At 41.4% G+C, this 68,984-nt stretch overlaps 16 non-coding genes across 16 annotated transcripts; all 16 read left to right on the top strand.

Moving 5' to 3' along the window:
• Positions 1-13,440: 13,440 nt before the first annotated feature.
• TRNAV-UAC (transfer RNA valine (anticodon UAC)) lies at positions 13,441-13,513 on the top strand. The gene has a single exon. It is a non-coding gene; the product is annotated as a tRNA-Val (tRNA).
• Positions 13,514-13,687: 174 nt separating this feature from the next.
• Positions 13,688-13,760, top strand: TRNAV-CAC (transfer RNA valine (anticodon CAC)). The gene has a single exon. It is a non-coding gene; the product is annotated as a tRNA-Val (tRNA).
• Positions 13,761-15,166: 1,406 nt separating this feature from the next.
• TRNAL-CAA (transfer RNA leucine (anticodon CAA)) lies at positions 15,167-15,239 on the top strand. The gene has a single exon. It is a non-coding gene; the product is annotated as a tRNA-Leu (tRNA).
• A 7,715-nt stretch (positions 15,240-22,954) lies between these two features.
• Positions 22,955-23,027, top strand: TRNAV-CAC (transfer RNA valine (anticodon CAC)). The gene has a single exon. It is a non-coding gene; the product is annotated as a tRNA-Val (tRNA).
• A 1,165-nt stretch (positions 23,028-24,192) lies between these two features.
• On the top strand, positions 24,193-24,265 carry TRNAV-CAC (transfer RNA valine (anticodon CAC)). Its single transcript has one exon. It is a non-coding gene; the product is annotated as a tRNA-Val (tRNA).
• A 2,651-nt stretch (positions 24,266-26,916) lies between these two features.
• Positions 26,917-26,988, top strand: TRNAI-UAU (transfer RNA isoleucine (anticodon UAU)). Its single transcript has one exon. It is a non-coding gene; the product is annotated as a tRNA-Ile (tRNA).
• A 1,169-nt stretch (positions 26,989-28,157) lies between these two features.
• Positions 28,158-28,230, top strand: TRNAV-UAC (transfer RNA valine (anticodon UAC)). The gene has a single exon. It is a non-coding gene; the product is annotated as a tRNA-Val (tRNA).
• Positions 28,231-28,896: 666 nt separating this feature from the next.
• Positions 28,897-28,969, top strand: TRNAV-AAC (transfer RNA valine (anticodon AAC)). Its single transcript has one exon. It is a non-coding gene; the product is annotated as a tRNA-Val (tRNA).
• A 1,466-nt stretch (positions 28,970-30,435) lies between these two features.
• On the top strand, positions 30,436-30,508 carry TRNAV-UAC (transfer RNA valine (anticodon UAC)). Its single transcript has one exon. It is a non-coding gene; the product is annotated as a tRNA-Val (tRNA).
• A 666-nt stretch (positions 30,509-31,174) lies between these two features.
• Positions 31,175-31,247, top strand: TRNAV-AAC (transfer RNA valine (anticodon AAC)). The gene has a single exon. It is a non-coding gene; the product is annotated as a tRNA-Val (tRNA).
• A 1,464-nt stretch (positions 31,248-32,711) lies between these two features.
• Positions 32,712-32,784, top strand: TRNAV-UAC (transfer RNA valine (anticodon UAC)). Its single transcript has one exon. It is a non-coding gene; the product is annotated as a tRNA-Val (tRNA).
• Positions 32,785-37,929: 5,145 nt separating this feature from the next.
• Positions 37,930-38,002, top strand: TRNAV-AAC (transfer RNA valine (anticodon AAC)). The gene has a single exon. It is a non-coding gene; the product is annotated as a tRNA-Val (tRNA).
• Positions 38,003-39,466: 1,464 nt separating this feature from the next.
• Positions 39,467-39,539, top strand: TRNAV-UAC (transfer RNA valine (anticodon UAC)). Its single transcript has one exon. It is a non-coding gene; the product is annotated as a tRNA-Val (tRNA).
• Positions 39,540-52,218: 12,679 nt separating this feature from the next.
• TRNAV-CAC (transfer RNA valine (anticodon CAC)) lies at positions 52,219-52,291 on the top strand. The gene has a single exon. It is a non-coding gene; the product is annotated as a tRNA-Val (tRNA).
• Positions 52,292-53,696: 1,405 nt separating this feature from the next.
• TRNAD-AUC (transfer RNA aspartic acid (anticodon AUC)) lies at positions 53,697-53,769 on the top strand. Its single transcript has one exon. It is a non-coding gene; the product is annotated as a tRNA-Asp (tRNA).
• A 1,167-nt stretch (positions 53,770-54,936) lies between these two features.
• On the top strand, positions 54,937-55,009 carry TRNAV-CAC (transfer RNA valine (anticodon CAC)). The gene has a single exon. It is a non-coding gene; the product is annotated as a tRNA-Val (tRNA).
• The last annotated feature ends 13,975 nt before the right edge of the window (positions 55,010-68,984 follow it).

A 68,984-nucleotide genomic window follows, 5' to 3' on the forward strand; every position in this document is an offset into this window, starting at 1 on the left:
CTGAGTGAGTACCTCCGTGCCGTGCGGCACAGCGCTGCCCCTGCGACCCTGCACCTCATCAGGCCCCGCTACCCGCCTGTCATCCATCTCTACCCCATCACCGGGCCCCGGGACAACCAACCCCCCTACCCACGGAGGGGAGAAATAACAACAAAGCTGCTCCCTGTCACAGGCTCCCGGGATCCCCGTCCAGAGCAGCGGTGGTGTCCACACAATCACCACAACCGTGGGTGGCGTCACGGACAATATCCCCAAAACCCAAACCACCCCTTTTCACTCACGGGCGAGGAGCGCCGCTCGAGCCTCCGGGATCCGGCCATCGCTCGAGCCACCGAGCAGCAGCAGCCGTAGAGCAGCGGCAGCCGGACCCGAGCAGTGGGAGAGCGCAGCGTCCCCTCTTCCGCCCGCGACAATTCCAGCTTGGGACTGATGTGGAGGGTAAAGTGGATGAGGATGCGCAGGAGGAGGAGGAGGCTGAGGAGCATGACATTCCGGAGCTGTAGAGTGTGGGTGAAACCCTGACTGAGGTAGGGCCTGCAAAACTTGGTGTGTGAAGGACGTGTTCCGTCCCTCGCTCAGACTGGGTCCCAGCTTCCACAATATTAACCCAGTGTGACGTCAAGGAGATGTAGCGGCCTTGCCCACATGCACTTGTCCACGTGCCTGTGGTTAGGTGGACTTTGGCTGAAACAGCGTTGTTCAGGGCACGTGTGATGTTTTGTGACACGTGGTTATGCAATGCGGGGACGGCACACCGGGAGAAATAGTGGCGGCTGGAGACCGAGTAACGTGGGACAGCTGCCACCATCAGGTCGCGGAATGCTTCTGTCTCAACCAGCCTAAAAGGCAACATTTCAAGCGCAAGCAGTCGCGAAATGTTAGCATTTAGAAGTGTGGCATGTGGGGCGTTGGCAGTGTATTTGCGCCTGCGTTCAAAGGTTTGCTGAATGGATAACTGAACGCTGCGCTGGGACAAGGACGTGCTTGATGATGGTGTTATTTCTGCGTGGGCAACTGCAGGTGCAGGGCCGGAGGAGGCTTGTTCGCGGGCAGCATGGACAGGGGATTGGCTCGCATGCACAACAAGCGAAGATGTAGCAGTGACATCAGCAAGCACTGCTCCTCGACTCTGTTGTACATCCCACAAAGTCGGGTGCTTGGCTGACATGTGCCTGATCATTCTGGTGGTGATCAGGCTGCTAGTTTTGGTAACCCTGCTGATGCTGGCACGGCAGGTGTTGCAAATGGCCTTTTTAGAATCATCTGGAGCCAACTTAAAAAACTGCCAGACTCGGGAAGACCTAACATTTGTACAGGCACCTTGTGTCGTGTTGTTCCGGGGAACAGTTGCCTGACGTCTGCCTGGGGCCACCACCCTGCTTCTTACTGCCTGTTGGGATGCTACGCCTCCCTCCCCCTGTGCACTGCTGTCCTCGCTCTGCATATCCTCCTGCCAGGTTGGGTCAGTTACTGGATCATCCACCACGTCGTCTTCCTCTTCCGCACCCTGCTCCTCCTGACTTCCTGACAATTGTGTCTCATCATCGTCCACCCCTTGTTGAGACACGTTGCCAACTTCGTGAGAACGTGGCTGCTCAAATATTTGGGCATCTGTACATACAATCTCGTCATGGCCCACTTCAACAGGAGCTGGCGAGAGGCCAGAATGTGTGAATGGAAACGTGAACGAACAGCTCTTCCGAATGTCCAAGTGTGGGATCAGTAATGTCCGTGGACGTGTACTCGGCCTGGTGGTAGGAAGGAGGATCAGGTTCTAAAATGTGCGGTGCAGTATCACGGCTACTGACACTTGACCGTGTGGAAGACAGAGTGGTTGTGGTGGTGCCAATCTGACTGGAAGCATTATCCGCTATCCAACTAACAACCTGTTGACACTGGTCTTGGTTCAAGAGCGGTGTACTGCTGCGGTCCCCAAGAATTTGGGACAGGACGTGCGAGCGAGTAGATGTGGCCCTTTGTTGTGGCGAAATTAGAGCTTGCACACGACCTCGGTCTCTGCCTGCACCACCATCACGTCCACTTCCTTGTTCGTTGCCAACGCCCTTGCGCATTTTGCAATGCTGTGCTGATGTGTATTCACTAGACTTGTGCGTTATATCCAAGTTTTTGCAAAACGCACACAATTGCAGCGGAAAGCTGCCACCAACAGGCAAACACGTGCGGTTTTTAAATGCAAGCACGGAGGCACTAAGAACCTAACAGGTCTCTATCCAGGGACAACGTGGAGCCTCCCAATTTTTGGCTGCCCTGCCAAAGGGCTATACTACAATAGACCCACTTCCTTACAATGGGCACTTCATGTTTACAGGCCCTCACGCACGTCTCTATCCAGGGACAACGTGGAGCCTCCCAATTTTTGGCTGCCCTGCCAAAGGGCTATACTACAATAGACCCACTTCCTTACAATGGGCACTTCAGGTTTACAGGCCCTCATGCACGTCTCTATGCAGGGGCATTGGTGAACCTCACAATTTTGGACTGCCCTGGCAAACCAAAATACTACAAAGACTCACTTCCTCAAAATCGGCACATTAGACTCAAGAGGCCTTCATGTACGTCTCTTCTCAGGGACATCGGAGTGCCACACAATGTTTTACGTAAAATCTTTCATGTATTAATCTCAAAAAGTAACATACACCAGCTCTATCTCACTATTGGGTATGTGCCCTTAACATTTCTGCCATGAAAAATCATTTTGGGGTCATTTTGGAAGGTTTTCTGATGAGTCCGTAAAAATGGCGTAAAACGCGGACAAAATTGTTCACAGCTGTGACTTTTGAGTGATAAATGCTTCAAGGGGTCTTCCCCATGCTGTTGCCATGTCATTTGAGCACTCTTCTGAGACTTTTGTGACATTTTTAGGGTTTCTCCATGCTGCCGGGGGTCATTTCACAAAAATACTTGGGTCTCCCATAGGATAACATTGGGCTCGGTGCTCGGGCCGAGTAAAAGAGTATCTTGGGATGCTCGGCCCGAGCCTCGAGAACCCGAGCTTTTTAGTACTCGCTCATCACTAGTAAACTTCCATTTAAGCAAAATCCCTTAGTAGGAATAAAACTGGTAAAATATGTAATAACAATTGTAAATGTTTCATTAACCAAAAATACTTTCCTTCAGCAATAAAAAGGCCCCGTCAGTCACAATTCTGCTCTGCTAGCCAATACACAGTAACTTTCCATCAGGTTTCATAGAGTAGTGGTCATCACGTCTGCTTCACACGCAGAAGGTCCTGCATTCAATCCCCAGTAAAACCAATCTGTTCTTGGTGTTGAAATAATACCCAATTAAACTACAATATATGAAGTTCTTGGCTTTGTTGCCGAATGATGGGATGTTTTGGCTTCCATCACCAACAGAGCTACGAATTTCTTTTTTTTTTCCCTGGCGGTCAAAACTCGTCTCTAATTGCCATTACTTTGCAGGCTTTCAAAGGTTTCATAGTGTAGTGGAAATCACGTCTGCTTTACGCGCAGAAGGCCTAGGTTCAATCCCCAGTGAAACCCATGTGTTCTTGGTGTTGAAATAATATCCTATCAACCTGCAATCTATAAAGTTCTTGGCTTTGTTGCCGAATAACAGGATGTTTTAGCTTTAATCAACAACAGAGCTACGAATTTGTTTTGTTTCCCCTGGCGGTCAAAACTCGTCTCTAATTGCCATTACTTTGCAGGCTTTCAAAGGTTTCATAGTGTAGTGGAAATCACGTCTGCTTTACGCGCAGAAGGCCTAGGTTCAATCCCCAGTGAAACCCATGTGTTCTTGGTGTTGAAATAATATCCTATCAACCTGCAATCTATAAAGTTCTTGGCTTTGTTGCCGAATAACAGGATGTTTTAGCTTTAATCAACAACAGAGCTACGAATTTGTTTTGTTTCCCCTGGCGGTCAAAACTCGTCTCTAATTGCCATTACTTTGCAGGATTTCAAAGGTTTCATAGTGTAGTTTTCATCACGTCTGCTTCACATGGAGAAGGTCCTGGGTTTAATCCCCAGTAAAAACAAGCCGTTTTCGCTGTTGAATTAATATGCTATACACCTGTAATATATGAAATTCTTGGTTTTGTTGCCACTGATAATATATTTTGGCTTCCATCACCAAAAGAATTACGATTTTGGGTTTCTTTTTTATTGACCATTTTAGCAGAAAACATAATCCCATATTATAAAAATCCTGTTTGTTTCAAAATATATAGTTCTTTAAATACAAAAGCAAACGACTAAACTATGTAGAAAAAAGTAACACATTCAATGTAAACTTCCATTTAAGCAAAATCCCTTTGTAGGAATAAAACTGGTAAAATATGTAATAAAAATTGTAAATGTTTCATTAACCAAAAATACTTTCCTTCAGCAATAAAAAGGCCCCGTCAGTCACAATTCTGCTCTGCTAGCCAATACACAGTAACTTTACATCAGGTTTCATAGAGTAGAGGTCATCACGTCTGCTTGACATGCAGAAGGTCCTGCGTTCAATCCCCAGTAAAACCAGTCGGTTCTTGGTGTTGAAATAATACCCAATTAAACTTCAATATATAAAGTTCTTGGCTTTGTTGCCGAATAACGGGATGTTTTAGCTTCCATCACCAACAGAGGTACGAATTTGCTTTTTTTCCCCTGGCGGTCAAAACTCGTCTCTAATTGCCATTACTTTGCAGGATTTCAAAGGTTTCATAGTGTAGTGGTCATCACGTCTGCTTCACACGCAGGAAGTCCTGGGTTCAATCCCCAGTGAAACCAATCTGCTTTTGGTGTTGAAGTAATTTCCTATCGACTTGTAATATGTGAAATTCTTGGTTTCGCTGCCAAATGACAATACATTTTGGCTTCCATCACAAAGAGAACTACGATTTTGGGTTTCTTTTTTATTGACCATTTTAGCAGAAAACATAATCCCATATTATAAAAATCCTATTTGTTTTAAAATATATAGTTCCCATAAATACAAAAGCAAACGACTAAACTATGTAGAAAAAAGTAACACATTCAATGTAAACTTCAATTTAAGCAAAATCCCTTTGTAGGAATAAAACTGGTAAAATATATAATAAAAATTAGAAATGTTTCATTAACCAAAAATACTTTCCTTCAGCAATAAAAAGGCCCCGTCAGTCACAATTCTGCTCTGCTAGCCAATACACAGTAACTTTTCATCAGGTTTCATAGTGTAGTGCTATCAACCTGCCATATATGAAGTTCTTGGATTTGTTGCCGAATGACGGGATGTTTTGGCTTCCATCACCAACAGAGCTACGAATTTGTTTTTTTTCCCCTGGCGGTGAAAACCCGTCTCTAATTGACATTACTTTGCAGGATTTCAAAGGTTTCGTAGTGTAGAGGTCATCACGTCTGCTTCATACGCAGAAGGTCTTAGGTTCAACCCCAGTGAAACCAATCTATTTTTGGTGTTGAAGTATTTTCCTATCGACTTGTAATATATGAAATTCTTGGTTTCGTTGCCAAATGACAATACATTTTGGCTTCCATCACCAAGAGAACTACGATTTTGGGTTTCTTTTTTTATTGACCATTTTAGCAGAAAACATAATCCCATATTATAAAAATCCTATTAAACATACATTCCCCTTCTCAGTTTTGCTATACCGGATCTTGCAGGGGGATTTGGATGAAGGAATTATAACAAAGAAGGTTTTTGATGGCCTCTTCGTTGCATCTCCCAAAATCCCCACCTTTTATCTCCTGCCCAAGATCCACAAGAATCCCGAACACCCTCCGAGGCGCCCTATCGTATCCGGCATAGATGGCTTATGCGACCCTGTCTGTCGCTTTATCGACTATTATTTAAAACCTCTTGTGGAAACATTGCCATCTTATGTTAAGGATATGACGGACGTCCTGAATAGGGTCGACGGGATTTTTGTGGATTCTGATACCCTTCTTGTCACGTCGGACATAGAGTCACTTTATACCAATATTAACCATGATGATGGTCTGGAGGCAGTCCGCTTCTTTCTGAGCAATACCAACCGTGATGGCCATTTATGTGAGCTGATCCTGGAGCTGCTCCACTTTATCCTGACACACAATTTCTTCATTTTCAAAGACCGGTTGTAATTTACTGACCAGAGGCACTGCGATGGGCGCGGCCTGTGCGCCTTCGTACGCTAATATGTTCCTCGGCCATTGGGAGAGGGGCATTTCTGGCGACGAGGGCGTGCCGGCCGCTACCCATGCGCAGTGCTGGTTAAGATATATAGATGATGTTTTTGTTTTGTGGCAGGGTACCGTGGAGCAGCTCTCGGACTTTATGGGTGTTTTAAACCATAATTCATTGAACCTTAAGCTCACTTTTAGATATGATTTACAGTCTATTGATTTTTTGGATATTATGATTGGAGTTGACCGTGGTCGGCAACTACAGACGGATGTCTTTAGGAAGCCTACCTCGGTCAACTCCCTTTTACATGCCTCATCTTTTCATCCTGTTAGTACCATCCAAGCCATCCCGGTTGGGCAATTTCTCAGAATGAGGCGGATATGCTCTACATCTGATAATTTTCAGTCCCATGCCAATGATCTAACATCGAGATTGGTTAATAGGGGATATATCCGTCGTGTCATAAAGAAGGGGTACAATAGGGCAAAGAATACCAATCGACAGGAGCTTCTGCAGCCATCTAGTCAGGCGAATACGGGGGCAGGAGAGGCTCGATTCATATCTGCGTGCAACCATGAATGGCATAACATGCGTGCCATATTAAACAAACACTGGCCGATACTAAAATCTGATCCTACCCTAAGGGATTTGGTCTCTGATTATCCTCTAATGACGGCACGCCGTTACAAAAATCTACGAGATTTTCTCGTACATAGTCATTACGTTCCTGTGATTTCCCATCCCTTTGGTTCTACTAATCCTATTCGCGGGTGTTTTCCCTGCGGTCGCTGTCTTGCGTGCACCAATGTCTCTCGCAGTAAGACCTTTTCCACCGCAGATGGTAGTCGGACATTTGATATTAGGTGTTACATCTCATGCGCAACTTCCTATGTTATCTATTATGCTAAATGTAGTTGCCCTAAGATATACATAGGTTTAACTTCTAGGGAATTGCGGGTGAGAGTGCGTGAACATGTGAGAGACATTGGTGCTGCCAAGACGGTGACCGATATTTCTACTCTTAAGACCCTTCCTAGGCATTTTCGGAACCATCACGGATGTAATGCGAGATCATTGCGTGTCATAGGGATAGATGTCGTACATGGCGGCAATAGGGGCGGGAACCTTAAAAAGATCCTCGTCCAAAAAGAAACCAAATGGATCACCCTACTGGGCACTATGGCTCCGTCTGGTCTGAATGAGTCCCTTAGCTTTGCCCCCTTCCTTTAGACCCCTGTCCTCCTCCCCCCCCCACTTTTTTTGCTAGATGTGGTTTTTTACCACCTATGCAATTTTTTACCTCTGTTTTTATATTCTAATTTTATTGCTGCAAGTGTTTTATGCCATTTTGTGCCCTTTTCTTTGCAGCTTCCATCTTCTGCTCCCTATGGATCACTGCCTCTGTTAATATGACTACCTGAATACATCGTGCATCTGGACTATGATTACAAGGTGGCTTCCCCCATGACAGCCGGGATTATATACTGCTTGGTCGAGGGCTAACTACTGTTATTCTTGTGATTCCTGCCATTTCATTATTTCTTTGCCCTCTTTCCTTGGCGTTCCTATACTGCTGTTTGTGTGGGAGCCCATATATCTGTATCTTTGTATGTTCCAGTATGTGTGGTGTGCACATGCCTGGTCTTTCTTCTCTCCCTGGCATGCTTAGCGATGTCTCAAGGGCGGAGTTTTGCTCGTGGGGGGCGTTGCCTTCACCCTCTCCCCTGCACTCCTCGGCTTGACGTCACTCGCATCTGCTAGTGGGATTAGCAATGACCGCGCATGTGCCAGCTTAAACCTGCACTGACTGGCCGGTCCAATCCATGTGATGAACGTTATGGTCTATTAAAGCTTCTGGGAACAGATGAGTCACCACCCCTCCTTGGTCTGATGAAGGGTTATACTAACAAGACCTGAAAAGCGCGTTATCTTGCTTCTGAGGGGGATCTTTTGGTCTCTGGCTCCTGCACTTATCTGGCACTTTATATCATTGCTGGTGAGCGGTGTTTACATTCTTTTAGCCACTGGTATATATCATTGTTTGCATATACTGACAAACCCAGTGTGCTGTATAACTTTATCTTATCTTGCACACCAGCTATTGTTCTCTGGTATCACCTGGCATGCTGGTGAGCAGTGTTGCATATATTTAGCTACTGATATGTATCATTGCTTGCATATACTGACAAACCCAGTGTGCTGTATAACTTTATCTTATCTTGCACACCAGCTATTGTTCTCTGGTATCACCTGGCATGCTGGTGAGCAGTGTTTGCATATATTTAGCCACTGATATGTATCATTGCTTGCATATACTGACAAACCCAGTGTGCTGTATAATTTTATCTTATCTTGCACACCAGCTATTGTTCTCTGGTATCACCTGGCATGTAACTTTGTATTTTTTGCCATCTGTGCTGTATACTTGTTGTCTTATGTATTCTACTTGCCTTGTTAATTCTGATTAACTCTTTATGTGCCAAGGTGCCCTCTGTTGTTGCACCTATATGTATTTTTCTGTGCTACATCTAAAAACTGTTTTTTATGATGTAATAAAATTTGTCATTCTCTTTTGCATTTCAACCACATCTGCTCTCCTGTTTGTTTTGCATTATAAAAATCCTGTTTGTTTCAAAATATATAGTTCCCATAAATACAAAAGCAAAAGACCAAACTATGGAGAAAAAAGTAACACATTAAATATAAACTTCAATTTAAGCAAAATCCCTTTGTAGGAATAAAACTGGTAAAATATGTAATACAAATTGTAAATGTTTCATTAACCAAAAATACTTTCCTTCAGCAATAAAAAGGCTCCGTCAGTCACAATTCTGCTATGCTAGCCAATACACAGTAAATTTTCATCAGGTTTCACAGTGTAGTGGTCATCACGTCTGCTTAACACGCAGAAGGTCCTGGGTTCAATCCCCAGTGAAACCAATCTGTTCTTAGTGTTGAAATAATACGCTATCCAACTACAATATATGAAGTTCTCGGCTTTGTTGCCGAATGATGGGATGTTTTGGCTTCCATCACAAACATAACTACAAATTATTTTTTTTTTTTCCCCTGGCGGTCAAAACTCGTCTCTAAATGCCATTACTTTGCAGGATTTCACAGCTTTCATAGTGGAGTGGTCATCACGTCTACTTCACACACAGAAGGTCCTTGGTTCAATCCCCAGTAAAAACAAGCTGTTTTTGCTATTGAAGTAATTTGCTATCAACCTGTAATATATGAAATTCTTGGTTTTGTTGCCAACTGATAATATATTTTGGCTTCCCTCACCAAGAGAACTACGATTTTGGGTTTCTTTTTTATTGACCATTTTAGCAGAAAACATAATCCCATATTATAAAAATCCTGTTTGTTTCAAAATATATAGTTCCTTTAAATACAAAAGCAAACAACTAAACTATGTGGAAAAAAGTAACACATTCAATGTAAACTTCCTTTTAAGCAAAATCTATTTGTAGGAATAAAACTGGTAAAATATGTAATAAAAATTGTAAATGTTTCATTAACCAAAAATACTTTCCTTCAGCAATAAAAAGGCCCCGTCAGCCACAATTCTGCTCTGCTAGCCAATACAAAGTAACTTTCCATCAGGTTTCATAGAGTAGTGGTCATCACGTCTGCTCAACACGCAGAAGGTCCTGCGTTCAATCCCCAGTAAAACCCATCTGTTCTTGGTGTTGAAATAATACTCAATTAAACTACTATATATGAAGTTCTTGGCTTTGTTGCCGAATGATGGGATGTTTTGGCTTCCATCCCCAACAGAGCTACGAATTTTGTTTTTTTTTCCCCTGGCGGTCAAAACTCGTCTCTAATTGCCATTACTTTGCAGGATTTGAAAGGTTTCATAGTGTAGTGGTCATCACGTCTGCTTCACACGCAGAAGTTCCTGGGTTCAATCCCCAGTGAAACCCATGTGTTCTTGGTGTTGAAATAATACGCTATCTAACTACAATATTTGAAGTTCTCGGCTTTGTTGCCGAATGACGGGATGTTTTGGCTTCCATCACAAACAGAACTACAAATTATTTTTTTTTTTCCCCTGGCGGTCAAAACTCGTCTCTAAATGCCGTTACTTTGCAGGATTTCACAGGTTTCATAGTGGAGTCGTCATCACGTCTACTTCACACGCAGAAGGTCCTGGGTTCAATCCCCAGTAAAATCAAGCCGTTTTCACTGTTGAAGTAATTTGCTATCAACCTGTAACATATGAAATTCTTTGTTTTGTTGCCAACTGATAATATATTTTGGCATCCATCACCAAGAGAACTACGATTTTGGGTTTCTTTTTTATTGACCATTTTAGCAGAAAACATAATCCCATATTATAAAAATCCTGTTTGTTTCAAAATATATAGTTCCTTTAAATACAAAAGCAAACAACTAAACTATGTGGAAAAAAGTAACACATTCAATGTAAACTTCCTTTTAAGCAAAATCCCTTTGTAGGAATAAATCTGGTAAAATATGTAATAAAAATTGTAAATGTTTCATTAACCAAAAATACTTTCCTTCAGCAATAAAAAGTCCCCGTCAGTCACAATTCTGCTCTGCTAGCCAATACACAGTAACTTTCCATCAGGTTTCATAGAGTAGTGGTCATCAGGTCTGCTTAACACGCAGAAGGTCCTGCGTTCAATCCCCAGTGAAACCAATCTGTTCTTAGTGTTGAAATAATACGCTATCCAACTACAATATATGAAGTTCTCGGCTATGTTGCCGAATGACGGGATGTTTTGGCTTCCATCACAAACAGAACTACAAATTATTTTTTTTTTTCCCCTGGCGGTCAAAACTCATCTCTAAATGCCATTACTTTGCAGGATTTCACAGGTTTCATAGTGGAGTCGTCATCATGTCTACTTCACACGCAGAAGGTCCTGGGTTCAATCCCCAGTAAAATCAAGCCGTTTTCACTGTTGAAGTAGTTTGCTATCAACCTGTAACATATGAAATTCTTTGTTTTGTTGCCAACTGATAATATATTTTGGCTTCCATCACCAAGAGAACTACGATTTTGGGGGTTTTTTTATTGACCATTTTAGCAGAAAACATAATCCCATTTTATAAAAATCCTGTTTGTTTCAAAATATATAGTTCCTTTAAATACAAAAGCAAACAACTAAACTATGTGGAAAAAAGTAACACATTCAATGTAAACTTCCTTTTAAGCAAAATCCCTTTGTAGGAATAAAACTGGTAAAATATGTAATAAAAATTGTAAATGTTTCATTAACCAAAAATACTTTCCTTCAGCAATAAAAAGGCCCCGTCAGTCACAATTCTGCTCTGCTGGCCAATACACAGTAACTTTCCATTAGGTTTCATAGTGTAGTGGTCATCACGTCTGCTTAACATGCAGAAGGTCCTGCGTTCAATCCCCAGTAAAACCAATCTGTTCTTGGTTTTGAAATAATACTCAATTAAACTACAATATATGAAGTTCTTGGCTTTGTTGCCGAATGATGGGATGTTTTGGCTTTCATCCCCAAAAGAGCTACGAATTTGTTTTTTTTTTCCCTGGCGGTCAAAACTCGTCTCTAATTGCCATTATTTTTCAGGCTTTCAAAGGTTTCATAGTATAGTGGAAATCACGCCTGCTTTACACGCAGAAGGTCCTGGGTTCAATCCCCAGTGAAACTTATGTGTTCTTGGTGTTGAAATGATCCCCTATCAACCTGCAGTATATAAAGTTCTTGGCTTTGTTGCCGAATAACGGGATGTTTTAGCTTCCTTCACCAACAGAGCTACGAATTTGTTTTTTTTCCCCTGGCGGTCAAAACTCGACTCTAATTGCCATTACTGTGCAGGATTTCAAAGGTTTCATAGTGTAGTGGTCATCATGTCTGCGTCACACGCAGAAGGTCCTGGGTTCAATCCCCAGTAAAACCAATCTGTTTTTGGTGTTGAAGTAATTTCCTATCGACTTGTAATATGTGAAATTCTTGGTTTCGTTGCCAAATGACAATACATTTTGGCTTCCATCACAAAGAGAACTACGATTTTGGGTTTCTTTTTTATTGACCATTTTAGCAGAAAACATAATCCCATATTATAAAAATCCTGTTTGTTTCAAAATATATAGTTCCCATAAATACAAAAGCAAAAGACCAAACTATGGAGAAAAAAGTAACACATTCAATATAAACTTCAATTTAAGCAAAATCCCTTTGTAGGAATAAAACTGGTAAAATATGTAATAATAATTGTAAATGTTTCATTAACCAAAAATACTTTCCTTCAGCAATAAAAAGGCCCCGTCATTCACAATTCTGCTCTGCTAGCGAATACACAGTAACTTTTCGTCAGGTTTCATAGTGTAGTGGTCATCACGTCTGTTTAACACGCAGAAGGTCCTGTGTTCAATCTTCAGTGAAACCAATCTGTTCTTAGTGTTGAAATAATACGCTATCCAACTACAATATATGAAGTTGCCGAATGACGGTATGTTTTGGCTTCCATCGCAAACAGAACTACAAATTATTTTTTTTTTTTCCCCTGGCGGTCAAAACTCGTCTCTAAATGCCATTACTTTGCAGGATTTCACAGGTTTCATAGTGGAGTCGTCATCACGTCTACTTCACACGCAGAAGGACCTGGGTTCAATCCCCAATAAAAACAAGCCGTTTTCGCTGTTGAAGTAATTTGCTATCAACCTGTAACATATGAAATTCTTTGTTTTGTTGCCAACTGATAATATATTTTGGCATCCATCACCAAGAGAACTACGATTTTGGGTTTCTTTTTTATTGACCATTTTAGCAGAAAACATAATCCCATATTATAAAAATCCTGTTTGTTTCAAAATATATAGTTCCTTTAAATACAAAAGCAAACAACTAAACTATGTGGAAAAAAGTAACACATTCAATGTAAACTTCCTTTTAAGCAAAATCCCTTTGTAGGAATAAATCTGGTAAAATATGTAATAAAAATTGTAAATGTTTCATTAACCAAAAATACTTTCCTTCAGCAATAAAAAGTCCCCGTCAGTCACAATTCTGCTCTGCTAGCCAATACACAGTAACTTTCCATCAGGTTACATAGAGTAGTGGTCATCACGTCTGCTTAACACGCAGAAGGTCCTGCGTTCAATCCCCAGTAAAACCAATCTGTTCTTGATGTTGAAATAATACTCAATTAAACTACAATATATGAAGTTCTTGGCTTTGTTGCCGAATGATGGGATGTTTTGGCTTCCATCCCAAACAGAGCTACGAATTTGTTTTTTTTTTCCCTGGTGGTCAAAACTCGTCTCTAATTGCCATTACTTTGCAGGCTTTCAAAGGTTTCATAGTGTAGTGGAAATCACGTCTGCTTTACACGCAGAAGGTCCTGGGTTCAATCCCCAGTGAAACCCATGTGTTCCTGTGTTTAAATAATACCCTATCAACCTGCAGTATATAAAGTTCTTGGCTTTGTTGCCGAATAACTGGATGTTTTAGCTCCATCACCAACAGAGCTACGAATTTGTTTTTTTTCCCCTGGCGGTCAAAACTCGTCTCTAATTGCCATTACTTTGCAGGATTTCAAAGGTTTCATAGTGTAGTGGTCATCACGTCTGCTTCACAAGCAGAAGGTCCTGGGTTCAATCCCCAGTGAAACCAATCTGTTTTTGGTGTTGAAGTAATTTCCTATTGACTTGTAATATGTGAAAATCTTGGTTTCGTTGCCAAATGACTATACATTTTGGCTTCCATCACAAAGAGAACTACGATTTTGGGTTTCTTTTTTATTGACCATTTTAGCAGAAAACATAATCCCATATTATAAAAATCCTATTTGTTTCAAAATATATAGTTCCCATAAATACAAAAGCAAAAGACCAAACTACGGAGAAAAAAGTAACACATTCAATACAAACTTCAATTTAAGCAAAATCCCTTTGTAGGAATAAAACTGGTAAAATATGTAATAATAATTGTAAATGTTTCATTAACCAAAAATACTTTCCTTCAGCAATAAAAAGGCCCCGTCAGTCACAATTCTGCTCTGCTAGCCAATACACAGTAACTTTTCGTCAGGTTTCATAGGGTAGTGGTCATCACGTCTGCTTAACACGCAGAAGGTCCTGGGTTCAATCCCCAGTGAAACCAATCTGTTCTTAGTGTTGAAATAATAAGCTATCCAACTACAATATATGAAGTTCTCGGCATTGTTGCCGAATGACAGTATGTTTTGGCTTCCATCACAAACAGAACTACAAATTATTATTTTTTTTCCCCTGGCGGTCAAAACTCGTCTCTAAATACCATTACTTTGCAGGATTTCACAGGTTTCATAGTGGAGTGGTCATCACGTCTACTTCAAACGCAGAAGGTCCTGGGTTTAATCCCCAGTAAAAACAAGCCATTTTCGCTGTTGAAGTAATTTGCTATCAACCTGTAACATATGAAATCATTTTTTTTGTTGCCAACTGATAATATATTTTGGCTTCCATCACCAAGAGAACTACGATTTTGGGTTTCTTTTTTATTGACCATTTTAGCAGAAAACATAATCCCATATTATAAAAATCCTGTTTGTTTCAAAATATATAGTTCCTTTAAATACAAAAGCAAACGACTAAACTATGTAGAAATAAGTAACACATTCAATGTAAACTTCCATTTAAGCAAAATCCCTTTGTAGGAATAAAACTGGTAAAATATGTAATAACAATTGTAAATGTTTCATTAACCAAAAATACTTTCCTTCAGCAATAAAAAGGCCCCGTCAGTCACAATTCTGCTCTGCTAGCCAATACACAGTAACTTTCCATCAGGTTTCATAGAGTAGTGGTCATCACGTGTGCTTAACACGCCGAAGGTCCTGCGTTCAATCCCCAGTAAAACCAATCTGTTCTTGGTGTTGAAATAATACCCAATTAAACTACAATATATGAAGTTCTAGGCTGTGTTGCCGAATGATGGGATGTTTTGGCTTCCATCACCAACAGAGCTACGAATTTGGTTTTTTTTTCCCTGGCGGTCAAAACTCGTCTCTAATTGCCATTACTTTGCAGGATTTCAAAGGTTTCATAGTGTAGTGGTCATCACGTCTGCTTCAAATGCAGAAGGTCCTGGGTTCAATCTCCAGTGAAACCCATGTGTTCATGGTGTTGTAATAATTCCATATCAACCTGCAATATATAAAGTTCTTGGCTTTGTTGCAGATTAATGGGTTGTTTTAGCTTCCATCACCAACAGAGCTACGAATTTGTTTTTTTTCCACCTGGCGGTCAAAACTCGTCTCTAATTGCCATTACTTTGCAGGATTTCAAAGGTTTCATAGTGTAGTGGTCATCACGTCTACTTCACACGCAGAAGGTCTTGGGTTCATTTCCTAGTGAAACCAATCTGTTTTTGGTGTTGAAGTAATTTCCTATCGACTTGTAATATGTGAAACTCTTTGTTTCATTGCCAAATGACAATACATTTTGGCTTCCATCACAAAGAGAACTACGATTTTGGGTTTCTTTTTTATTGACCATTTTAGCAGAAAACATAATCCCATATTATAAAAATCCTATTTGTTTTAAAATATATAGTTCCCATAAATACAAAAGCAAATGACTAAACTATGTAGAAAAAAGTAACACATTCAATAAAAACTTCAATTTAAGCAAAATCCCTTTGTAGGAATAAAACTAGTAAAATATATAATAAAAATTGTAAATGTTTCATTAACCAAAAATACTTTCCTTCAGCAAGAAAAAGGCCCCGTCAGTCACAATTCTTCTCTGCTAGCCAATACACAGTAACTTTTCGTCAGGTTTCATAGTGTAGTGGTCATCACGTCTGCTTAACACGCAGAAGGTCCTGGCTTCAATCACCAGTGAAACCAATCTGTTCTTAGTGTTGAAATAATACGCTATCCAACTACAATATATGAAGTTCTCGGCTTTGTTGCCGAATGATGGTATGTTTTGGCTTCCATCACAAACAGAACTACAAATTATTTTTTTTCCCCTGGTGGTCAAAACTCGCCTCTAAATGCCATTACTTTGCAGGATTTCACAGCTTTCATAGTGGAGTGGTCATCACGTCTACTTCACACGCAGTAGGTCCTGGGTTCAATCACCAGTAAAAACAATTCGTTTTCGCTGTTGAAGTAATTTGCTATCAACCTGTAATATATGAAATTCTTGGTTTTGTTGCCAACTGATAATATATTTTGGCTTCCATCACCAAGAGAACTACGATTTTGGGTTTCTTTTTTATTGACCATTTTAGCAGAAAACATAATCCCATGTTATAAAAATCCTGTTTTTTTCAAAATATATAGTTCCCATAAATACAAAAGCAAAAGACCAAGCTATGGAGAAAAAAGTAACACATTCAATATAAACTTCAATTTAAGCAAATTCCCTTTGTAGGAATAAAACTGGCAAAATATGTAATAACAATTGTAAATGTTTCATTAACCAAAAATACTTTCCTTCAGCAATAAAAAGGCCCCGTCAGTCACAATTCTGCTCTGCTAGCCAATACACAGTAACTTTCCATCTGGTTTCATAGAGTAGTGGTCATCATGTCTGCTTAACCTGCAGAAGGTCCTGCGTTCAATCCCCAGTGAAACCAATCTGTTCTTGGTGTTGAAATAATACCCAATTAAAATACAATATATGAAGTTCTTGGCTTTGTTGCCGAATGATGGGATGTTTTGGCTTCCATCACCAACAGAGCTACTAATTTGGTTTTTTTTTTCCCTGGTGGTCAAAACTCGTCTCTAATTGCCATTACTTTGCAGGCTTTCAAAGGTTTCATAGTGTAGTGGAAATCACGTTTGCTTTACACGCAGAAGGCCCTGGGTTCAATCCCTAGTGAAACCCATGTGTTCTTGGTGTTGAAATAATATCCTATCAACCTGCAATCTATAAAGTTCTTGGCTTTGTTGCCGAATAATGGGATGTTTTAGCTTCCATCACCAACAGAGCTACAAATTTGTTTTTTTTCCCCTGGCGGTCAAAACTCGTCTGTAATTGCCATTACTTTGCAGGATTTCAAAGGTTTCATAGTGTAGTTTTCATCACGTCTGCTTCACACGCAGAAAGTCACTGGGTTCAATCCCCAGTAAAAACAAGCCGTTTTCGCTGTTGAATTAATATGCTATACACCTGTAATATATGAAATTCTTGGTTTTGTTGCCAACTGATAATATATTTTGGCTTCCATCACCAAGAGAACTACGATTTTGGGTTTCTTTTTTATTGACCATTTTAGCAGAAAACATAATCCCATATTATAAAAATCCTGTTTGTTTCAAAATATATAGTTTCTTTAAATACAAAAGCAAACGACTAAACTATGTAGAAAAAAGTAACACATTCTATGTAAACTTCAATTTAAGCAAAATCTCTTTGTAGGAATAAAACTGGTAAAATATATAATAAAAATTATAAATGTTTCATTAACCAAAAATACTTTCCTTCAGCAATAAAAAGGCCCCGTCAGTCACAATTCTGCTCTGCTAGCCAATACACAGTAACTTTCCATCAGGTTTCATAGTGTAGTGCTATCAACCTGCCATATATGAAGTTCTTGGCTTTGTTGCCGAATGACGGGATGTTTTAGCTTCCATCACCAACAGAGCTACGAATTTGTTTTTTTTCCCCTGGCGGTGAAAACTCGTCTCTAATTGACATTACTTTGCAGGATTTCAAAGGTTTCATAGTGTAGAGGTCATCACGTCTGCTTCATACGCAGAAGGTCCTGGGTTCAACCCCAGTGAAACCAATCTATTTTTGGTTTTGAAGTATTTTCCTATCGACTTGTAATATATGAAATTCTTGGTTTCATTGCCAAATGACAATACATTTTGGCTTCCATCACCAAGAGAACTACGATTTTGGGTTTCATTTTTATTGACCATTTTAGCAGAAAACATAATCCCATATTATAAAAATCCTATTAAACATACATTCCCCTTCTCAGATTTGCTATACTGGATCTTGCAGGGGGCTTTGGATGAAGGAATTATAACAAAGAAGGTTTTTGATGGCCTCTTCGTTGCATCTCCCAAAATCCCCACCTTTTATCTCCTGCCCATGATCCACAAGAATCCCAAACACCCTCCGGGGCGCCCTATCGTATCCGGCATAGATGGCTTATGCGACCCTGTCTGTCGCTTTATCGACTATTATTTAAAACCTCTTGTGGAAACATTGCCATCTTATGTTAAGGATATGACGGACGTCCTGAATAGGGTCGACGGGATTTTTGTGGATTCTGATACCCTTCTTGTCACGTCGGACATAGAGTCACTTTATACCAATATTAACCATGATGATGGTCTGGAGGCAGTCCGCTTCTTTCTGAGCAATACCAACCGTGATGGCCATTTGTGTGAGCTGATCCTGGAGCTGCTCCACTTTATCCTGACACACAATTTCTTCATTTTCAAAGACCGGTTTTAATTTACAGACCAGAGGCACTGCGATGGGCGCGGCCTGTGCGCCTTCGTACGCTAATATGTTCCTCGGCCATTGGGAGAGGGGCATTTTTGGCGACGAGGGCGTGCCGGCCGCTACCCATGCGCATTGCTGGTTAAGATATATTGATGATGTTTTTGCTTTGTGGCAGGGTACCGTGGAGCAGCTCTCGGACATTATGGGTGTTTTAAACCATAATTCATTGAACCTTAAGCTCACTTTTAGATATGATTTACAGTCTATTGATTTTTTGGATATTATGATTGGAGTTGACCGTGGTCGGCAACTACAGACGAATGTCTTTAGGAAGCCTACCTCGGTCAACTCCCTTTTACATGCCTCATCTTCTCATCCTGTTAGTACCATCCAAGCCATCCCGGTTGGGCAATTTCTCAGAATGAGGCGGATATGCTCTACATCTGATAATTTTCAGTCCCAGGCCAATGATCTAACATCGAGATTAGTTAATAGGGGATATAGCCGTCGTGTCATAAAGAAGGGGTACAATAGGGCAAAGAATACCAATCAACAGGAGCTTCTGCAGCCATCTAGTCAGGCGAATACGGGGGCAGGAGAGGCTCGATTCATATCTGCGTGCAACCATGAATGGCATAACATGCGTGCCATATTAAACAAACACTGGCCGATACTAAAATCTGATCCTACCCTAAGGGATTTGGTCCCTGATTATCCTCTAATGACGGCATGCCGTTCCAAAAATCTACGAGATTTTCTCGTACATAGTCATTACGTTCCTGTGATTTCCCATCCCTTTGGTTTCACTAATCCTATTCGCGGGTGTTTTCCCTGCGGTCGCTGTCTTGCGTGCACCAATGTCTCTCGCAGTAAGACCTTTTCCACCGCAGATGGTAGTCGGACATTTGATATTAGGTGTTACATCTCATGCGCAACTTCCTATGTTATCTATTATGCTAAATGTAGTTGCCCTAAGATATACATAGGTTTAACTTCTAGGGAATTGCGGGTGAGAGTGCGTGAACATGTGAGAGATATTGGTGCTGCCAAGACGGTGACCGATATTTCTACTCTTAAGACCCTTCCTAGGCATTTTCGGAACCATCACGGATGTAATGCGAGATCATTGCGTGTCATAGGGATAGATGTCGTACATGGTGGCAATAGGGGCGGGAACCTTAAAAAGATCCTCGCCCAAAAAGAAACCAAATGGATCACCCTACTGGGTACTATGGCTCCGTCTGGTCTGAATGAGTCCCGTAGCTTTGCCCCCTTCCTTTAGACCCCTGTCCTCCTTCCCGCCCCCCCTTTTTTTGCTAGATATGGTTTTTTACCACCTATGCAATTTTTTACCTCTGTTTTTATATTCTAATTTTATTGCTGCAAGTGTTTTATGCCATTTTGTGCCCTTTTCTTTGCAGCTTCCATCTTCTGCTCCCTATGGATCACTGCCTCTGTTAATATGACTACCTGAATACATCGTGCATCTGGACTATGATTACAAGGTGGCTTCCCCCATGACAGCCGGGATTGTATACTGCTTGGTCGAGGGCTAACTACTGTTATTCTTGTGATTCCTGCCATTTCATTATTTCTTTGCCCTCTTTCCTTGGCGTTCCTATACTGCTGTTTGTGTGGGAGCCCGTATATCTGTATCTTTGTATGTTCCAGTATGTGTGGTGTGCACATGCCTGGTCTTTCTTCTCTCCCTGGCATGCTTAGCGATGTCTCAAGGGCGGAGTTTTGCTCGTGGGGGGGCGTTGCCTTCGCCCTCTCCCCTGCACTCCTCGGCTTGACTTCGCTCGCATCTGCTAGTGGGATTAGCAATGACCGCGCATGTGCCAGCTTAAACCTGCACTGACTGGCCGGTCCGATCCATGTGATGAACCATATGGTCTATTAAAGCTTCTGGGAACAGATGAGTCACCACCCCTCCTTGGTCTGATGAAGGGTTATACTAACAAGACCTGAAACGCGCGTTATCTTGCTTCAGAGGGGGATCTTTTGGTCTCTGGCTCCTGCACTTATCTGGCACTTTATATCATTGCTGGTGAGCGGTGTTTACATTTTTTTAGCCACTGGTATATATCATTGTTTCCATATACTGACAAACCCAGTGTGCTGTATAACTTTATCTTATCTTGCACACCAGCTATTGTTCTCTGGTATCACCTGGCATGCTGGTGAGCAGTGTTGCATATATTTAGCTACTGATATGTATCATTGCTTGCATATACTGACAAACCCAGTGTGCTGTATAACTTTATCTTATCTTGCACACCAGCTATTGTTCTCTGGTATCACCTGGCATGCTGGTGAGCAGTGTTTGCATATATTTAGCCACTGATATGTATCATTGCTTGCATATACTGACAAACCCAGTGTGCTGTATAATTTTATCTTATCTTGCACACCAGCTATTGTTCTCTGGTATCACCTGGCATGTAACTTTGTATTTTTTGCCATCTGTGCTGTATACTTGTTGTCTTATGTATTCTACTTGCCTTGTTAATTCTGATTAACTGTTTATGTGCCAAGGTGCCCTCTGTTGTTGCACCTATATGTATTTTTCTGTGCTACATCTAAAAACTGTTTTTTATGATGTAATAAAATTTGTCATTCTCTTTTGCATTTCAACCACATCTGCTCTCCTGTTTCTTTTGCATTATAAAAATCCTGTTTGTTTCAAAATATATAGTTCCCATAAATACAAAAGCAAAAGACCAAACTATGGAGAAAAAAGTAACACATTCAATATAAACTTCAATTTAAGCAAAATCCCTTAGTAGGAATAAAACTGGTAAAATATGTAATACAAATTGTAAATGTTTCATTAACCAAAAATACTTTCCTTCAGCAATAAAAAGGCCCCGTCAGTCACAATTCTGCTCTGCTAGCCAATACACAGTAACTTTTCAACAAGTTTCACAGTGTAGTGGTCATCACGTCTGCATAACACGCAGAAGGTCCTGGGTTCAATCCCCAGTGAAACCAATCTGTTCTTAGTGTTGAAATAATACGCTATCCAACTACAATATATGAAGTTCTCGGCTTTGTTGCCGAATGATGGGATGTTTTGGCTTCCATCACAAACAGAACTACAAATTATTATTTTTTTTTTCCCCTGGCGGTCAAAACTCGTCTCTAAATGCCATTACTTTGCAGGATTTCACAGCTTTCATAGTGGAGTGGTCATCACGTCTACTTCACACGCAGAAGGTACTGGGTTCAATCCCCAGTAAAAACAAGCTGTTTTTGCTGTTGAAGTATTTTGCTATCAACCTGTAATATATGAAATTCTTGGTTTTGTTGCCAACTGATAATATATTTTGGCTTCCATCACCAAGAGAACTACGATTTTGGGTTTCTAATTTATTGACCATTTTAGCAGAAAACATAATCCCATATTATAAAAATCCTGTTTGTTTCAAAATATATAGTTCCTTTAAATACAAAAGCAAACGACTAAAAAATGTAGAAATAAGTAACACATTCAATGTAAACTTCCATTTAAGCAAAATCCCTTTGTAGGAATAAAACTGGTAAAATATGTAATAACAATTGTAAATGTTTCATTAACCAAAAATACTTTCCTTCAGCAATAAAAAGGCCCCGTCAGTCACAATTCTGCTCTGCTAGCCAATACACAGTAACTTTCCATCAGGCTTCATAGAGTAGTGGTCATCACGTCTGCTTAACACGCAGAAGGTCCTGCGTTCAATCCCCAGTAAATCCAATCTGTTCTTGGGGTTGAAATAATACCCAATTAAACTACAATATATGAAGTTCTTGGCTTTGTTGCCGAATGATGGGACGTTTTGGCTTCCATCACCAACAGAGCTACGAATTTGTTTTTTTTTTCCCTGGTGGTCAAAACTCGTCTCTAATTGCCATTACTTTGCAGAATTTCAAAGGTTTCATAGTGTAGTGGTCTTCATGTCTGTTTAACACGCAGAAGGTCCTGCGTTCAATCCCCAGTAAAACCAATCTGTTCTTGGTGTTGAAATAATACCCAAATAAACTACAATATATGAAGTTCTTGGCTTTGTTGCCGAATAACGGGATGTTTTAGCTTCCATCACCAACAGAGCTACGAATTTGTTTTTTTTTTTCCCTGGCGGTCAAAACTCGTCTCTAATTGCCATTACTTTGCAGGATTTCAAAAGTTTCATATTGTAGTGGTCATCACGTCTGCTTCACACGCAGAAGGTCCTTGGTTCTATCCCCAGTGAAACCCATGTGTTCATGGTGTTGTATTAATTCCATATCAACCTGCAATATATAAAGTTCTTGGCTTTGTTGCCGAATAATGGGATGTTTTAGCTTCCATCACCAACAGAGCTACGAATTTTTTTTTTTTCCCCTGGCGGTCAAAACTCGTCTGTAATTGCCATTACTTTGCAGGATTTCAAAGGTTTCATAGTGTAGTGGTCATCACGTCTGCTTCACACGCAGAAGGTCCTGGGTTCAATCCCCAGTGAAACCAATCTGTTTTTGGTGTTGATGTAATTTCCTATTGACTTGTAATATGTGAAATTCTTGGTTTCGTTGCCAAATGACAATACTTTTTGGCTTCCATCACAAAGAGAACTTCGATTTTAGGTTTCTTTTTTATTGACCATTTTAGCAGAAAACATAATCCCATATTATAAAAATCCTATTTGTTTTAAAATATATAGTTCCTTTAAATACAAAAGCAAACGACTAAAAAATGTAGAAATAAGTAACACATTCAATGTAAACTTCCATTTAAGCAAAATCCCTTTGTAGGAATAAAACTGGTAAAATATGTAATAACAATTGTAAATGTTTCATTAACCAAAAATACTTTCCTTCAGCAATAAAAAGGCCCCGTCAGTCACAATTCTGCTCTGCTAGCCAATACACAGTAACTTTCCATCAGGCTTCATAGAGTAGTGGTCATCACGTCTGCTTAACACGCAGAAGGTCCTGCGTTCAATCCCCAGTAAATCCAATCTGTTCTTGGTGTTGAAATAATACCCAATTAAACTACAATATATGAAGTTCTTGGCTTTGTTGCCGAATGATGGGACGTTTTGGCTTCCATCACCAACAGAGCTACGAATTTGTTTTTTTTTTCCCTGGTGGTCAAAACTCGTCTCTAATTGCCATTACTTTGCAGAATTTCAAAGGTTTCATAGTGTAGTGGTCTTCATGTCTGTTTAACACGCAGAAGGTCCTGCGTTCAATCCCCAGTAAAACCAATCTGTTCTTGGTGTTGAAATAATACCCAAATAAACTACAATATATGAAGTTCTTGGCTTTGTTGCCGAATAACGGGATGTTTTAGCTTCCATCACCAACAGAGCTACGAATTTGTTTTTTTTTTCCCTGACGGTCAAAACTCGTCTCTAATTGCCATTACTTTGCAGGATTTCAAAAGTTTCATATTGTAGTGGTCATCACGTCTGCTTCACACGCAGAAGGTCCTTGGTTCTATCCCCAGTGAAACCCATGTGTTCATGGTGTTGTATTAATTCCATATCAACCTGCAATATATAAAGTTCTTGGCTTTGTTGCCGAATAATGGGATGTTTTAGCTTCCATCACCAACAGAGCTACGAATTATTTTTTTTTCCCCTGGCGGTCAAAACTCGTCTGTAATTGCCATTACTTTGCAGGATTTCAAAGGTTTCATAGTGTAGTGGTCATCACGTCTGCTTCACACGCAGAAGGTCCTGGGTTCAATCCCCAGTGAAACCAATCTGTTTTTGGTGTTGATGTAATTTCCTATTGACTTGTAATATGTGAAATTCTTGGTTTCGTTGCCAAATGACAATACTTTTTGGCTTCCATCACAAAGAGAACTTCGATTTTAGGTTTCTTTTTTATTGACCATTTTAGCAGAAAACATAATCCCATATTATAAAAATCCTATTTGTTTTAAAATATATAGTTCCCATAAATACAAAAGCAAACGACTAAACTATGTAGAAAAAAGTAACACATTCAATGTAAACTTCAATTTAAGCAAAATCCCTTTGTAGGAATAAAACTGTAAAAATATATATTAAAAATTGTAAATGTTTCATTAACCAAAAATACTTTCCTTCAGCAATAAAAAGGCCCCATCAGTCACAATTCTGATCTGCTAGTCAATACACAGTAACTTTCCATCAGGATTCATAGTGTAGTGCTCATCACGTCTGCTTAACACGCAGAAGGTCCTAGGTTGAATCCCCAGGAAAACCAATCTGTTCATGGTGTTGAAATAAAACCCTATCAACCCGCAATATATGAAGTTCTCGGCTTTGTCGCCGAATGATGGGATGTTTTGGCTTCCATCACCAACAGAGCTACGAATTTGGTTGTTTTTCCCCTGGCGGTGAAAACTCATCTCTAATTGCTATTACTTTGCAGGATTTCAAAGGTTTTATAGTGTAGAGGTCATCACGTCTGCTTCATACGCAGAAGGTCCTGGGTTCAACCCCAGTGAAACCAATCCATTTTTGGTGTTGAAGTAATTTCCTATCGACTTGTAATATGTGAAATTCTTGGTTTCGTTGCCAAATGACAATACATTTTGGCTTCCATCACCAAGAGAACTACGCTTTTGGGTTTCTTTTTTATTGACCATTTTAGCAGAAAACATAATCCCATATTATAAAAATCCTGTTTGTTTCAAAATATATAGTTCCCATAAATACAAAAGCAGAAGACAAAACTATTTAGAAAAAAGTAACACCTTGAATATAAACTTCAATTTAAGCAAAATCCCTTTGTAGGAATAAAACTGGTAATATATGTAATAAAAATTGTAAATGTTTCTTTAACCAAAAATACTTTCCTTCAGCAATAAAAAGGCCCCGTCAGTCACAATTCTGCTCTGCTAGCCAATACACAGTAAATTTTCGTCAGGTTTCATAGTGTAGTGGTCATCACGTCTGCTTAACTCGCAGAAGGTCCTGGGTTCAATCCAAATTGAAACCAATATGTTCTTAGTGTTGAAATAATACGCTATCCAACTACAATATATGAAGTTCTCGGCTTTATTGCCGAATGACGGGATGTTTTGGCTTCCATCACAAACAGAACTACAAATTATTTTTTTTTTTTTCCCCTGGTGGTCAAAACTCGTCTCTAAATGCCATTACTTTGCAGGATTTCACAGCTTTCATAGTGGAGTGGTCATCACGTCTACTTCACATGCAGAAGGTCCTGGGTTCAATCCCCAGTAAAAACAAGCCGTTTTCGCTGTTGAAGTAATTTGCTATCAACCTGTAATATTTGAAATTCTTGGTTTTGTTGCCAACTGATAATATATTTTGGCTTCCATCACCAAGAGAACTACGATTTGGGGTTTCTTTTTTATTGACCATTTTAGCAGAAAACATAATCCCATATTATAAAAATCCTGTTTGTTTCAAAATATATAGTTCCTTTAAATACAAAAGCAAACGACTAAACTATGTAGAAAAAAGTAACACATTCAATGTAAACTTCCATTTAAGCAAAATCCCTTAGTAGGAATAAAACTGGTAAAATATGTAATAACAATTGTAAATGTTTCATTAACCAAAAATACTTTCCTTCAGCAATAAAAAGGCCCCGTCAGTCACAATTCTGCTCTGCTAGCCAATACACAGCAACTTTCCATCAGGTTTCATAGAGTAGTGGTCATCACGTCTGCTTAACACGCAGAAGGTCCTGCGTTCAATCCCCAGTAAAACCAATCTGTTCTTGGTGTTGAAATAATACCCAATTAAACTACAATATATGAAGTTCTTGGCTTTGTTGCCGAATGATGGGATGTTTTGGCTTCCATCACCAACAGAGCTACGAATTTGTTTTGTTTTTTTTTCCCTGGCGGTCAAAACTTGTCTCTAATTGCCATTACTTTGCAGGCTTTCAAAGGTTTCATAGTGTAGTGGAAATCACGTCTGCTTTATGCGCAGAAGGCCTAGGTTCAATCACCAGTGAAACCCATGTGTTCATGGTGTTGTAATAATTCCATATCAACCTGCAATATATAAAGTTCTTGGCTTTGTTGCCGAATAACGGGATGTTTTAGCTTCCATCACCAACAGAGCTACGAATTTGTTGTTTTTTCCCCTGGCGGTCAAAACTCGTCTCTAATTGCCATTACTTTGCAGGATTTCAAAGGTTTCATAGTGTAGTGGAAATCACGTCTGTTTTATGCGCAGAAGGCCTAGGTTCAATCCCCAGTGAAACCCATGTGTTCTTGGTGTTGAAATAATATCCTATCAACCTGCAATCTATAAAGTTCTTGGCTTTGTTGCCGAATAACGGGATGTTTTAGCTTCCATCACCAACAGAGCTACGAATTTGTTTTGTTTTTTTTCCCTGGCGGTCAAAACTCGTCTCTAATTGCCATTACTTTGCAGGCTTTCAAAGGTTTCATAGTGTAGTGGAAATCACGTCTGCTTTATGCGCAGAAGGCCTAGGTTCAATCCCCAGTGAAACCCATGTGTTCTTGGTGTTGAAATAATATCCTATCAACCTACAATCTATAAAGTTCTTGGCTTTGTTGCCGAATAACGGGATGTTTTAGCTTCCATCACCAACAGAGCTACGAATTTGTTGTTTTTTCCCCTGGCGGTCAAAACTCGTCTCTAATTGCCATTACTTTGCAGGATTTCAAAGGTTTCATAGTGTAGTTTTCATCACGTCTGCTTCAAACGCAGAAGGTCCTGGGTTCATTCCCCAGTAAAAACAAGCTGTTTTCGCTGTTGAATTAATATGCTATACACCTGTAATATATGAAATTCTTGGTTTTGTTGCCAACTGATAATATATTTTGGCTTCCATCACCAAAAGAACTACGATTTTGGGTTTCTTTTTTATTGACCATTTTAGCAGAATACATAATCCCATATTATAAAAATCCTGTTTGTTTCAAAATATATAGTTCCCATAAATAAAAAAGCAAAAGACAAAACTATTTAGAAAAAAAGTAACACATTGAATATAAACTTCAATTTAAGCAAAATCCCTTTGTAGGAATAAAACTGGTAATATATGTAATAAAAATTGTAAATGTTTCTTTAACCAAAAATACTTTCCTTCAGCAATAAAAAGGCCCAGTCAGTCACAATTCTGCTCTGCTAGCCAATACACAGTAAATTTTCGTCAGGTTTCATAGTGTAGTGGTCATCACGTCTGCTTAACACGCAGAAGGTCCTGGGTTCAATCCCCATTGAAACCAATATGGTCTTAGTGTTGAAATAATACGCTATCCAACTACAATATATGAAGTTCTCGGCTTTGTTGCCGAATGACGGGATGTTTTGGCTTCCATCACAAACAGAACTACAAATTATTTTTTTTTTTTCCCCTGGCGGTCAAAACTCGTCTCTAAATGCCATTACTTTGCAGGATTTCACAGCTTTCATAGTGGAGTGGTCATCACGTCTGCTTCACACGCAGAAGATCCTGGGTTCAATCCCCAGTAAAACCAATCTGTTCTTGGTGTTGAAATAATACTCAATTAAACTACAATATATGAAGTTCTTGGCTTTGTTGCCGAATGATGGGATGTTTTGGCTTCCATCCCCAACAGAGCTACGAATTTGGTTTTTTTTTCCCTGGCGGTCAAAACTCGTCTCTAATTGCCATTACTTTGAAGGCTTTCAAAGGTTTCATAGTGTAGTGGAAATCACGTCTGCTTTACACGCAGAAGATCCTGGGTTCAATCCCCAGTGAAACCCATGTGTTCTTGGTGTTGAAATAATCCCCTATCAACCTGCAGTATATAAAGTTCTTGGCTTTGTTGCCGAATAACGGGATGTTTTAGCTTCCATCACCAACAGAGCTACGAATTTGTTTTTTTTTCCCCTGGCGGTCAAAACTCGTCTCTAATTGCCATTACTTTGCAGGATTTCAAAGGTTTCATAGTGTAGTGGTCATCACGTCTGCTTCACACGCAGAAGGTCCTGGGTTCAATCCCAAGTGAAACCAATCTGTTTTTGGTGTTGAAGTAATTTCCTATCGACTTGTAATATGTGAAATTCTTGGTTTCGTTGCCAAATGACAATACATTTTGGCTTCCATCACAAAGAGAACTACGATTTTGGGTTTCTTTTTTATTGACCATTTTAGAAGAAAACATAATCCCATATTATAAAAATCCTATTTGTTTCAAAATATATAGTTCCCATAAATACAAAAGCAAAAGACCAAACTATGGAGAAAAAAGTAACACATTCAATATAAACTTCAATTTAAGCAAAATCCCTTTGTAGGAATAAAACTGGTAAAATATGTAATAATAATTGTAAATGTTTCATTAACCAAAAATACTTTCCTTCAGCAATAAAAAGGCCCCGTCAGTCACAATTCTGCTCCGCTAGCCAATACACAGTAACTTATCGTCAGGTTTCATAGTGTAGTGGTCATCACGTCTGCTTAACACGCAGAAGGTCCTGGGTTCAATCCCCAGTGAAACTAATCTGTTCTTAGTGTTGAAATAATACGCTATCCAACTACAATATATGATGTTCTCGGCTTTGTTGCCGTATGACGGGATGTTTTGGCTTCCATCACAAACAGAACTACAAATTATTTTTTTTTTTCCCCTGGCGGTCAAAACTCATCTCTAAATGCCATTACTTTGCAGGATTTCACAGGTTTCATAGTGTAGTCGTCATCACGTCTACTTCACATGCAGAAGGTCCTGGGTTCAATCCCCAGTAAAAACAAGCCGTTTTCGCTGTTGAAGTAATTTGCTATCAACCTGTAACATATGAAATTCTTTGTTTTGTTGCCAACTGATAATATATTTTGGCTTTTATCACCAAGAGAACTACGATTTTGGGTTTCTTTTTTATTGACCATTTTAGCAGAAAACATAATCCCATATTATAAAAATCCTGTTTGTTTCAAAATATATAGTTCCTTTAAATACAAAAGCAAACAACTAAACTATGTGGAAAAAAGTAACACATTCAATGTAAACTTCCTTTTAAGCAAAATCCCTTTGTAGGAATAAAACTGGTAAAATATGTAATAAAAATTGTAAATGTTTCATTAACAAAAAATACTTTCCTTCAGCAATAAAAAGGCCCCGTCAGTCACATTTCTGCTCTGCTAGCCAATACACAGTAACTTTCCATCAGGTTTCATAGAGTAGTGGTCATCACGTCTGCTTAACACGCAGAAGGTCCAGCGTTCAATCCCCAGTAAAACCAATCTGTTCTTGGTGTTGAAATAATACTCAATTAAACTACAATATATGAAGTTCTTGGCTTTGTTGCCGAATGATGGGAAGTAATTTGCTATCAACCTGTAACATATGAAATTCTTTCTTTTGTTGCCAACTGATAATATATTTTGGCTTCCATCACCAAGAGAACTTCGATTTTGGGTTTCTTTTTTATTGACCATTTTAGCAGAAAACATAATCCCATATTATAAAAATCCTGTTTGTTTCAAAACATATAGTTCCTTTAAATACAAAAGCAAACAACTAAACTATGTGGAAAAAAGTAACACATTCAATGTAAACTTCCTTTTAAGCAAAATCCCTTTGTAGGAATAAAACTGGTAAAATATGTAATAAAAATTGTAAATGTTTCATTAACCAAAAATAATTTCCTTCAGCAATAAAAAGGCCCCGTCAGTCACAATTCTGCTCTGTTAGCCAATACACAGTAACTTTCCATCAGGTTTCATAGAGTAGTGGTCATCACGTCTGCTTAACACGCAGAAGGTCCTGCGTTCAATCCCCAGTAAAACCAATCTGTTCTTGGTGTTGAAATAATACTCAATTAAACTACAATATATGAAGTTCTTGGCTTTGTTGCCGAATGATGGGATGTTTTGGCTTCCATCCCCAACAGAGCTACGAATTTGGTTTTTTTTTCCCTGGCGGTCAAAACTCGTCTCTAATTGCCATTACTTTGAAGGCTTTCAAAGGTTTCATAGTGTAGTGGAAATCACGTCTGCTTTACACGCAGAAGATCCTGGGTTCAATCCCCAGTGAAACCCATGTGTTCTTGGTGTTGAAATAATCCCCTATCAACCTGCAGTATATAAAGTTCTTGGCTTTGTTGCCGAATAACGGGATGTTTTAGCTTCCATCACCAACAGAGCTACGAATTTGTTTTTTTTTCCCCTGGCGGTCAAAACTCGTCTCTAATTGCCATTACTTTGCAGGATTTCAAAGGTTTCATAGTGTAGTGGTCATCACGTCTGCTTCACACGCAGAAGGTCCTGGGTTCAATCCCAAGTGAAACCAATCTGTTTTTGGTGTTGAAGTAATTTCCTATCGACTTGTAATATGTGAAATTCTTGGTTTCGTTGCCAAATGACAATACATTTTGGCTTCCATCACAAAGAGAACTACGATTTTGGGTTTCTTTTTTATTGACCATTTTAGAAGAAAACATAATCCCATATTATAAAAATCCTATTTGTTTCAAAATATATAGTTCCCATAAATACAAAAGCAAAAGACCAAACTATGGAGAAAAAAGTAACACATTCAATATAAACTTCAATTTAAGCAAAATCCCTTTGTAGGAATAAAACTGGTAAAATATGTAATAATAATTGTAAATGTTTCATTAACCAAAAATACTTTCCTTCAGCAATAAAAAGGCCCCGTCAGTCACAATTCTGCTCCGCTAGCCAATACACAGTAACTTATCGTCAGGTTTCATAGTGTAGTGGTCATCACGTCTGCTTAACACGCAGAAGGTCCTGGGTTCAATCCCCAGTGAAACCAATCTGTTCTTAGTGTTGAAATAATACGCTATCCAACTACAATATATGATGTTCTCGGCTTTGTTGCCGTATGACGGGATGTTTTGGCTTCCATCACAAACAGAACTACAAATTATTTTTTTTTTTCCCCTGGCGGTCAAAACTCATCTCTAAATGCCATTACTTTGCAGGATTTCACAGGTTTCATAGTGTAGTCGTCATCACGTCTACTTCACATGCAGAAGGTCCTGGGTTCAATCCCCAGTAAAAACAAGCCGTTTTCGCTGTTGAAGTAATTTGCTATCAACCTGTAACATATGAAATTCTTTGTTTTGTTGCCAACTGATAATATATTTTGGCTTTTATCACCAAGAGAACTACGATTTTGGGTTTCTTTTTTATTGACCATTTTAGCAGAAAACATAATCCCATATTATAAAAATCCTGTTTGTTTCAAAATATATAGTTCCTTTAAATACAAAAGCAAACAACTAAACTATGTGGAAAAAAGTAACACATTCAATGTAAACTTCCTTTTAAGCAAAATCCCTTTGTAGGAATAAAACTGGTAAAATATGTAATAAAAATTGTAAATGTTTCATTAACAAAAAATACTTTCCTTCAGCAATAAAAAGGCCCCGTCAGTCACATTTCTGCTCTGCTAGCCAATACACAGCAACTTTCCATCAGGTTTCATAGAGTAGTGGTCATCACGTCTGCTTAACACGCAGAAGGTCCAGCGTTCAATCCCCAGTAAAACCAATCTGTTCTTGGTGTTGAAATAATACTCAATTAAACTACAATATATGAAGTTCTTGGCTTTGTTGCCGAATGATGGGAAGTAATTTGCTATCAACCTGTAACATGAAATTCTTTCTTTTGTTGCCAACTGATAATATATTTTGGCTTCCATCACCAAGAGAACTTCGATTTTGGGTTTCTTTTTTATTGACCATTTTAGCAGAAAACATAATCCCATATTATAAAAATCCTGTTTGTTTCAAAACATATAGTTCCTTTAAATACAAAAGCAAACAAGTAAACTATGTGGAAAAAAGTAACACATTCAATGTAAACTTCCTTTTAAGCAAAATCCCTTTGTAGGAATAAAACTGGTAAAATATGTAATAAAAATTGTAAATGTTTCATTAACCAAAAATAATTTCCTTCAGCAATAAAAAGGCCCCGTCAGTCACAATTCTGCTCTGTTAGCCAATACACAGTAACTTTCCATCAGGTTTCATAGAGTAGTGGTCATCACGTCTGCTTAACACGCAGAAGGTCCTGCGTTCAATCCCCAGTAAAACCAATCTGTTCTTGGTGTTGAAATAATACTCAATTAAACTACAATATATGAAGTTCTTGGCTTTGTTGCCGAATGATGGGATGTTTTGGCTTCCATCCCCAACAGAGCTACGAATTTGGTTTTTTTTTCCCTGGCGGTCAAAACTCGTCTCTAATTGCCATTACTTTGAAGGCTTTCAAAGGTTTCATAGTGTAGTGGAAATCACGTCTGCTTTACACGCAGAAGGTCCTGGGTTCAATCCCCAGTGAAACCCATGTGTTCTTGGTGTTGAAATAATCCCCTATCAACCTGCAGTATATAAAGTTCTTGGCTTTGTTGCCGAATAACGGGATGTTTTAGCTTCCATCACTAACAGAGCTACGAATTTGTTTTTTTTTCCCCTGGCGGTCAAAACTCGTCTCTAATTGCCATTACTTTGCAGGATTTCAAAGGTTTCATAGTGTAGTGGTCATCACGTCTGCTTCACACGCAGAAGGTCCTGGGTTCAATCCCAAGTGAAACCAATCTGTTTTTGGTGTTGAAGTAATTTCCTATCGACTTGTAATATGTGAAATTCTTGGTTTCGTTGCCAAATGACAATACATTTTGGCTTCCATCACAAAGAGAACTACGATTTTGGGTTTCTTTTTTATTGACCATTTTAGAAGAAAACATAATCCCATATTATAAAAATCCTATTTGTTTCAAAATATATAGTTCCCATAAATACAAAAGCAAAAGACCAAACTATGGAGAAAAAAGTAACACATTCAATATAAACTTCAATTTAAGCAAAATCCCTTTGTAGGAATAAAACTGGTAAAATATGTAATAATAATTGTAAATGTTTCATTAACCAAAAATACTTTCCTTCAGCAATAAAAAGGCCCCGTCAGTCACAATTCTGCTCCGCTAGCCAATACACAGTAACTTATCGTCAGGTTTCATAGTGTAGTGGTCATCACGTCTGCTTAACACGCAGAAAGTCCTGGGTTCAATCCCCAGTAAAACCAATCTGTTCTTAGTGTTGAAATAATAGCTAGCCAACCACAATATATGAAGTTCTCGGTTTTGTTGCCGTATGATGGGATGTTTTGGCTTCCATCACAAACAGAACTACAAATTATTATTTTTTTTCCCCTGGCGGTCAAAACTCGTCTCTAAATGCCATTACTTTGCAGGATTTTACAGGTTTCATAGTGGAGTCGTCATCACGTCTACTTCACACGCAGAAGGTCCTGGGTTCAATCCCCAGTAAAAACAAGCCGTTTTCGCTGTTGAAGTAATTTGCTATCAACCTGTAACATATGAAATTCTTTGTTTTGTTGCCAACTGATAATATATTTTGGCTTTTATCACCAAGAGAACTGCGATTTTGGGTTTCTTTTTTATTGACCATTTTAGCAGAAAACATAATCCCATATTATAAAAATCCTGTTTGTTTCAAAATATATAGTTCCTTTAAATACAAAAGAAAACAACTAAACTATGTGGAAAAAAGTAACAAATTCAATGTAAACTTCCTTTTAAGCAAAATCCCTTTGTAGGAATAAAACTGGTAAAATATGTAATAAAAATTGTATATGTTTCATTAACCAAAAATACTTTCCTTCAGCAATAAAAAGGCCCCGTCAGTCACAATTCTGCTCTGCTAGCCAATACACCATAACTTTCCTTCAGGTTTCATAGAGTAGTGGTCATCACGTCTGCTTAACACGCAGACGGTCCTGCGTTCAATCCCCAGTAAAACCAATCTGTTCTTGGTGTTGAAATAATACTCAATTAAACTACAATATTTGAAGTTCTTGGCTTTGTTGCCGAATAACGGGATGTTTTAGCTTCCATCACCAACAGAGCTACAAATTTGTTTTTTTTCCCCTGGCGGTCAAAACTCGTCTCTAAATGCCATTACTTTGCAGGATTTCACAGGTTTCATAGTGGAGTCGTCATCACGTCTACTTCACACGCAGAAGGTCCTAGGTTCAATGCCCAGTAAAAACAAGCCATTTTCGCTGTTGAAGTAATTTGCTATTAACCTGTAACATATGAAATTCTTTGTTTTGTTGCCAACTGATAATATATTTTGGCTTCCATCACCAAGAGAACTACGATTTTGGGTTTCTTTTTTATTGACCATTTTAGCAGAAAACATAATCCCATATTATAAAAATCCTGTTTGTTTCAAAATATATAGTTCCTTTAAATACAAAAGCAAACAACTGAACTATGTGGAAAAAAGTAACACATTCAATATAAACTTCCTTTTAAGCAAAATCCCTTTGTAGGAATAAAACTGGTAAAATATGTAATAAAAATTGTAAATGTTTCATTAACCAAAAATACTTTCCTTCAGCAATAAAAAGGCCCCGTCAGTCACAATTCTGCTCTGTTAGCCAATACACAGTAACTTTCCATCAGGTTTCATAGAGTAGTGGTCATCACGTCTGCTTAACACGCAGAAGGTCCTGCGTTTAATCCCCAGTAAAACCAATATGTTCTTGGTGTTGAAATAATACTCAATTAAACTACAATATATGAAGTTCTTGGCTTTGTTGCCGAATGATGGGATGTTTTGGCTTCCATCCCCATCAGAGTTACGAATTTGTTTTTTTTTTTCCCTGGCGGTCAAAACTCGTCTCTAATTGCCATTACTTTGCAGGCTTTCAAAGGTTTCATAGTGTAGTGGAAATCACGTCTGCTTTACACGCAGAAGGTCCTGGGTTGAAACCCATGTGTTCTTGGTGTTGAAATAATCCCCTATCAACCTGCAGTATATAAAGTTCTTGGCTTTGTTGCCGAATAACGGGATGTTTTAGCTTCCATCACCAACAGAGCTACGAATTTGTTTTTTTTCCCCTGGCGGTCAAAACTCGTCTCTAATTGCCATTACTTTGCCGGATTTCAAAGGTTTCATAGTGTAGTTGTCATCACGTCTGCTTCACACGCATAAGGTCCTGGGTTCAATCCCCAGTGAAACCAATCTGTTTTTGGTGTTGAAGTAATTTCCTATCGACTTGTAATATGTGAAATTCTTGGTTTCGTTGCCAAATGACAATACATTTTGGCTTCCATCACAAAGAGAACTACGATTTTGGGTTTCTTTTTTATTGACCATTTTAGCAGAAAACATAATCCCATATTATAAAAATCCTATTTGTTTCAAAATATATAGTTCCCATAAATACAAAAGCAAAAGTCCAAACTATGGAAAAAAAAGTAACACATTCAATATAAACTTCAATTTAAGCAAAATCCCTTTGTAGGAATAAAACTGGTAAAATATGTAATAATAATTGTAAATGTTTCATTAACCAAAAATACTTTCCTTCAGCAATAAAAAGGCCCCGTCACAATTCTGCTCTACTAGCCAATACACAGTAACTTTTTGGTAGGTTTCATAGTGTAGTGGTCATCACGTCTGCTTAACACGCAGAAGGTCCTGGCTTCAATCCCCAGTGAAACCAATCTGTTCTTAGTGTTGAAATAATACGCTATCCAACTTCAATATATGAAGTTCTCGCCTTTGTTGCCGTATGATGGGATGTTTTGGCTTCCATCACAAACAGAACTACAAATTATTTTTTTTTTTCCCCTGGCGGTCAAAACTCGTCTCTAAATGCCATTACTTTGCAGGATTTCACAGGTTTCATAGTGGAGTGGTCATCACGTCTACTTCACACGCAGAAGTTCCTGGGTTCAATCCCCAGTAAAAACAAGCCGTTTTCGCTGTTGAAGTAATTTGCTATCAACCTGTAACATATGAAATTCTTTGTTTTGTTGCCAACTGATAATATATTTTGGCTTTTATCACCAAGAGAACTACGATTTTGGGTTTCTTTTTTATTGACCATTTTAGCAGAAAACATAATCCCATATTATAAAAATCCTGTTTGTTTCAAAATATATAGTTCCTTTAAATACAAAAGCAAACAACTAAACTATGTGGAAAAAAGTAACACATTCAATGTAAACTTCCTTTTAAGCAAAATCCCTTTGTAGGAATAAAACTGGTAAAATATGTAATAAAAATTGTAAATGTTTCATTAACAAAAAATACTTTCCTTCAGCAATAAAAAGACCCCGTCAGTCACATTTCTGCTCTGCTAGCCAATACACAGCAACTTTCCATCAGGTTTCATAGAGTAGTGGTCATCACGTCTGCTTAACACGCAGAAGGTCCAGCGTTCAATCCCCAGTAAAACCAATCTGTTCTTGGTGTTGAAATAATACTCAATTAAACTACAATATATGAAGTTCTTGGCTTTGTTGCCGAATGATGGGAAGTAATTTGCTATCAACCTGTAACATGAAATTCTTTCTTTTGTTGCCAACTGATAATATATTTTGGCTTCCATCACCAAGAGAACTTCGATTTTGGGTTTCTTTTTTATTGACCATTTTAGCAGAAAACATAATCCCATATTATAAAAATCCTGTTTGTTTCAAAACATATAGTTCCTTTAAATACAAAAGCAAACAAGTAAACTATGTGGAAAAAAGTAACACATTCAATGTAAACTTCCTTTTAAGCAAAATCCCTTTGTAGGAATAAAACTGGTAAAATATGTAATAAAAATTGTAAATGTTTCATTAACCAAAAATAATTTCCTTCAGCAATAAAAAGGCCCCGTCAGTCACAATTCTGCTCTGTTAGCCAATACACAGTAACTTTCCATCAGGTTTCATAGAGTAGTGGTCATCACGTCTGCTTAACACGCAGAAGGTCCTGCGTTCAATCCCCAGTAAAACCAATCTGTTCCTAGTGTTGAAATAATACGCTATCCAACTACAATATATGATGTTCTCGGCTTTGTTGCCGTATGACGGGATGTTTTGGCTTCCATCACAAACAGAACTACAAATTATTTTTTTTTTTTCCCCTGGCGGTCAAAACTCATCTCTAAATGCCATTACTTTGCAGGATTTCACAGGTTTCATAGTGTAGTCGTCATCACGTCTACTTCACATGCAGAAGGTCCTGGGTTCAATCCCCAGTAAAAACAAGCCGTTTTCGCTGTTGAAGTAATTTGCTATCAACCTGTAACATATGAAATTCTTTGTTTTGTTGCCAACTGATAATATATTTTGGCTTTTATCACCAAGAGAACTACGATTTTGGGTTTCTTTTTTATTGACCATTTTAGCAGAAAACATAATCCCATATTATAAAAATCCTGTTTGTTTCAAAACATATAGTTCCTTTAAATACAAAAGCAAACAAGTAAACTATGTGGAAAAAAGTAACACATTCAATGTAAACTTCCTTTTAAGCAAAATCCCTTTGTAGGAATAAAACTGGTAAAATATGTAATAAAAATTGTAAATGTTTCATTAACCAAAAATACTTTCCTTCAGCAATAAAAAGGCCCCGTCAGTCACAATTCTGCTCCGCTAGCCAATACACAGTAACTTATCGTCAGGTTTCATAGTGTAGTGGTCATCACGTCTGCTTAACACGCAGAAGGTCCTGGGTTCAATCCCCAGTGAAACCAATCTGTTCTTAGTGTTGAAATAATACGCTATTCAACTACAATATATGATGTTCTCGGCTTTGTTGCCGTATGACGGGATGTTTTGGCTTCCATCACAAACAGAACTACAAATTATTTTTTTTTTTCCCCTGGCGGTCAAAACTCATCTCTAAATGCCATTACTTTGCAGGATTTCACAGGTTTCATAGTGTAGTCGTCATCACGTCTACTTCACATGCAGAAGGTCCTGGGTTCAATCCCCAGTAAAAACAAGCCGTTTTCGCTGTTGAAGTAATTTGCTATCAACCTGTAACATATGAAATTCTTTGTTTTGTTGCCAACTGATAATATATTTTGGCTTTTATCACCAAGAGAACTACGATTTTGGGTTTCTTTTTTATTGACCATTTTAGCAGAAAACATAATCCCATATTATAAAAATCCTGTTTGTTTCAAAATATATAGTTCCTTTAAATACAAAAGCAAACAACTAAACTATGTGGAAAAAAGTAACACATTCAATGTAAACTTCCTTTTAAGCAAAATCCCTTTGTAGGAATAAAACTGGTAAAATATGTAATAAAAATTGTAAATGTTTCATTAACAAAAAATACTTTCCTTCAGCAATAAAAAGGCCCCGTCAGTCACATTTCTGCTCTGCTAGCCAATACACAGCAACTTTCCATCAGGTTTCATAGAGTAGTGGTCATCACGTCTGCTTAACACGCAGAAGGTCCAGCGTTCAATCCCCAGTAAAACCAATCTGTTCTTGGTGTTGAAATAATACTCAATTAAACTACAATATATGAAGTTCTTGGCTTTGTTGCCGAATGATGGGAAGTAATTTGCTATCAACCTGTAACATGAAATTCTTTCTTTTGTTGCCAACTGATAATATATTTTGGCTTCCATCACCAAGAGAACTTCGATTTTGGGTTTCTTTTTTATTGACCATTTTAGCAGAAAACATAATCCCATATTATAAAAATCCTGTTTGTTTCAAAACATATAGTTCCTTTAAATACAAAAGCAAACAAGTAAACTATGTGGAAAAAAGTAACACATTCAATGTAAACTTCCTTTTAAGCAAAATCCCTTTGTAGGAATAAAACTGGTAAAATATGTAATAAAAATTGTAAATGTTTCATTAACCAAAAATAATTTCCTTCAGCAATAAAAAGGCCCCGTCAGTCACAATTCTGCTCTGTTAGCCAATACACAGTAACTTTCCATCAGGTTTCATAGAGTAGTGGTCATCACGTCTGCTTAACACGCAGAAGGTCCTGCGTTCAATCCCCAGTAAAACCAATCTGTTCTTGGTGTTGAAATAATACTCAATTAAACTACAATATATGAAGTTCTTGGCTTTGTTGCCGAATGATGGGATGTTTTGGCTTCCATCCCCAACAGAGCTACGAATTTGGTTTTTTTTTCCCTGGCGGTCAAAACTCGTCTCTAATTGCCATTACTTTGAAGGCTTTCAAAGGTTTCATAGTGTAGTGGAAATCACGTCTGCTTTACACGCAGAAGGTCCTGGGTTCAATCCCCAGTGAAACCCATGTGTTCTTGGTGTTGAAATAATCCCCTATCAACCTGCAGTATATAAAGTTCTTGGCTTTGTTGCCGAATAACGGGATGTTTTAGCTTCCATCACTAACAGAGCTACGAATTTGTTTTTTTTTCCCCTGGCGGTCAAAACTCGTCTCTAATTGCCATTACTTTGCAGGATTTCAAAGGTTTCATAGTGTAGTGGTCATCACGTCTGCTTCACACGCAGAAGGTCCTGGGTTCAATCCCAAGTGAAACCAATCTGTTTTTGGTGTTGAAGTAATTTCCTATCGACTTGTAATATGTGAAATTCTTGGTTTCGTTGCCAAATGACAATACATTTTGGCTTCCATCACAAAGAGAACTACGATTTTGGGTTTCTTTTTTATTGACCATTTTAGAAGAAAACATAATCCCATATTATAAAAATCCTATTTGTTTCAAAATATATAGTTCCCATAAATACAAAAGCAAAAGACCAAACTATGGAGAAAAAAGTAACACATTCAATATAAACTTCAATTTAAGCAAAATCCCTTTGTAGGAATAAAACTGGTAAAATATGTAATAATAATTGTAAATGTTTCATTAACCAAAAATACTTTCCTTCAGCAATAAAAAGGCCCCGTCAGTCACAATTCTGCTCCGCTAGCCAATACACAGTAACTTATCGTCAGGTTTCATAGTGTAGTGGTCATCACGTCTGCTTAACACGCAGAAAGTCCTGGGTTCAATCCCCAGTAAAACCAATCTGTTCTTAGTGTTGAAATAATAGCTAGCCAACCACAATATATGAAGTTCTCGGTTTTGTTGCCGTATGATGGGATGTTTTGGCTTCCATCACAAACAGAACTACAAATTATTATTTTTTTCCCCTGGCGGTCAAAACTCGTCTCTAAATGCCATTACTTTGCAGGATTTTACAGGTTTCATAGTGGAGTCGTCATCACGTCTACTTCACACGCAGAAGGTCCTGGGTTCAATCCCCAGTAAAAACAAGCCGTTTTCGCTGTTGAAGTAATTTGCTATCAACCTGTAACATATGAAATTCTTTGTTTTGTTGCCAACTGATAATATATTTTGGCTTTTATCACCGAGAGAACTGCGATTTTGGGTTTCTTTTTTATTGACCATTTTAGCAGAAAACATAATCCCATATTATAAAAATCCTGTTTGTTTCAAAATATATAGTTCCTTTAAATACAAAAGAAAACAACTAAACTATGTGGAAAAAAGTAACAAATTCAATGTAAACTTCCTTTTAAGCAAAATCCCTTTGTAGGAATAAAACTGGTAAAATATGTAATAAAAATTGTATATGTTTCATTAACCAAAAATACTTTCCTTCAGCAATAAAAAGGCCCCGTCAGTCACAATTCTGCTCTGCTAGCCAATACACCATAACTTTCCTTCAGGTTTCATAGAGTAGTGGTCATCACGTCTGCTTAACACGCAGACGGTCCTGCGTTCAATCCCCAGTAAAACCAATCTGTTCTTGGTGTTGAAATAATACTCAATTAAACTACAATATTTAAAGTTCTTGGCTTTGTTGCCGAATAACGGGATGTTTTAGCTTCCATCACCAACAGAGCTACAAATTTGTTTTTTTTCCCCTGGCGGTCAAAACTCGTCTCTAAATGCCATTACTTTGCAGGATTTCACAGGTTTCATAGTGGAGTCGTCATCACGTCTACTTCACACGCAGAAGGTCCTAGGTTCAATGCCCAGTAAAAACAAGCCATTTTCGCTGTTGAAGTAATTTGCTATTAACCTGTAACATATGAAATTCTTTGTTTTGTTGCCAACTGATAATATATTTTGGCTTCCATCACCAAGAGAACTACGATTTTGGGTTTCTTTTTTATTGACCATTTTAGCAGAAAACATAATCCCATATTATAAAAATCCTGTTTGTTTCAAAATATATAGTTCCTTTAAATACAAAAGCAAACAACTAAACTATGTGGAAAAAAGTAACACATTCAATATAAACTTCCTTTTAAGCAAAATCCCTTTGTAGGAATAAAACTGGTAAAATATGTAATAAAAATTGTAAATGTTTCATTAACCAAAAATACTTTCCTTCAGCAATAAAAAGGCCCCGTCAGTCACAATTCTGCTCTGTTAGCCAATACACAGTAACTTTCCATCAGGTTTCATAGAGTAGTGGTCATCACGTCTGCTTAACACGCAGAAGGTCCTGCGTTTAATCCCCAGTAAAACCAATATGTTCTTGGTGTTGAAATAATACTCAATTAAACTACAATATATGAAGTTCTTGGCTTTGTTGCCGAATGATGGGATGTTTTGGCTTCCATCCCCATCAGAGTTACGAATTTGTTTTTTTTTTTCCCTGGCGGTCAAAACTCGTCTCTAATTGCCATTACTTTGCAGGCTTTCAAAGGTTTCATAGTATAGTGGAAATCACGTCTGCTTTACACGCAGAAGGTCCTGGGTTGAAACCCATGTGTTCTTGGTGTTGAAATAATCCCCTATCAACCTGCAGTATATAAAGTTCTTGGCTTTGTTGCCGAATAACGGGATGTTTTAGCTTCCATCACCAACAGAGCTACGAATTTGTTTTTTTTCCCCTGGCGGTCAAAACTCGTCTCTAATTGCCATTACTTTGCCGGATTTCAAAGGTTTCATAGTGTAGTTGTCATCACGTCTGCTTCACACGCACAAGGTCCTGGGTTCAATCCCCAGTGAAACCAATCTGTTTTTGGTGTTGAAGTAATTTCCTATCGACTTGTAATATGTGAAATTCTTGGTTTCGTTGCCAAATGACAATACATTTTGGCTTCCATCACAAAGAGAACTACGATTTTGGGTTTCTTTTTTATTGACCATTTTAGCAGAAAACATAATCCCATATTATAAAAATCCTATTTGTTTCAAAATATATAGTTCCCATAAATACAAAAGCAAAAGTCCAAACTATGGAAAAAAAAGTAACACATTCAATATAAACTTCAATTTAAGCAAAATCCCTTTGTAGGAATAAAACTGGTAAAATATGTAATAATAATTGTAAATGTTTCATTAACCAAAAATACTTTCCTTCAGCAATAAAAAGGCCCCGTCACAATTCTGCTCTACTAGCCAATACACAGTAACTTTTTGGTAGGTTTCATAGTGTAGTGGTCATCACGTCTGCTTAACACGCAGAAGGTCCTGGCTTCAATCCCCAGTGAAACCAATCTGTTCTTAGTGTTGAAATAATACGCTATCCAACTTCAATATATGAAGTTCTCGCCTTTGTTGCCGTATGATGGGATGTTTTGGCTTCCATCACAAACAGAACTACAAATTATTTTTTTTTTTCCCCTGGCGGTCAAAACTCGTCTCTAAATGCCATTACTTTGCAGGATTTCACAGGTTTCATAGTGGAGTGGTCATCACGTCTACTTCACACGCAGAAGTTCCTGGGTTCAATCCCCAGTAAAAACAAGCCGTTTTCGCTGTTGAAGTAATTTGCTATCAACCTGTAACATATGAAATTCTTTGTTTTGTTGCCAACTGATAATATATTTTGGCTTTTATCACCAAGAGAACTACGATTTTGGGTTTCTTTTTTATTGACCATTTTAGCAGAAAACATAATCCCATATTATAAAAATCCTGTTTGTTTCAAAATATATAGTTCCTTTAAATACAAAAGCAAACAACTAAACTATGTGGAAAAAAGTAACACATTCAATGTAAACTTCCTTTTAAGCAAAATCCCTTTGTAGGAATAAGGCTATGTGCGCACTAGAGATGTGAAGTTTCTCGAGAAAATCTTCTCGAGAAACTTCTGGGAGTGAAGATTTGCTGAACTCCGGAAAAAATCCGCGGCAAAACCGCATGCGGATTTGCCGCGGATTTGCCGCGGAATTGCAGCGAAATTGCCGCGATTTTCCCGCGGGTGGTTCCCTGCGGATTTTTGCAGGCTGTACTGCAGAAATCCACGGGATACCTGCGGATTTAATGGACATGTTCATTTTCTCAAGAAAGTTTCTCGAGAAATTTCCGCACCGAAACTTTCTTGAGAAAAATCCGCACCAGTGCGCACAGCTTTTTTTTTTTCTCATAGAATTTCATGGGAAATGTCTGCACAAAGATTGCAGACATTTCTCAAGAAATTTCCGCGGCAAATCCGCGGGTAAATCCGCGGGTATTTTGCTCTAGTGCGCACATAGCCTAAAACTGGTAAAATATGTAATAAAAATTGTAAATGTTTCATTAACCAAAAATACTTTCCTTCAGCAATAAAAAGGCCCTGTCAGTAACAATTCTGCTCTGCTGGCCAATACACAGTAGCTTTCCATCAGGTTTCATAGAGTAGTGGTCATCACTAGAGTTGAGCGCGGTTCGCGGTTCGAGGTTCTCCAGTTCGGGGCTCGAGTGATTTTGGGGGCTGTTCTAGATCGAACTAGAACTCGAGCTTTTTTGCAAAAGCTCGATAGTTCTAGAAACGTTCGAGAGCGGTTCTAGCAGTAAAAAGCAGGGCTTTTTACGGCTACAGTGTGCAGGAGCCATCGCTGGCAGCCTGCCACAAGCTGGTAACCAAGATAAACATCGGGTATCAAACCAAAGCGCTTTGGTTAGTAACCCGATGTTTATCCTAGTTACGTGCAGGAAGCCCACACTTCCCCGCTCAGCTCGCTCCGCCCCCCCTGCCCGCGGCATGTACACATACACTCACACACACACTCACACACACACACATACACACATGTTCCCGCTCGGCTTACCTGCGGTGATGAAGTCCCGCCATCCCGACCTCAGCGCTGTCACTGTCCTCCATGGCCGCCGCTTGTCACATCACCTCTCGCTTCCGACCCGAGACTGACTAGCGGTGACGTCACGGGCCTCTCGCGAGACTTGGTGTGAAGGCTCCGGTCATTGAACTCAGTGACAGGGGCTGTCGGCAGTGCTGGAGATCAGCGCAGGTAATGTACCTCGCTGACAGCAGCACTTGTCATGCCCTGCAGTGACCTGGGCTGACCCATTGATGTTAGCTCAGGTCACTGCACTGCTCTCCCAGCCAATGGGGAACATTCTGTTCTTCATTGACTGGGACAGTGTGGATCGTCATGGCAACCCCTTGGATTACACCAGATCTGGATTTGTTTTTCATTCTAATAAATTGGTTAAAGAGGGAATGTTTTGGGGAGTGTTTTTTCAAATAAAAATGTGTTTGTCGTCTATTTTTTTGTATTACTGACTGGGTTGGTGATGTCGGGTATCTGATAGACGCCTGACCTCACCAACCCCAGGGCTTAATGCCAGGTGACATTACACATCTGGTATTAACCCCATATATTACCCCGTTTGCCACCGCACCAGGGCGCGGGATGAGCTGGGGCGAAGCACCAGGATTGGCGCATCTAATGGATGCGCCACTTCTGGGGCGGCTGCAGCCTGCTATTTTTAGGCTGGGGAGAGTCCAATAACCATGGACCTCCCTAGTCTGAGAATATCAGGCCCCAGCTGTCTGCTTTACCTTGGCTGGTGATCCAGTTTTGGGGGACCCCTACGTGGTTTTTTTTTTATTATTTATTTAATTTAAAAAAACAGCGTGGGGTGCCCTCAGTTTTGGATTACCAGCCAAGGTGAGGTTGCCAGCTGTGGTCTGCAGGCTGCAGCCGTCTGCTTTACCCTAGCTGGCTACAAAACTAGGGGGAACCCTACGTCATTTTGTTTTTTCATTTTTTTGGCTAAATAAAAAGCTAAGCACCCCTTAGTGCCACATGAAAGGCACCAAAGGGTGCTCCACTTTTTCTCCATTTTTTCTCCACTTTTTCTCCACTTTTTCTACATTTTTTTCTACACTTTTTCTACACTTTTTCTACACTTTTTCTACACTTTTTTCTACACTTTTTTCTACACTTTTTTCTACACTTTTTTCTACACTTTTTTCTACACTTTTTTCTACACTTTTTCTACACTTTTTCTACACTTTTTTCTCCACTTTTTCTCCACTTTTTCTCCACTTTTTCTCCACTTTTTCTCTATTTTTTTCTCCACTTTTTCTCCTTTTTTTTCTCCACTTTTTCTCCACTTTTTCTCCACTTTTTCTCCACTTTTTCTCCATTTTTTTCTCCACTTTTTCTCCACCTTTTCTCCACTTTTTCTCCACTTTTTCTCTGTTCTTTTTCTATGGTCGGTCTACCCATTAGCTCTGCCATGCATACTGTAGCTCTACACCTACTGCCCATGTTACTTTATGATTGACATCTCTTTCGTACCAGAGCTGTCTAAGCCTACTCTGACCCCATATTTGTCATTACTATATTGTCCTTGTACTGTATTATGACATTTGTATCATGTGTTTCATTTCTTGCTGTGTTGCAATTTTTTTGCTGCATCCCAATTGTACCTCTACATTGTTCGAGTTTATGTTATTGTTCTCTCACTCTTATGTGATACTGATTATTGTCATTTTTCATGATTACATGCAGATAAGTCCAATCTGACGAAGGCTCAGGCCGAAACGTCATTTGTAACTTGTTTTGGACAAAAACATATATGCTTATGAAAACATTTTTTTCTTAATACGGACCAATAAAGAGTGATTTTGCATTACTATCCGTTGTGACTTTCTGACTTAGTCTGGGAGATTTAGAGTGCCGAGGTTACTCACTAATTTTATCTATTATTACCTCTGAGCACCTATATACCAGTGAGCAGAGCTTCTTCTACAGTAGTTCTCCTGATTAGGCATGCCCTTACCTCATGAGCAGGGCATTGCAGCTTTGGTAGCAACCATTACAACATGGACTCTGCTGCTGTGGACCCGAGAAGAGTGAGTGCAGATTCATTGCACCCACACTCCTCACATGAAGGGTCCGCACTCCTAGAAAATGGGGGATACGTTCCCTGAGTGTCTCCCCCCATATTCTAGACGGTCCAGAGTCGTCGTGGGACCCCTTTATTTTTTTTCTTACAATAAATTGGTGAAAGAGGAAATGTTTTGGGGACTGTTTTTTCAAATAAATTTCTTTTGTCGATTTTTTTTTTTTGTTAGTACTGACAGTTTATGATGTTGGGTATCTAATAGACGCCATGACATCACAAACTGCTGGGCTTGATCTCAGGTGACTTTACAGCTAGTATCAACCCGATTTATTACCCCGTTTGCCACTGCACCGGGGCACGGGATGAGCTGGGGTGAAGCGCCAGGATTGGCGTATCTAGTGGATGCGCCACGTCTGGGGTGCCTGCGGCCTGCTATTTTTAGGCTGTGAAGGCCCAATAACTATGGACCTTCCCACCCTGAGAATACCAGACCACAGCTGTCCGCTTTACCTTGGCTGGTGATCCGATTTGGGGGGGACCCTACTTTTATTGTGTAATTATTAATATTTATAAAATAATTATAAAAAAGAGCCTGAGGGGACCTCCACATTGGATCCCCAACCACGCTAAAGCTGCCAGCTGTGGTTTTCAGGCTACAGCCGTCTGCTTTACCCTAGCTGGCTATCAAAAATGGGGGGACCCAACGTCATTTTTTTTTTAACTATTTTTTAAATAGAAAAAATTAATGGGCTTCCCTGTATTTTGATTGCCAACCAAGGTAACGGCAGGCAGATGGGGGTGGCAACCCATAGCTGTCTGCTTTATCTGCGCTGAGAATCAAAAATACCGCGGAGCGCTACGTCATTTTTTTAAAGATTTATTTTTACAGCACTGTGATGTCCAGCAATCAAAATACAGGGAAGCCCATTTTATTTTTAGTTATTTAAATAAATAATTAAAAAAAATATATATGGGCTCCCGCTGCATTTTTTGTATTGCTAGCTAAGGGTAATCCAAGCAGCTACTGGCTGCTAACCCCCACTGCTTGGTGTTACCTTCACTGGCAATGGAAAATCCAGGGAAGCATTTTTTATTTTTTTTGCCAAAAAACTACAAAAAAAGGACGTGAGCTTCACCATATTTTTGTATGCTAGCCAGGTATAGCAGGCAGGTGCTGGAAGAGTTGGATACAGCGCCAGAAGATGGCGCTTCTATGAAAATGCCATTTTCTGAGGCGGCTGCAGACTGCAATTCGCAGCAGTGGGGCCCAGAAAGCTCAGGCCAACCTGTGCTGCGGATTCCAATCCCCAGCTGCCTAGTTGTACCTGGCTGGACACAAAAATGGGGCGAAGCCTACGCCATTTGTTTTCTAATTATTTCATGAAATTCATGAAATAATAAAAAAGGGCTTCCCTTTATTTTTGGTTCCCAGCCGGGTACAAATAGGCAACTGGGGGTTGGGGGCAGCCGTACCTGCCTCCTGTACCTGGCTAGCATACAAAAATATGGTGAAGCCCACATAATTTTTTCAGGGGGCAAAAAACTTCTGCATACAGTCCTGGATGGAGTATGCTGATCCTTGTAGTTCTGCAGCTGCTGTCTGTCTGTATGGAGAAGAGCAGACAGCAGCTGCAGAACTAGAAGGCTCAGCATACTCCATCCAGGACTCAAAGAAGAGGGGAGCCAGCACTGCTCATGAATGGCATGCAACAATGAAAAAATAAAAAGTGTAAAATTCACAAATTCATTCCTACTGTAACAATTCAATGAGATTTTTTGCAAATTATTGATCAATGATTTGAGCCCCCCTGCCCCGTCACGGCAAATCTCTATAGGGGGGTCCCTACACTATGTCATAAATTAATATCGTACCATAAGGTCTCATATAATGACTTGAACAGGACATATAAGAACACCACTTACCCAGGGAATGTCAGAACCGCTCCCATGCTGCAAGGACTGACAACTGCGAATAAAGGCAGCCCAGGTGCCAGTGTGTGTGGCAGAACCACACACCCCAGCACAATGTCAGAACTGGCCCTCACAGTGCCAGACCAGCAAGCATGGATGAAGGGCGGAACAGCCTCAGGCAGGTGGTGCTTAAATAATGATGCCTATGGACCAGGGGGCGGTGGCTGTGTGTGAACAGGCACCAACATGAATTTTGATGGCAACAGAAGGAATTTGCAAACCACACTGGGCGTGCACGGCATGGTGGCAGTCAACCACCTGACCAGTAACGCAAAGAAGAGGGGAGCCAGCACTGCTCATGAATGGCATGCAACAATGAAAAAATAAAAAGTGTAAAATTCACAAATTCATTCCTACTGTAACAATTCAATGAGATTTTTTGCAAATTATTGATCAATGATTTGAGCCCCCCTGCCCCGTCACGGCAAATCTCTATAGGGGGGTCCCTACACTATGTCATAAATTAATATCGTACCATAAGGTCTCATATAATGACTTGAACAGGACATATAAGAACACCACTTACCCAGGGAATGTCAGAACCGCTCCCATGCTGCAAGGACTGACAACTGCGAATAAAGGCAGCCCAGGTGCCAGTGTGTGTGGCAGAACCACACACCCCAGCACAATGTCAGAACTGGCCCTCACAGTGCCAGACCAGCAAGCATGGATGAAGGGCGGAACAGCCTCAGGCAGGTGGTGCTTAAATAATGATGCCTATGGACCAGGGGGCGGTGGCTGTGTGTGAACAGGCACCAACATGAATTTTGATGGCAACAGAAGGAATTTGCAAACCACACTGGGCGTGCACGGCATGGTGGCAGTCAACCACCTGACCAGTAACGCAAAGAAGAGGGGAGCCAGCACTGCTCATGAATGGCATGCAACAATGAAAAAATAAAAAGTGTAAAATTCACAAATTCATTCCTACTGTAACAATTCAATGAGATTTTTTGCAAATTATTGATCAATGATTTGAGCCCCCCTGCCCCGTCACGGCAAATCTCTATAGGGGGGTCCCTACACTATGTCATAAATTAATATCGTACCATAAGGTCTCATATAATGACTTGAACAGGACATATAAGAACACCACTTACCCAGGGAATGTCAGAACAGCTCCCATGCTGCAAGGACTGACAACTGCGAATAAAGGCAGCCCAGGTGCCAGTGTGTGTGGCAGAACCACACACCCCAGCACAATGTCAGAACTGGCCCTCACAGTGCCAGACCAGCAAGCATGGATGAAGGGCGGAACAGCCTCAGGCAGGTGGTGCTTAAATAATGATGCCTATAGGGACCCCCCTATAGAGATTTGCCGTGACGGGGCAGGGGGGCTCAAATCATTGATCAATAATTTGCAAAAAATATCATTGAATTGTTACAGTAGGAATGAATTTGTGAATTTTACACTTTTTATTTTTTCATTGTTGCATGCCATTCATGAGCAGTGCTGGCTCCCCTCTTCTTTCCATCCAGGACTGTATGCAGAATTTTTTTGCCCACCAAAAAAATGACGTGGGCTTCGCCATATTTTTGTATGCTAGCCAGGTACAGCAGGCAGCCACGGGCTGCCTCCAACCCCCTGTTGCCTATTTGTACCCGGCTGGGAACCAAAAATATAGGGAAGCCCGTTTTTTTTTAATTATTTCACTTATTTCATGAAATAATTAAAAAACAAATGACGTGGGCTTCGCCCCATTTTTGTGTCCAGCCGGGTACAACTAGGCAGCTGGGGATTGGAATCCGCAGCACAGGTTAGCCCGAGGTTTCAGGGCGCCTCTGCTGCGGATTTCAGTCCGCAGCCGTCCCAGAAAATGGCGCTCTCATAGAAGGGCCATCATCTGGCGCTGTATCCAACTCTTCCAACAGCCCTGGAGCCGGGTGGCTTGTTGGGTAATCATGAGTTAATACTGGCTTTTTTTTACTAGCCAGTATTAAGCCAGAGATTCTTAATGTCAGGCACGTTTGACCCGGCCATTAAGAATCTCCAATAAAGGGTTAAAAAAAAGACACCACACAGAGAAAAAATACTTTAATAGAAATAAATACACAGACACATTAGAGACTCCATCTTTATTACCCCCTGTCAGCCCTCCACGATCCTGCTCTTCTGTCTTCTTTCTAGTGTAGCAGTAGTGACGATTGTAGTGAGGAAGGATGAGGTTCACCAGCTCTTCACTTGGGGCTGGGGAACCTCATCCTCACTACAATGCTCACTACAATCGTGCAGCCTTCACTCCGTGAGTGATCAGTGCTGGCTGTCAGCGGTAACAGCGGTAACGCTGCCAGACGCGTTACCATAGCAATGGTGCTCTCGGAGCCGCGGTTAGCGGTGACGTCACCGCTAACTGCGTTGCTATGGCAACGGTGATCTCCGTTAATGACCGGCTGTGTCAGCCGGTCCCTAACGGAACGGGGAGTCGACCGTGTGCTAGAGCATGTCGCCGGTACACGGCGATACACATATGTGCACCATGTACCGGAGAGATGCACTCGCAGGTCCTACATGACGTGTCATAGTCATGTGACCAGTCTGTAGCCAATGAGATAATAGCCACGTGACTGGTCACATGGCTATTTTGACGTCACGATAGGTCCTGCATCTCTGCTGGCAGTGCTGGTCACGGGGAGGATTCAGCGATCATCGGATGGAATAGCGGCAGGAGACAGAGTGCAGAAGGGATCGCGAGGACCGGTAAGTGTTATGGCAATGTTTATTAACTTTTTGTGTACATTTATCATGCATTTTTATATGTTTGTGATTGCCTCCCATTATAGCCTATACGTTCGAGTTCGGTTCGTCGAACGTTCGACGAACTGAACTCGAACGGGACCTCCGTTCGGCGAACCGCCTCGAGCCGAACCGGGACCAGTTCGCTCATCTCTAGTCATCACGTCTGCTTAACACACAGAAGGTCCTGGGTTCAATCCCCAGTGAATCCAATCTGTTCTTAATGTTGAAATAATACGCTATCCAACTACAATATATGAAGTTCTCGGCTTTGTTGCCGAATGACGGGATGTTTTGGCTTTCATCACAAACAGAACTACAAATTATTTTTTTTTTTCCCCTGGCAGTCAAAACTCGTCTCTAAATGCCATTACTTTGCAGGATTTCACAGGTTTCATAGTGGAGTCGTCAACACGTTTACTTCACACGCAGAAGGTCCTGGGTTCAATCCCCAGTAAAAACAAGCCGTTTTCGCTGTTGAAGTAATTTGCTATCAACCTGTAACATATGAAATTCTTTATTTTGTTGCCATTCAATATAAACTTCCTTTTAAGCAAAATCCCTTTGTAGGAATAAAACTGGTAAAATATGTAATAAAAATTGTAAATGTTTCATTAACCAAAAATACTTTCCTTCAGCAATAAAAAGGCCCCGTCAGTCACAATTCTGCTCTGCTAGCCAATACACAGTAACTTCCATCAGGTTTCATAGAGTAGTGGTCATCACGTCTGCTTAACACGCAGAAGGTCCTGCGTTCAATCCCCAGTAAAACCAATCTGTTCTTCGTGTTGAAATAATACTCAATTAAACTACAATATATGAAGTTCTTGGCTTTGTTGCCGAATGATGGGATGTTTTCGCTTCCATCCCCAACAGAGCTACGAATTTGTTTTTTTTTTCCCTGGCGGTCAAAACTCGTCTCTAATTGCCATTACTTTGCAGGCTTTCAAAGGTTTCATAGTGTAGTGGAAATCATGTCTGCTTTACACGCAGTAGGTCCTGGGTTCAATCCCCAGTGAAACTCATGTGTTCTTGGTGTTGAAATAATCCCCTATCAACCTGCAGTATATAAAGTTCTTGGCTTTGTTGCCGAATAACGGGATGTTTTAGCTTCCATCACCAACAGAGCTACGAACTTGTTTTTTTTTCCCCTGGCGGTCAAAACTCGTCTCTAATTGCCATTACTTTGCAGGATTTCAAAGGTTTCATAGTGTAGTGGTCATCACGTCTGCTTCACACGCAGAAGGTCCTGGGTTCAATCCCCAGTGAAACCAATCTGTTTTTGGTGTTGAAGTAATTTCCTATCGACTTGTAATATGTGAAATTCTTGGTTTCGTTGCCAAATGACAATACATTTTGGCTTCCATCACAAAGAGAACTACGATTTTGGGTTTCTTTTTTATTGACCATTTTAGCAGAAAACATAATCCCATATTATAAAAATCCTGTTTGTTTCAAAACATATAGTTCCTTTAAATACAAAAGCAAACAACTAAACTATGTGGAAAAAAGTAACACATTCAATATAAACTTCAATTTAAGCAAAATCCCTTTGTAGGAATAAAACTGGTAAAATATGTAATAAAAATTGTAAATGTTTCATTAACCAAAAATACTTTCCTTCAGCAATAAAAAGGCCCTGTCAGTCACAATTCTGCTCTGTTAGCCAATACACAGTAACTTTCCATCAGGTTTCATAGAGTAGTGGTCATCACGTCTGCTTAACACGCAGAAGATCCTGCGTTCAATCCCCAGTAAAAACAATCTGTTCTTGGTGTTGAAATAATACTCAATTAAACTACAATATATGAAGTTCTTGGCTTTGTTGCCGAATGATGGGATGTTTTGGCTTCCATCCCCAACAGAGCTACGGAATTGGGTTTTTTTTTCCCTGGCGGTCAAAACTCGTCTCTAATTGCCATTACTTTGCAGGCTTCCAAGGGGTTCATAGTGTGATAGAAATCAGGTCTGCTTTACACGCAGGAGGTCCTGGGTTCAATCCCCAGTGAAGCCCATGTGTTCTTGGTGTTGAAATAATCCCCCATTAACCTGCAGTATATAAAGTTCTTGGCTTTGTTGCTGAATAACGGGATGTTTTAGCTTCCATCACCAACAGAGCTACGAATTTGTTTTTTTTCCCCTGGCGGTCAAAACTCGTCTCTAATTGCCATTACTTTGCAGGATTTCAAAGGTTTCATAGTGTAGTGGTCATCACGTCTGCTTCACACGCAGAAGGTCCTGGGTTCAATCCCTAGTGAAACCAATCTGTTTTTGGTGTTGAAGTAATTTCCTATCGACCTGTAATATGTGAAATTCTTCGTTTCGTTGCCAAATGACAATACATTTTTGCTTCCATCACAAAGAGAACTACGATTTTGGGTTTCTTTTTTATTGACCATTTTAGCAGAAAACATAATCCCATATTATAAAAATCCTATTTGTTTCAAAATATATAGTTCCTTTAAATACAAAAGCAAACAACTAAACTATGTTGAAAAAAGTAACACATTTAATGTACACTTCAATTTAAGCAAAATCCCTTTGTAGGAATAAAACTGGTAAAATTTGTAATAATAATTGTAAATGTTTCATTAACCAACAATACTTTCCTTCAGCAATAAAAAGGCCCCGTCAGTCACAATTCTGCTCTGCTAGTCAATACACAGTAACTTTTCGTCAGGTTTCATAATGTATTGGTCATCACGTCTGCTTATCACGCAGAAGGTCCTGGGTTCAATCCCCAGTGAAACCAATCTGTTCTTAGTGTTGAAATAATTTGCTATCCAACTACAATATATGAAGTTCTCGGCATTGTTGCCGAATGATGGTATGTTTTGGCTTCCATCACAAACAGAACTACAAATTATTATTTTTTTTTCCCCTTGCGGTCAAAACTCGTCTCTAAATGCCATTACTTTGCAGGATTTCACAGGTTTCATAGTGGAGTGGTCATCACGTCTACTTCACACGCAGAAGGTCCTGGGTTCAATCCCCAGTAAAAACAAGCTGTTTTCGCTGTTGAAGTAATTTGCTATCAACCTGTAGTATATGAAATTCTTGGTTGTGTTGCCAACTGATAATTTATTTTGGCTTCCCTCACCAAGAGAACTACGATTTTGGGTTTCTTTTTTATTGACCATTTTAGCAGAAAACATAATCCCATATTATAAAAATCCTGTTTGTTTCAAAATATATAGTTCCTTTAAATACAAAAGCAAACAACTAAACTATGTGGAAAAAAGTAACACATTCAATGTAAACTTCCTTTTAAGCAAAATCCCTTTGTAGGAATAAAACTGGTAAAATATGTAATAAAAATTGTAAATGTTTCATTAACCAAAAATACTTTCCTTCAGCAATAAAAAGGCCCCGTCAGTCACAATTCTGCTCTGCTAGCCAATACACAGTACCTTTCCATCAGGATTCATAGAGTAGTGGTCATCACGTCTGCTTAACACGCAGAAGGTCCTGCTTTCAGTCCCCAGTAAAACCAATCTGTTCTTGGTGTTGAAATAATACTCAATTAAACTACAATATATTTTGTTTTTGGCTTTGTTGCCGAATGATGGGATGTTTTGGCTTCCATCCCCAACAGAGCTACGAATTTGTTTTTTTTTTCCCTGGCGGTCAAAACTCGTCTCTAATTGCCATTACTTTGCAGGCTTTCAAAGGTTTCATAGTGTAGTGGAAATCACGTCTGCGTTACACGCAGAAGGTCATGGGTTCAATCCCCAGCAAAACCCATGTGTTCTTGGTGTTGAAATAATCCCCTATCAACCTGCAGTATATAAAGTTCTTGGCTTTGTTGCCGAATAACGGGATGTTTTAGCTTCCATCACCAACAGAGCTACGAATTTGTTTTTTTTCCCCTGGCGGTCAAAACTCGTCTCTAATTGCCATTACTTTGCAGGATTTCAAAGGTTTCATAGTGTAGTGGTCATCACGTCTGCCTCACACGCAGAAGGTCCTGGGTTCAATCCCCAGTGAAACCAATATGTTTTTGGTGTTGAAGTAATTTCCTATCGACTTGTAATATGTGAAATTCTTGGTTTCGTTGCCAAATGACAATACATTTTGGCTTCCATCACAAAGAGAACTACGATTTTGGGTTTCTTTTTTATTGACCATTTTAGCAGAAAACATAATCCCATATTATAAAAATCCTATTTGTTTCAAAATATATAGTTCCCATAAATACAAAAGCAAAAGACCAAACTATGGAGAAAAAAGTAACACATTCAATATAAACTTCAATTTAAGCAAAATCCCTTTGTAGGAATAAAACTGGTAAAATATGTAATAATAATTGTAAATGTTTCATTAACCAAAAATACTTTCCTTCAGCAATAAAAAGGCCCCGTCAGTCACAATTCTGCTCTGCTAGCCAATACACAGGAACTTTTCGTTAGGTTTCATAGTGTAGTGGTCATTACGTCTGCTTAACACGCAGAAGGTCCTGGGTTCAATCCCCAGTGAAACCAATATGTTCTTAGTGTTGAAATAATATGCTATTCAACTACAATATATGAAGTTCTCGGCTTTGTTGCCGTATGACGGGATGTTTTGGCTTCCATCACAAACAGAACTACAAATTATTTTTTTTTCCCCTGGCTGTCAAAACTCGTCTCTAAATGCCATTACTTTGCAGGATTTCACAGGTTTCATAGTGGAGTGGTCATCACTAGTGATGAGCGAGCATGCTTGTTTCTACTCGGTACTCGCACGAGTATCACTGTACTCGGGCTGCTCAGCGGGGACCGAGTAATCTCGCGATACTCGTGCTGTACTCGTGGTCTTCATCCCTGCATGTTGGCGCTCTTTTGAGAGCCAGCCCTCATGCAGGGATTGGCTGGCAGACCACTGCAATGCCACAACCCTGTTAGTTGTGGAATTGCAGTGATTGGCCGGCCTGCACAGCGTGACCGAGCCTTTATACCGGCCGGCGCGCTGTGCTCTGCTCACAGCTATCCAGACAGTCAGTGCAGGGAGAGTGTCGCTGCTTCAGGGAAAGGTTTGCGGCCCTTTATAGTTAGTTCCGGAGCAGGGCTGCAAACAGTGTGACCAGAAGTCCTTCTCAGGACTATTCTAGTTGTATACAGGCAGGCAGGGTATAGCCAGGTCGGAGTACAGTAGCAGAGTCCTTCTCAGGACTATTGTTGCTATATACAGGCAGGGTATAGCCAGGTCGGAATACAGGCTAGTGACCAGAAGAGTCCTTGTCAGGACTATTGTAGCAGTATACAGGCAGGCAGGCAGGGTATATAGCCATTCCTAGTGGTGACCGTATACCAGCCTTCATCATATCTGGGGCTGGTGTACACAGTCTAAAAGTGTCCAGATAGTGTCAGACTTCTCAGTAATTGTCGCTCCTAAAAACCTGTTAGGTTCTTATTGCGTCCGTGCTTGCATTTAAAAACAGCACGTGTGTGTCTGTCGGTGGAAGCGTACAGGTGCACGTTTTGCACAAACTATTATATAACGCACAAGTCTAGTGAATAATACACGTCAGTCAGCAGTGGCTGATAGTGTCAGACTTCTCAGTAATTGTCGCTCCTAAAAACCTGTTAGGTTCTTATTGCGTCCGTGCTTGCATTTAAAAACAGCACGCGTGTGTCTGTCGGTGGCAGCGTACAGGTGCACGTTTTGCACAAACTATTATATAACGCACAAGTCTAGTGAATAATACACGTCAGTCAGCAGTAGAGATGAGCGAACTGGTCCCGGTTCGGCTCGAGGTCGGTTCGTCGAACGGGGGTCCCGTTCGAGTTCGGTTCGTCGAACGTTCGACGAACCGAACTCGAACCAATAGGCTATAAAGGGAGGCAATCACAAACATATAAAAATGCATGATAAATGTACACAAACAGTTAATAAACATTGCCATAACACTTACCGGTCCCCGCGATCCCTTCTGCACTCTGTCTCCTGCCGCTATTCCATCCGATGATCGCTGAATCCTCCCCGTGACCAGCACTGCCAGCAGAGATGCAGGACCTATCGTGACGTCAAAATAGCCATGTGACCAGTCACGTGGCTATTATCTCATTGGCTACAGACTGGTCACATGACTATGACACGTCATGTAGGACCTGCGAGAGCATCTCTACGGTACACGGTGCACATATGTGTATCGCCGTGTACCGGCGACATGCTCTAGCACACGGTCGACTCCCCGTTCCGTTAGGGACCGGCTGACACAGCCGGTCATTAACGGAGATCACCGTTGCCATAGCAACGCAGTTGTCACGCTCCCCGGGTCCTCGGCTCCCCTCCCCGGGTCCTCTGCTCCGCTCCCCGGGTCCTCAGCCCCGCTCCCCGACTCACCTGCCACGCTCCCCGCTCCCCAGCCTCCGGTGCCCGTCCTTCCCAGGCTCCCTGGCCTCCGATCCCGACGTCTGACGGCTTCCCAGGCCCTGGCCGGCTCCCCTGCGTCCTCCCCTCAGCTTCCTTCCCTGGCTTCTGGCACCCGGGCGGCGCGCATGCGCATTAGGGCGCGCGCGCGGTCACTGACCCTTTCTTAAAGGGCCAGCGTCCATTAACAGGAAATGAAGCTAAACAGGTACAGGGTATATAAGGGTTTATTGTCCAAGGGGGCGGGGCCTGATCTTTGTGTTTTCCAAGCTAGGAGTCAGGTCTCCTTGTGTCTCCTTGCCATACTCACGTATCTCTCTTCTAGAGCTGATCCTGCCTCGGCATCCGGTCCTGCTGAATCCCGAACCCCGCACGCTGTCCGTCTGCCATCTGACAGTCCGTACCATCTCGGATCCCTGCGGTGACCCGTCATCTCGCTCCAAAGGTTCCGGACCCCGCCTGACCTCATCTCGGTTTCCGAACCTGAGCTACGTCACCCGGACTACCATCTGTGACTCCGTGGTCCCAGGGACTTCTCCGTTACACACTTGCATGGACTGTTCTGCTGCCCATAGTGCTTCAGCTACCGGACTCCTTACCACCATCTTAGAGTTCGGACCAGTGGATCCACCTCCTGGGTCTGCCCGACCGCCTGGCCCTGACAGTAAGATCAGGCCATGGATCCCGCTGCAGCACTAGCGGCCTTGCAAGAGGAACTCCAACGCCAGCGTGAAGTCCAGACCCGCATGTTGGACTTTATGACTTCCGTGGACACCCGCCTGTACACGTTACAAGCAGCAGTTACGCCTTCAACATTCCGGGCCTCCACTAGTCAATCCACGGCTCCCGCACCCGTGGCAGCCTCTTCGGATGCTTCCCGACTCCGTTTGGCTTCACCACCTCGTTATGCCGGAGATCCCAAGACCTGCAGGGGCTTCATAAATCAATGCTCCCTTCATTTCACGCAGCTGCCACATTTGTTTGCCTCCGACCAAGCCAAGGTCGCCTTCATCATGTCTCACCTAGAGGGCGAGGCACTGGCGTGGATGAATCCCTTGTGGGAGAAGGAGGACCCCATGACCAAGGACCTTCAAGAGTTCCTGCAGGCCTTTCGCAGCACCTTCGACGAGCCGGGACGCGCCTCTGCGTCTGCTTCATCCCTTCTCCGCCTGCGTCAAGGAACACTGACGGTAGGCCAATATGCCATCCGTTTCCGCACTTTGGCTTCAGAACTCGGGTGGAATAATGAGGCCCTAACAGCCGCCTTCTGGGAAGGACTCTCGAGTCGCATCAAAGACGAGTTGGCGGGTCGTGACGTGCCCTCCACCCTAGATGCCCTGATTGCCCTAGCAACTCGAGTGGACATTCGTTTTCAGGAACGCTCCAAAGAGCTATCTCGTGAGAGACGTCCGGTACGGCATTCCTCTCCTCCACGGAAGTCCTCCGTACCTCAGTCATCAACAGCGGGGATTCCCGTCCACGAGCCCATGCAGATTGACCGAGTACGGCGGTCTGAACAACGTCGAGCAGAGTGGCTCGCCAAGGGTCTCTGCTTTTACTGCGGAGAGGGCACACACCTGCTACGCTCCTGTCCAGAGAGGCCGGGAAACTCCAAAGCCTAGGGTTGGTAGGAGAGGCCACCCTAGGTGCTGGGACTCTCTCAGACCCGGTTATGTGGACCGTGCAAGTGTCAGCGGGAGAGACGCGCTTCACGGCTGAGGCATACCTCGACTCTGGAGCAGCAGGCAATTTCATCCAGCAGGCCACGGTGGACAAGTACCAGTTGCCTGTTACTCTACTCGATAAGCCCCTAGTGATTGCCTCTGTGGATGGGAGACCCCTCGCTGATACCATCTCCTGGGTCACCAGGCCGGTCGAACTGCGTATCGGTGCCCTGCACACCGAGAACATCGCTCTCTACGTCCTTCCACACATGTCCCATCAAATCCTGCTGGGACTTCCCTGGTTGCGGACACACGAACCATCAGTCAGCTGGGGTACTGGCGAAATCACCCGATGGGGCTCCGCCTTTCATGAGAGGTGTCTGAAGTCTATACAACCCATCCGACGACCTCCGGTTCCAGAGAACCTACCGGAACTGCCCTCGGCCTATTGGTCCTTCGCAGACGTTTTTGACAAAAAGGAGTCTGAGGTACTTCCGCCACACCGTCCCTACGATTGCGCCATCGACCTGCTCCCAGGAACAACACCACCTCGAGGACGGATATATCCGTTGTCTCCAGCCGAAACCAGGGCCATGTCTACCTACATCACAGAAAGCCTGGCAAAGGGATTCATCCGGAGATCCTCCTCTCCTGCGGGAGCAAGCTTCTTCTTCGTTAAGAAGAAAGAGGGTGACCTACGCCCATGCATTGACTACCGGGGTTTGAATCAGATCACCATAAAAAACAAGTACCCCCTGCCGCTCATCCCCGAATTGTTCGACCGGCTCAGAGGAGCCCGTGTGTTCACCAAACTGGATCTTCGGGGTGCCTACAACCTAGTTCGTATCCGCTCTGGGGACGAATGGAAGACCGCGTTTAATACTCGCGATGGGCACTATGAATACTGCGTAATACCCTTCGGTCTGTGTAACGCTCCTGCCGTATTCCAAGAATTGGTGAACGACATTTTCCGGGACCTCCTCTACATCTGTGTAGTAGTTTATCTGGATGACATCCTTGTCTTCTCTCCGGACCTCCAGACCCACAGAGAGAACGTACGGCTGGTTCTACAGAGACTGAGAGAGAATCGTCTCTACGCCAAATATGAGAAGTGTGTCTTTGAGCAGTCTTCTCTCCCTTTCCTGGGATACATCATCTCGGGTACAGGGCTGCAGATGGATCCACAGAAGGTCTCCTCCATTCTCAACTGGCCTCCCCCTTCTGGACTGAAGGCAATCCAACGGTTCCTGGGATTCGCCAACTACTACCGCCAGTTTGTCCCTCACTTCTCTGCCCTGACTGCTCCTCTCTCCGCCTTGACCAAGAAGGAGGCTAATCCAAAGGACTGGTCACCTGCGGCCGACGCCGCGTTTTGCTCTCTGAAGCGAGCATTTGCCTCCTCTCCTGTACTCCACCGACCGGAGTTAAACCGCCAGTTCACCTTGGAGGTGGATGCCTCCTCCTCAGGAGCCGGAGCAGTGCTCATGCAGAAGTCCTCCTCCGGGAAGATGGTGACTTGCGGTTTCTTCTCCAAGAGCTTCTCAGCGCCTGAACGTAATTACACCATTGGTGACCGAGAACTATTGGCGGTCAAACTGGCTCTGGAGGAGTGGCGCTACCTCCTGGAAGGAGCAGTGTACCCCGTGATTATCTACACGGACCACAAGAACCTGGAATACCTTCGGTCCGCTCAGCGACTGAACCCACGGCAAGCCAGGTGGTCCTTATTCTTTGCCAGGTTTGATTTCCAGCTCCATTTCCGACCCGCGGACAAGAATGTACGCGCTGATGCCCTGTCTAGGTCTCTCATGCCCAAGGAGCAGGAGGAAGAGAGTACCCAACCTATCATCTCTCCTAGCAAGATTATTCCGGTAGCTCCTGTCACCCTGGCCCAGATACCGCCCGGGAAGACCTATGTCTCCGAGATCGACAGGCAAACAGTCTTACACTGGGGTCATGCCTCAAAAACAGCCGGTCATGCAGGTCAGAAGAGAACATGGGGTGCGATTGTACGCCATTACTGGTGGCCATCCCTTCGCACGGACGTCGCTGCTTTTGTCTCTGCCTGCTCCTCTTGTGCCAGGAACAAGACGCCCAAGCACCTGCCATATGGCCGTCTTCTGCCTCTGCCTATACCCTCAGTTCCATGGCAACACATAGCGATGGACTTTATTACGGACTTGCCATTATCCTCCGGGCACACAGTCATATGGGTCGTGGTGGATCGGTTCTCCAAAATGGCTCACTTCGTCCCTATGGCCGGACTGCCCTCTGCTCAGGAACTCGCGGAATCCTATATACAACACATCTTCCGCTTGCATGGCTTTCCATCCCACATCGTGTCCGACAGGGGAACTCAGTTCACCTCCCGCTTCTGGAGGGCGCTCTGCAAACATCTGGGAGTGACTCTGGACTTTTCTTCTGCTTACCATCCTCAGTCTAATGGCCAAGTGGAGAGGGTCAATCAGATCTTGACCTCCTTCTTACGTCACTATGTCAACGCCCATCACGACGACTGGTCCACGCTTCTGCCTTGGGCTGAATTCTCCCATAACCACCACATCAGTGAGTCGTCCTCCAAGTCTCCCTTCCATGTCATTTACGGACTTCAGCCCTCCGTCCCGTTGCCTATATCCCCTTCTTCGGATGTCCCTGCTGCTGATACTGTAGCCCGTGACTTCGCTACCATTTGGGACTCTGTCAAGGCGTCCCTTGGGCGCGCTTCCCAGCGGATGAAGAAACACGCCGACAAGAGGCGCCTGGACCCTCCGTGTTTCTCTCCTGGTGACCTGGTCTGGCTTGCTTCCCAGTACATCCGATTGAAGATACCTTCCTACAAGCTGGGTCCTCGCTACATCGGGCCGTTTAAGGTCCTCAGCAAGATCAATGAGGTCTCCTACAAACTGAGGCTTCCGGCCACGATGCGGATTCCCAACTCCTTCCACGTCTCTCTGCTCAAGCCGGTTTTCCTTGGTCCCTTCTCCTCTGCTGCCAGTCCGGCTCCTCCTCCTATTGCCGAGGACGACATCTATGCGTTAAGGGATATTGTGGCCATGAAGACTGTTCGAGGCCGACAGTTCTTCCTGGTGGACTGGGAGGGGTATGGTCCTGAGGATAGGTCCTGGGAGCCCAGGGAGAACGTGGGCACTCCTCTGATCCGTGCCTTCATGTCCCGGTTGCGGGGAGGGGGGCGTGGGGGGGGGGTACTGTCACGCTCCCCGGGTCCTCGGCTCCCCTCCCCGGGTCCTCTGCTCCGCTCCCCGGGTCCTTAGCCCCGCTCCCCGACTCACCTGCCACGCTCCCCGCTCCCCAGCCTCCGGTGCCCGTCCTTCCCAGGTTCCCTGGCCTCCGATCCCGACGTCTGACGGCTTCCCAGGCCCTGGCCGGCTCCCCTGCGTCCTCCCCTCAGCTTCCTTCCCTGGCTTCTGGCACCCGGGCGGCGCGCATGCGCATTAGGGCGCGCGCGCGGTCACTGACCCTTTCTTAAAGGGCCAGCGTCCATTAACAGGAAATGAAGCTAAACAGGTACAGGGTATATAAGGGTTTATTGTCCAAGGGGGCGGGGCCTGATCTTCGTGTTTTCCAAGCTAGGAGTCAGGTCTCCTTGTGTCTCCTTGCCATACTCACGTATCTCTCTTCTAGAGCTGATCCTGCCTCGGCATCCGGTCCTGCTGAATCCCGAACCCCGCACGCTGTCCGTCTGCCATCTGACAGTCCGTACCATCTCGGATCCCTGCGGTGACCCGTCATCTCGCTCCAAAGGTTCCGGACCCCGCCTGACCTCATCTCGGCTTCCGAACCTGAGCTACGTCACCCGGACTACCATCTGTGACTCCGTGGTCCCAGGGACTTCTCCGTTACACACTTGCACGGACTGTTCTGCTGCCCATAGTGCTTCAGCTACCGGACTCCTTACCACCATCTTAGAGTTCGGACCAGTGGATCCACCTCCTGGGTCTGCCCGACCGCCTGGCCCTGACAGCAGTTAGCGGTGACGTCACCGCTAACCGCGGCTCCGAGAGCACCATTGCTATGGTAACGCGTCTGTCAGCGTTACCGCTGTTACCGCTGACAGCCAGCACTGATAACTCACGGAGTGAAGGCTGCACGATTGTAGTGAGCATTGTAGTGAGGATGAGGTTCCCCAGCCCCAAGTGATGAGATGGTGAACCTCATCCTTCCTCACTACAATCGTCACTACTACTACACTAGAAAGAAGACAGAAGAGCAGGATCGTGGAGGGCTGACAGGGGGTAATAAAGATGGAGTCTCTAATGTGTCTGTGTATTTATTTCTATTAAAGTATTTTTTCTCTGTGTGGTGTTTTTTTTTAACCCTTTATTGGAGATTCTTAATGGCCGGGTCAAACGTGCCTGACATTAAGAATCTCTGGCTTAATACTGGCTAGTAAAACAAAGCCAGTATTAACTCATGATTACCCAACAAGCCACCCGGCTCCAGGGCTGTTGGAAGAGTTGGATACAGCGCCAGATGATGGCGCTTCTATGAGAGCGCCATTTTCTGGGACGGCTGCGGACTGAAATCCGCAGCAGAGGCGCCCGGAAACCTCGGGTTAGCCTGTGCTGCGGATTCCAATCCCCAGCTGCCTAGTTGTACCCGGCTGGACACAAAAATGGGGCGAAGCCCACGTCATTTTGTTTTTTAATTATTTCATGAAATAAGTGAAATAATTAAAAAAACGGGTTTCCCTATATTTTTGGTTCCCAGCCGGGTACAAATAGGCAACTGGGGGTTGGATGCAGCCCGTGGCTGCCTGCTGTACCTGGCTAGCATACAAAAATATGGCGAAGCCCACGTCATTTTTTTGTAGTTTTTTGGCAAAAAAAATAAAAAATGCTTCCCTGGATTTTCCATTGCCATTGAAGGTAACATCAAGCAGTGGGGGTTAGCAGCCAGTAGCTGCTTGGATTACCCTTAGCTAGCAATACAAAAAATGTAGCAGGAGCCCATATATATTTTTTTTAATTATTTATTTAAATAACTAAAAACAAAATGGGCTTCCCTGTATTTTGATTGCTGGACATCACAGTGCTGTAAAAATAAATCTTTAAAAAAATGACGTAGCGCTCCGCGGTATTTTTGATTCTCAGCGCAGATAAAGCAGACAGCTACGGGATGCCACCCCCATCTGCCTGCTGTTACCTTGGTTGGCAATCAAAATACAGGGAAGCCCATTAATTTTTTCTATTTAAAAAATAGTTAAAAAAAAAAATGACGTTGGGTCCCCCCATTTTTGATAGCCAGCTAGGGTAAAGCAGACGGCTGTAGCCTGAAAACCACAGCTGGCAGCTTTACCGTGGTTGGGGATCCAATGTGGAGGTCCCTCTGGCTCTTTTTTATAATTATTTTATAAATATTAATAATTACACAATAAAAGTAGGGTCCCCCCCAAATTGGATCACCAACCAAGGTAAAGCGGACAGCTGTGGTCTGGTATTCTCAGGGTGGGAAGGTCCATAGTTATTGGGCCTTCACAGCCTAAAAATAGCAGGCCGCAGGCACCCCAGACGTGGCGCATCCACTAGATGCGCCAATCCTGGCGCTTCACCCCAGCTCATCCCGTGCCCTGGTGCAGTGGCAAACGGGGTAATAAATCGGGTTGATACTAGCTGTAAAGTCACCTGAGATTAAGCCCAGCAGTTTGTGATGTCATGGCGTCTATTAGATACCCAACATCATAAACTGTCAGTACTAACAAAAAAAAAAAATCGACAAAAGAAATTTATTTGAAAAAACAGTCCCCAAAACATTTCCTCTCTCACCAATTTATTGTAAGAAAAAAAATAAAGGGGTCCCACGACATCTCTGGACCGTCTAGAATATGGGGGGGAGACACTCAGGGAACGTATCCCCCATTTTCTAGGAGTGCGGACCCTTCATGTGAGGAGTGTGGGTGCAATGAATCTGCACTCACTCTTCTCGGGTCCACAGCAGCAGAGTCCATGTCGTAATGGTTGCTACCAAAGCTGCAATGCCCTGCTCATGAGGTAAGGGCATGCCTAATCAGGAGAACTACTGTAGAGGAAGCTCTGCTCACTGGTATATAGGTGCTGAGAGGTAATAATAGATAAAATTAGTGAGTAACCTCGGCACTCTAAATCTCCCAGACTAAGTCAGTAAGTCACAACGGATAGTAATGCAAAATCACTCTTTATTGGTCCGTATTAAGAAAAACATTTTTTTTCATAAGCATATATGTTTTTGTCCAAAACAAGTTACAAATGACGTTTCGGCCTGAGCCTTCGTCAGATTGGACTTATCTGCATGTAATCATGAAAAATGACAATATTCAGTATCACATAAGAGTGAGAGAACAATAACATAAACTCGAACAATGTAGAGGTACAATTGGGATGCAGCAAAAAAATTGCAACACAGCAAGAAATGAAACACATGATACAAATGTCATAATACAGTACAAGGACAATATAGTAATGACAAATATGGGGTCAGAGTAGGCTTAGACAGCTCTGGTACGAAAGAGATGTCAATCATAAAGTAACATGTGCAGTAGGTGTAGAGCTACAGTATGCATGGCAGAGCTAATGGGTAGACCGACCATAGAAAAAGTAGAGAAAAAGTGGAGAAAAAATGTAGAAAAAGTGGAGAAAAAGTGGAGAAAAAGTGGAGGAAAAGTGGAGAAAAAATGGAGAATAAGTGGAGAAAAAATGGAGAAAAAAATGAAGAAAAAGTGGAGAAAAAATGGAGAAAAAGTGGAGAAAAAGTGGATAAAAAGTGGAGAAAAAGTGGAGAAAAAATGGAGAAAAAATGTAGAAAAAGTGGAGAAAAAGTGGAGAATAAGTGGAGAATAAGTGGAGAAAAAATGGAGAGAAAAAATGTAGAAAAAGTGGAGAAAAAAATGAAGAAAAAGTGGAGAAAAAATGTAGAAAAAGTGGAGAAAAAGTGGAGAAAAAATGTAGAAAAAGTGGAGAAAAAGTGGAGAAAAAATGTAGAAAAAGTGGAGAAAAAGTGGAGAAAAAGTGGAGAATAAGTGGAGAATAAGTGGAGAATAAGTGGAGAAAAAATGGAGAAAAAAATGTAGAAAAAGTGGAGAAAAAAATGAAGAAAAAGTGGAGAAAAAATGTAGAAAAAGTGGAGAAAAAGTGGAGAAAAAATGTAGAAAAAGTGGAGAGAAAGTGGAGAAAAAATGTTGAAAAAGTGGAGAAAAAGTGGAGAAAAAGTGGAGAAAAAGTGGAGAAAAAGTGGAGAAAAAATGGAGAAAAAATGTAGAAAAAGTGGAGAAAAAGTGGAGAAAAAGTGGAGAAAAAGTGGAGAAAAAATTGAGAAAAAATGTAGAAAAAGTGGAGAAAAAGTGGAGAAAAAGTGGAGAATAAGTGGAGAAAAAATGGAGAAAAAGTGGAGAAAAAATGGAGAAAAAATGGAGAAAAAGTGGAGAAAAAGTGGAGAAAAAGTGGAGAATAAGTGGAGAATAAGTGGAAAAAAAATGGAGAAAAAAATGTAGAAAAAGTGGAGAAAAAAATGAAGAAAAAGTGGAGAAAAAATGTAGAAAAAGTGGAGAAAAAGTGGAGAAAAAATGGAGAAAAAGTGGAGAAAAAGTGGAGAAAAAATGTAGAAAAAGTGGAGAAAAAGTGGAGAAAAAGTGGAGAATAAGTGGAGAATAAGTGGAGAATAAGTGGAGAATAAGTGGAGAAAAAATGGAGAAAAAGTGGAGAATAAGTGGAGAAAAAATGGAGAATAAGTGGAGAAAAAATGGAGAATAAGTGGAGAAAAAATGGAGAAAAAAATGAAGAAAAAGTGGAGAAAAAGTGGAGAATAAGTGAAGAATAAGTGGAGAATAAGTGGAGAAAAAATGGAGAAAAAATGGATAAAAAGTGGAGAAAAAGTGAAGGAAAAGTAGAGAAAAAGTGGAAAATAAGTGGAGAAAAAATGGATAAAAAAGTGGAGAAAAAGTGGAGAATAAGTGGAGAAAAAATGGAGAATAAGTGTAGAAAAAATGGAGAAAAAAATGAAGAAAAAGTGGAGAAAAAATGGAGAAAAAAATGTAGAAAAAGTGGAGAAAAAGTGGAGAAAAAGTGGAGAAAAAGTGGAGAAAAAATGGATAAAAAGTGGATAAAAAGTGGAGAAAAAGTGGAGAAAAAATGGAGAAAAAAATGTAGAAAAAGTGGAGAAAAAGTGGAGAAAAAGTGGAGAAAGAAATGTAGAAAAAGTGGAGAAAAAATGTAGAAAAAGTGGAGAAAAAATGGAGAAAAAGTGGAGCACCCTTTGGTGCCTTTCATGTGGCACTAAGGGGTGCTTAGCTTTGTATTTAGCCAAAAAAATGAAAAAAAAATGACGTAGGATTCCCCCTAGTTTTGTAGCCAGCTAGGGTAAAGCAGACGGCTGCAGCCTGCAGACCACAGCTGGCAACCTCACCTTGGCTGGTAATCCAAAACTGAGGGCACCCCACGCTGTTATTTTAAATTAAATAAATAATTAAAAAAAAAAACACGTAGGGGTCCCCCCAAAATTGGATCACCAGCCAAGGTAAAGCAGACAGCTGGGGCCTGATATTCTCAGACTAGGGAGGTCCATGGTTATTGGACTCTCCCCAGCCTAAAAATAGCAGGCCGCAGCCGCCCCAGAAGTGGCGCATCCATTAGATGCGCCAATCCTGGTGCTTCGCCCCAGCTCATCCCGCGCCCTGGTGCGGTGGCAAACGAGGTAATATATGGGGTTAATACCAGATGTGTAATGTCACCTGGCATCAAGCCCTGGGGTTGGTGAGGTCAGGCGTCTATCAGATACCCGACATCACCAACCCAGTCAGTAATAAAAAAAAATAGACGACAAACACATTTTTATTTGAAAAAACACTCCCCAAAACATTCCCTCTTTAACCAATTTATTAGAATGAAAAACAAATCCAGGTCTGGTGTAATCCAAGGGGTTGCCATGACGATCCACACTGTCCCAGTCAATGAAGAGCAGGATGTTCCCCATTGGCTGGGAGAGCAATGCAGTGACCTGAGCTAACATCAATGGGTCAGCCCAGGTCACTGCAGGGGATGACAAGTGCTGCTGTCAGCGAGGTACATTACCTGCGCTGATCTCCAGCACTGCTGACAGCCCCTGTCACTGTGTTCAATGACCGGAGCCTTCACAGCAAGTCTCGCGAGAGGCCCGTGACGTCACCGCTAGTCAGTCTCGGGTCGGAAGCGAGAGGTGATGTGACAAGCGGCGGCCATGGAGGACAGTGACAGCGCTGAGGTCGGGATGGCGGGACTTCATCAACGCAGGTAAGCCGAGCGGGACCATGTGTGTGTGTGTGTGTGTGTATGTGTGTGTGTGTGAGTGTGTGTGTGAGTGTATGTGTACATGCCGCGGGCAGGGGGGGCGGAGCGAGCTGAGCGGGGAAGTGTGGGCTTCCTGCACGTAACTAGGATAAACATCGGGTTACTAACCAAAGCGCTTTGGTTGGATACCCGATGTTTATTTTGGTTACCAGCTTCTGGCAGGCTGCCAGCGATGGCTCCTGCACACTGTAGCCGTAAAAAGCCCTGCTTTTTGCTGCTAGAACCGTTCTCGAACGTTTCTAGAACTATCGAATTTTAGCAAAAAGCTCGAGTTCTAGTTCGATCTAGAACAGGCCCCAAAATCACTCGAGCCTAGAACTGGAGAACCTCGAACCGCGAACCGCGCTCAACTCTAGTCAGCAGTGGCTGATAGTGTCAGACTTCTCAGTAATTGTCGCTCCTAAAAACCTGTTAGGTTCTTAGTGCGTCCGTGCTTGCATTTAAAAAACGCACGTGTGTGGCAGTAGGTGGAAGTGTCAGGCTCCATATTGTCCCTGGATAGAGACGTGCATGATGGCCTGTAAACCTGAAGTGCCCATTGTAAGGCAGTGGGTCTATTGTAGTATAGCCCTTAGGCAGGGCAGCCAAAAATTTGGAGGCTCCACATTGTCCCTGGATAGAGATGTGCATAAGGGCCT

Source organism: Anomaloglossus baeobatrachus, chromosome 2, assembly GCF_048569485.1.
Source record: "Anomaloglossus baeobatrachus isolate aAnoBae1 chromosome 2, aAnoBae1.hap1, whole genome shotgun sequence".
Taxonomy (NCBI): domain Eukaryota; kingdom Metazoa; phylum Chordata; class Amphibia; order Anura; family Aromobatidae; genus Anomaloglossus; species Anomaloglossus baeobatrachus.